This window comes from Erinaceus europaeus, chromosome 1 (assembly GCF_950295315.1).
Source record: "Erinaceus europaeus chromosome 1, mEriEur2.1, whole genome shotgun sequence".
Classification (NCBI taxonomy): Eukaryota; Metazoa; Chordata; class Mammalia; order Eulipotyphla; family Erinaceidae; genus Erinaceus; species Erinaceus europaeus.
Genome location: NC_080162.1, coordinates 157,863,154 through 157,929,233, shown reverse-complemented (window position 1 = coordinate 157,929,233; position 66,080 = coordinate 157,863,154). Strand labels below are relative to the sequence as shown.

At 45.5% G+C, this 66,080-nt stretch overlaps 1 protein-coding gene and 1 pseudogene across 2 annotated transcripts; one reads left to right on the top strand and one right to left on the bottom strand.

Moving 5' to 3' along the window:
• Positions 1–15,275: 15,275 nt before the first annotated feature.
• Positions 15,276–60,414, bottom strand: URGCP (upregulator of cell proliferation). Of its 2 annotated transcripts, none has more exons than XM_060198768.1 (5): positions 59,908–60,414; positions 31,010–31,080; positions 25,872–25,922; positions 24,491–24,529; positions 15,276–19,476 (listed from the first exon to the last, which is right to left on the bottom strand). In XM_060198768.1, the coding sequence occupies exons 1-5, from the start codon at positions 59,919–59,921 to the stop codon at positions 16,874–16,876; spliced, it is 2,778 nt and encodes a 925-aa protein (XP_060054751.1). In that variant the 5' UTR covers positions 59,922–60,414; the 3' UTR covers positions 15,276–16,873. The 2 variants fall into 2 exon arrangements, with proteins under 2 accessions (XP_060054751.1, XP_060054743.1); XM_060198760.1 differs by having other exon boundaries at positions 15,276–19,479; positions 59,908–60,413.
• Positions 42,623–43,463, top strand: LOC107522840 (large ribosomal subunit protein uL11-like; annotated as a pseudogene).
• Positions 60,415–66,080: the final 5,666 nt, after the last annotated feature.

Genomic DNA, 66,080 nt, shown 5'->3' with positions numbered 1-66,080 from the left:
CATAGTCTTGTAAATCACTAATAATTTTAATGCAAATTTATATTTCATTTATTCAGTTGTTGGATTGGATAGAGACCGAAACTGAAAGGGATGGGGGAAATAGGAGAGAGAAAAAGACACATGCAAGCATAGCTTCAGGTGAATAAATAAAAATACTAAGTTTCATATTCTTAAGAGCTCACAATAGTAGGGGTGATGGGTGCTTTGAAGAGGAGATAACCTACGGAAACAGCCCCTTCCAAGTTGTTGATCCACCAGCCAAGGACCCTTAGGGTTTAGGGGGACAGAATGTTTTCTCAGATTCTAGAAATTAGGCTCCTAAATTCTGTCTCTAAATATTGTTCTTTTTTTAATTATTATTTATTTAACAAGGGAGGGAGAGAAGTAGGACATCACTCTGGTATATGAGGTGCAAGGATCACATATAGGTTCTTTTTTTTTAAACTTATTTTATTTATTTATTCCCTTTTGTTGCCCTTGTTGTTTTATTGTTGTAGTTATTATTGTTGTTGTCGTTGTTGGATAGGACAGAGAGAAATGGAGAGAAGGAGGGGAAGACAGAGAAGAGGAGAGAAAGATAGACACCTGCAGACCTGCTTCACCGCCTATGAAGCGACTCCCCTGCAGGTGGGGAGCCGGGGATAGAACCGGGATCCTTATGCCGGTCCTTGTGCTTTGCGCCACCTGCGCTTAGCCCACTGCACTACAGCCCGATTCCCCACATATAGGTTCTTATGCAATCAAGTCCTATGCTCTGTGGACTGGGCCACCACCCTGGCTGCTCTCAATAATAAGCTTTTTTTTTTTTTTTAATGATTTATTACATATGAGTTTCACTTGAGACATACACAGAGAGAGAAGGCAAGGAAACCAGCATATCACTCTGGTATGTGGTGCTAGGGATTGAGCCAGCAACCTCATATGTAAGTTAAGTCCAGTGTTCTACCAGTTGAGCCATTTTCCCAGCCATCAAATTATAGTTTTTAAAAATGCAGTCCAGGGCGGGGGTAGATAGTAAAGAGACTCTCATGCCTGAGGCTCTAAAGTCCCAGGTTCAATCCCCCACACCACCATAAGCCAGAACTGAGCAGTGCTCTGATTTAAAAAAAAAAAAAAAAAATGCAATCCAATCCCAGCCACCCAGCTTCAAATCCTCAGACCACTCTTCATTATAGAAAATGGACTGGGCATTGTAAAGCCAAGAGATCTGGGTCTTGGACCCTCCCCCACTTCCTTCCCAGAGAAGGCAAGTCACCATTCACATCCTTGCTCCATGGAGTGGGAGCTCCATGCTAAAGGGAAGCTTCACTACTGGTGAAGAAGGAGGAAGAAATAATAACTAACTGGGAGTGGTGTGGTGGAATCCTTTGAGCATGAAATCCTGGTGGCAGGAAAAAAACTGAAAAAAATGAACACATTCTGTCTTTTATCCACAAAGAAAGAAAAAAATATGTTGTTTATATAATTTTACCCAGTTCATTATGGGGAAGTTATACAGTGTCTCAAGGGCCAAACACTATGATGTCCCTAATGTCTAGCCCTTTAGGAGGAAAATCATTGTTACAAGAGAAAGGGTGGTAGAGAAACTGATGAGGCCATCACAGGGCTTGTCACACTCCAGCCCAGCATTGGCACTGTCACTGATATTCAGTAATTATTAATGTCAGATGGGAGAATAGCTGCTTTGGCTATCTCAGTTTACAACTCATCACAGTAACAGAAAATAAAATGGTCCTCAGCCCAGGGCTGAGTTTTAAGATTTCTCTCTTTTCTTTCTGTTTTTTTTTTTAATTATCTTTATTTATTTATTGGATAGAGATCGTCAGAAATTTAAAGACGGGGGAAACAGAGAGGGAAAGAGTCAGAAAGACACCTACAACCCTGCTTCACCACTCATAAAGCTTTCCCCCTGCAGATGGGGACCAGGGGCTCGAACCTGGATACTTGCACATTGCAACATGTGCGTTCAACCAGGTGCACCACCACCCAGCCCCAAAATTTCTCTCTTTTCCTCTTCTCCTTTGGTTTCTTGATTAAAATTTTCTGTATTAAAAAAAAAAGAAAGAAAATAGGCTCTGGAGTTGAGCACAGATTTAACAAACTTTGTACAATTGAGTCTCAATTTTCTTATCTATAAAATGGCTCTTATTAATAGTGTTATCATTGGTTGTGTCAGTCTGAAAGAGGTTAAGTGGCCAACACTTGGCCAGTTTGTACTTAAACCACTCTCCTAATTCTTTGGCTTCCTGTGGGGAGGAGAACTAATTTATCTCTTCCTTCTCCTTCTTCCCTTTTCCTCCTCTTTCCACTTTGTCATCATCATTGCCCTCCTCCTCCTCCTCCTTATCCTCCCTCCTCCTTTTTTTTTTTTTTACCACCAGGTTATTCCTGGGGTTCAGTGCTTGCATGATGACGCTACAGCTCCCAGCAGCCTTTTTTTAATTTAATAGAGGGTTAGACAGAGATACCTGGCCCACTGCTTCACTGCTCATGAACCCACTCACCCACTGGTGGGAAGCAGGGCTTGGACCTTGAGAGCTTGTTTGGAGGTTCTAGCAGGGGAGTGCAGCTACTCATATACCCTGGACCAAAGACCAGTCCGTCTATATTCGGGGAAGGCTGTCCTCTTCGACTGAGCACGCAGCTTCAGGAGCGACACACATGGAGCAGTGAGGGAGGAAGGGGACACCCACCTAGCCAGCCAGATCAGCCGAATCAACACTGGCAATCAATGGGGTGACAGATGTCGCAGCCAGATCACCCTCACATCCGGGAACCAGGGCTTGAACTTGGGTCTCCAAACATGGTAATTCCTGTGCTCTGCCAGGTGTACCACTATCTGGCCCCAAGTAGGTTATCTTCTATGGGAGGTAGAACCAAGGGGTCAATGGTGACTTGCCCTCTCTAGGAAGGAAGGGGGAGGGGAACAGCAAGACACTCCTAGCTTCATAATGTCCAATCCATTTTCCATGATCAACAGTGCTTTGAGCACTTGAAGCTGGGTCCTCAGAAAAATCCAATGAAGGAACAAGATTTTCCATGTCCACTCACTAGGGATGTTGCATGTCTAAGTTTTTAAAATATCTACTAATATGAGAGGTGAGAGGCAGACACAGAGGGGAGGTGGAGGGAGGACCAGAGTGACATCACATGTGATGTTGGGGATCAAACTCAGGACCCTACTGCTTTCAAGTCCCACTCTAGCCACTATACCACCTCCTGGGCTTCTCTGAATATTTAAGCTGTGGTTTTCAGTGGTTCTGTATATTGAAAAAGAGTAGGCATAAGATATTCTTCAACTCATAATGCCTTCCAAATATAAGAACCTATCACTTTTTCCTAAAGGGTCATTTTATTGTATTGCCATCGGGCTTATTTCTGGGGCTTAGTGCCTGCAAAACTCCACTGTTTCCAGCGACTGTTTTTAATTTTAATAGTGAGGAACAGGTGGGGGTAGAGAGAGAAGAAAGGCACCAGTAGCACTGCTCCACCAATGGTGAAGCTCCCCCCCCCCCCAATGCAAGTGGGGACCATGTGTTTGATCCAGTGCAGGGTAACCTGTACACTTTACTGGATGTAGCCAGTCCCCTAAAGGATCATTTTAAACTGATGATTTTGTGTTTCCATAAAATTTATTAACACAGTGTTTTACAAAGCGGCCTTAACATAGTGAGGAACAAGAGATAGTATCTGGGTAGCCTGTTATCTGAGCTCCTGCCTCCTGGCTATGCAATTTAGGCAAGTGATTTGGCCTTCCTGCGCCTTGGGTTTCCTTTACCTGTAAAATGGGAACAGTTATGATTGCTGTGAAAATTACATTGTGACTTTAACGTGGGTCACGTTCCTGGGTGTCACTACTCCATCACCTGGAAGTCCCCCAGGGCAAGTCCCCAGCAGTCTGCACCAAACCACAGAAACCCAGGCTATTTTCCCATCCTACGTGGCTCTGAACATGCAGCTCCAACCAGTAATGCATCTGACTTTGTACTTCCATGCACAGATACAAGTGAAACACAATACAATTACATTGTAAACTGCTTGGCAGAGTAAATTAACATAGCTATATATTTGTTTCTTTTTTCTTAATTGGGCAAGGAGATGTTCATGGGGATATTTATTTATTTATTTATTTATTTATTTATATCTACCAGAACACTGATCAACTGTGGTTTATGGTGGTGCAGGGGACTGAACCTTGGACTTTGGAGCCTCAGGCACGAAAGTCTCTTTGCATAATCATTATGCTACTATCCGGACCCATATCTAGCTCTATTTTTAAAATTTTTTTTATTATTTATTTTCCCTTTTGTTGCCCTTGTTTTTTATTGTTGTTGTAGTTATTGTTGTTCTTGATGTCGTCATTGTTGGATATGACAGAGAGAAATGGAGAGAGGAGGGGAAGACAGAAAAACAGACACCTGCAGACCTACTTTTCACCACCTGTGAAGTGACTCCCCTGCAGGTGGGGAGCCGGGGGGTTCGAACTGGGATCCTTAGACTAGTCCTTGCCCTTCGTGCCGCCTGTGCTTAACCCACTTTGCCACCGCCCGACCTCCTATTTTTAAAAATATTTTACTATATTTATTGGATAGAGACAGCCAGAAATTGAGAGGGGAGGTAGAGATAGAGAGGGAGAAAGACAGAAACCTGGAGACCTACTCCACCACTTGTAAAGCTTTCCTCCTGCAGATGGGGACAGGGGATCCTTGCACATTGTAACATGTGTGCTCAAGCAGATGCACCACCACCTGGCCCCAACATCTATATATTTTAAATAAATTAAATATATATTTAATATTGCCACCAGGGTTATCACCGGGGCTTAGTGCTGCACTATGAAGAATCTATCTCTCCTGGTGGCCATTTTTCCTTCTTTTTTTTTTTTCCTTTCTATTGTACTGGATAGGACAAAAAAAAAAAGAGAGAGGAGAGGAGGAGATATAGAGGGAGAAAGATAAGACACCTGCAGTCCTGCTTCACCACTCGTGAAGCATCCCCCCGCAGGTGGGGACTGAGGGCTCAAACCCAGGTCCTTGCACATGTTAATGTGTATTCTTAGTCAGGAGTACCACAGCCTGATCCCCCGATAAATATTGTCTTAAAAAGAGCAGTCACAGCTCAGGAGGTGGCATAGTATCCTACTTGCAAGTATGAAGCCCTAAATTCAGTCCTTGGCATCACATGTGCCACCGTGATCCTCTGGTTCTCTCCCTCTTTCTCATTAGTAACTATATAATAAATAAAAAATTTAAACAGTAAACTTAAAAAGAATAGAGTGCCTGATGTCTACATCCTCCTAGGGAAAGGGACCAGCTACTGAGAGTTTGTGAAGACTCACAGAGCCCCATGGCCACCAGAGGTAAGGAGACAATAGCATCAGTTTCTATTAGGACAGCAGGAGGTAGCGCTGGCCTGGTGAGCAAAGACTACTGTATCTGTGGTCCAAATTTCACCCTCAAGGCAATAGGCAATAGCACCATTTTATTCCTGCTGTTTGGAGGGTCATGTGTATTCATATGATTAAAATGACTATACAATGACTTTTTTAATTTCTTTTTTTACCAGAGCACTGCTCAGCTGTGGCATATGGAGGTGTTGGGGACTGAACCTAGGACCTTGGAGCCTCGGGCATCCAAGACTTTTACATAACCATTATGCTATCTCCCCAGCCCTGATATTTAAGTAGTAGACTTTTTTTTTTTTTAATTTGTGTGTGTATATATTCTTTCTTTTTTCTCTTTCTTTATTGGGGGACTATTTTTTTTTAAGATTTTAAAAAATATTTATTATTTCCTTTTTGTTGCTCTTGTTTTTATTATTGCTGTAGTTTTTGTTGTTATTGATCTTGTTGTTGTTAGGACAGAGAGAAATGGAGAGAGGAGGGGAAGACAGAGAGAGGGGGAGAGAAAGATAGATACCTGCAGAGCTGCTTCATCACCTGTGAAGCAACTCCCCTGCAGGTGGGGAGCCGGGGGTTCGAACCAGGATCCTCATGCTGGTCCTTGAGCTTTGTGCCACGTACACTTAACCCACCACATGTGCTTAACCTGCTGCACTACCACCCGACTCCCTAGCTCTGATATTTTAATTTCATATAAATTGCTACATTGCTTTTAGCTGTCAATGGACATTTTCTAATTCAGTGCTATTTTTTTGTTATTTCCATTTTTAAAATATTTTTGATAAACTTTGCTTCTCCCACGAAGCATATAAAGAGGGCACTATTGTGGAAGGTGGCGCAGTAGATAAAGCACTGAACTCTCAAGCATGAGGTTCTGAGTTTGATCTCCGGCAGCACATGTGCCAGAGTGATGACTGCTTCTTTCTCTCTCCTCCTATCTTTCTCATTAATAAATAAAATAGTTTTTTAAAAAGGAGAAGGCACTATTTCCAAATGTTCAGATGAAAGATGAAGGCAGGGCGTGGGTGGTAGCACAGCGGGTTAAGCACACATGGTGCAAAGCACAAGGACCGGCACAAAGATCCCAGTTCGAGCCCCCAGTTCCCCACCTGCAGCAGGGTCGCTTCACAAGCGGTGAAGCAGGTCTGCAGGTGTCTGTCTTTCTCTCCCCTCCTGTAACTTCCCCTCCTCTCTTGATTTCTCTGTCATTTTCAACAACAGCTATAACAACAATAACAAACACAACAAGGGCAACAGCAAGGGCAACAAAATGGGAAAAATAGTCTCCAGGAGCAGTGGATTCATAGTGCTGGCACTGAGCCCCAGTGATAACCCTGGAGGCAAAAAAAAAAAAAAAAGATGAAGGCTCAGAGACTCCCCCGAAATTACAGGACTAACAAATGGTCACAAGCCTTCTTGCTTCAAAGCATGCACCCATTTCACACCTGAGGCTCCCTTCATCACTGGATATGAACATGTTCAATTCTGCATTTTTTTTTTAACCAGAGCACTGCTCAGTTCTGGCTTATGGTGGTGCTAGCAGACTGCTCAGGAATCACTCTGGGGGGTGCTGGGGAGCATATTGCAGGGCCTGTGTTTGGTCCTGATGGGGGTCCAAACCAGAGTCCTGGGAAGACAAGAATGTGCAGCTGTTTTTTTCTCAAACATAACTGGGAGGAGCCAGAGTCTCTTACACTCTCAAGGTAGCAGCTGCTTGTTAGAGTCCACACCCCACTCTGAGTAGAGGACAGGACCACGCCACCTGTGCTCTGCCTGTGCTCCTTAGGTGATCCTGGTCCACGATTAGGAGGAGTGAGAGCTGATGTCCTGAACTCCATGTTCACACAAGACACTCCCAGACTCCTTTGGGGGACATTGTCTTTGGATGGTACACCCCATTTCTCCCAACAGTCCTGCAACACAGTGGAAACTTTCACTTTGAGGGGCCTGGACATGGGCTACAATGCAGAGAAAGGACCTGCTGGGTGGTCTGGATTTCTTGAAGACTGTCTGTCTAGTTGGATGTGAGCAGCCCCATACCAGCTCACATACTTCAGGGAAGGAGCACTGGCTGGACTTTGGGGTGTGACTGAGTGAGGAGGAGATGGGATCACCTGGACTTGCAGAGCACAGTTCAGTTTGCAACATAGAACTCACCAGAATCTACCCTTGGGAAGAGCCATTTAGGGGGCCAGGTGGTGGCACACCAGGTTAAGCACATACAGTATGAAATGCAAGGACACAAGGATCTGGGTTTGAGCCCCTGGTCCCCACCTGTGAGGTGGGAGGAGTGTCACTTCACAAGTTGTGAAGCAGGTCTACAAGTGTCTATCTTCCCCTCCCCTCTCAATTACTTTCTTTTCTATTCAATAAAGCAAAGAATTTCTTAGAAAAGAATAAGGAAGAGCCATCTGCCTTAGAGATGCAAGGTTGCAAGGTTAGGTCAGCCAAGACAACCCTTCTCTTTTTCTCACAAAATAAGGGTAATCCTAACTCAGAACTGCTGACACTACATTTAGCAAATTTAAGGGTTTGTTTGTTTGTTTAGTTAGCCTCCAGGTTATTGCTTGGGCTCAGCTCCAGCACTATGACTCCACTGCTCCCAGAGGCTTTTCTTTTTTTCACCATGTTATTCCATAGGGCAGAGAGAAATTGAGAGGATGGGGAGATGGAGAGGGGGAAAGAAGGATAGACACCTGCAGACTTGCTTCACCACTTGTGAAGCATGGGGTGCCAGAGGCTTGAACCCAAATCCTTGTGAAGGTCCTTGCGCATAATACTATGTGTGCTTAACTGGGTGCACCTCTGCCCAGCCCCCACAAGCTTCTGGTTTTTTTTTTTAATTATTTTTAAAATTTTGTTTATTGATTTTCCCTTTTTGTTGCCCATGTCTTTAATTGTTGTTGTAGTTATTATTGTTGTTATTGATGTTGTCATTGTTGGATAGTACAGAGAGAAATGGAGGGAGGAGGGGAAGACAGAGAGGGGGAGAGAAAGGACACTTGCAGACCTGCTTCACTGCCTGTGAAGCAACTCCCCTGCAGGTGGGGGGCTGGAACCGGGATGCTTATGCAGGTCCTTGTGCTTTGAGCCACGTGCGCTTAACCCACTGTGCTACCGCCCAACTCCCAAAACTTCCTGGTTTTTTAACCTTATTTACTTATGTATTAGAGACAGAGAGAACCAGAGTGATGCTTTGGCATGATGCGATTCCAGGGATCAAACTCGGGACCTCAATCTCACAGACCATAATCTCCACCTGCTGCACCACCTCCCCGTCTAAAAACTTCTAAATTGTTCCTGGTTATTCATATTCTCCTAAAACCAGTTCCTTCACCAAGCAGAATCTCGGGGGGGTCTCAGCTCTATTCTGTAAAATAAGCCAAACAACACTGGGACAAGTTAAGGCAGTCTTGAATTTTCTCTCTTGCATGTGGTATTCCGTCTACGAATGAACTCCTGCTTCATTTTACCTCCCCATTTCCCCCTTGTGAATGGACAGCAAGAAGGGGTTCAAGATTAAGCCTCAAGTTAACAATTACTGACTTCAGTTTTCCAGCACAGATAAATCGAGTCTCCTGACAGAAGTGGTTAAAGATGTGCTGCGCCTGCATCCCAGGAGGTGGCGCTGTGGACAAAGCATTGGACTCTGAAATATATGAGGTTCTAGGTTTAGTCTTTAGCATCACATGTGCCAGAGTGATATTCTGGTTTTCTCTCTCCTCCTCCTCCTCTCTCACTCACTCACAAATAAATGTTTAAAAGAAATAAAAGGCACAAAAACAACAAGGGCAACTAAAGGGAATAAATATTTAAAAAAGAAAGAAAGGGCACAAAGAAAGCATGGAAGAAAGAAACGTTCTAAACCACATAAGGACCCTGGGTGAACATGCCTGAACTCCAGGGGTTGGAGCAGATAAATGGAAGGGACAGGCTTCATGTGCTCCGGCAAGTACACATCCAATCCCTGCTACTCTACCATTGTTCCAGATCTGGACACAGAAGGAACTCAGAGGAGTGAGGGTGGAATAGCAGCCAAGTAAAACAAATGCAAGGTCAAGGCATGACCGGTGTATATAAAAAGTTCCCCAACTCTTTTAATTGAATAGAATAGAGGTGGGGCTGCCACCAGAGGCCATAGGACCAATGGCAGGTGGAAAGGAGCCATGGCTTTCCATGACTTCATCACAGCATGATGAAGTCATGGAAAGTCACCAAATCAGGATGATGACTACCCCAGAGCTCTCTTCCATAGTCAGTGTGTGTGAAGTGGAACCACACTTTAATGAACTCTCACTAAAGTCTTAGGAACACAAGATTGCTTTCAGCCAAAATAATTTTCTTTAATTACACAGAAGACGAAAGGTTTTCCCCCACTGGACTGCGTCACACCAGACGAGCTGGGGAAGGAGTTGCCATGTCAGGTTTACACAGGTACAGAGTTCTCAGTGTCAGCCCCTACTGTGTTATAGGAAATCTAAGTTAACACTGATGAGAAGACATGAGTACTAACATCATCTTGGGGAAATGTACCCCTGTGACAATAAGCCTGTCAAGGGCATTGCTTTGTAGCCCATTAGTAAAGAGAAATGGCTGAAACAACTTGTTTGATGAGTTAAGTTGTTCACAATGGCTGCAGAGGGCAGTTTCCTTCAGATGAGCCTGAGGGGGTGCAGACTGGCACAGCCATGGCTTCAGGTACTCTCCTTGTGCACACAGACTGAGTCCTCCAAATCCAGCCTTCATGTACTTGCTAAAGACTAGGTCACCCAGGAGGTGGTACAGTGGATAAAGCGTTGGGCTCTCAAGCATGAGGCCCTGAGTTCAATTCCTAGCATCTCAAATAACAGTGATGCTCTGGTTCTCTCTCACTAATAAATAAATAAATCTTAACAAAAACGGTAGGTGTAGTAGGGAACTACGGCTTAAGAGAAGTTGTGGCTGGGGAAATAGTTCAACTGCTGTAACATCAGACTTTCAATTTTTATTTTATTTTGGATAGAGAAATTGAGAGGGAATGGGTAGAAAGGCTGAAACAGAGATTCCCACAGCACTGCTCCACTGTTCGTGAAGCTTACCCCTCTGCAAGTGGGGACTGGGGGCTTGAACCCAGGTCCTTGCACAAGGTAATGTGTGCGCTCCATAGGGTGCACCACTTCCCAGGCCCCCTAGCATCAGATTTTCATGCCTGGTATTCCCAGTTTGACCTCTGGCTTCTCTTTCCCTTTCCTCCTATCTGCTTCATGTGAAACTTTCTCCCTCATATGTAGTAAATAAAATAGTTAAAGAAAAACAGTCTTTGAGGGGTCGGGCGGTAAGACACCCAGTTAAGTGCAAGCGCATGTAGTATAAAGCACAAGGATCCCAGTTCGAGCCCCGCCTCCCCACCTGCAGAGAGGACTCTTCATAAATAATCAGGTCTGCAGGTGTCTGCCTTTCCTCTCTCTCTCTACTTCCCACTCCCCTCTCAATTTTTTTTTTTCACAAGAGTATAAATCAGCTCTAGCTCAGGCATGAGAGTCTCTTTGCATAACCATTATGCTATCTGCCCCAGCCCTCAACTTCTCTGTCCAGTAAAAATGGGGAAAATGGCCTCCAAGAACAGTGGATTCATAGTGCAGGCATGGAACCCCCAGCAATAACCCTGGAAGAAAAAAAAACAACTTTGAGAAGTCAAGGGGAATGTGACTAACAGGAAGCTAGGTCCAAGTTCAGAATCAGTGTGAGGTAAGCTCCTTCCCTTTCCCGGGAAGTCTCAAAAGACTTCTAGGTCCTTTCACTCCAAAATTACTGTTATGGCTGATTCACCAGACTAGCCAGATCCTCTTGTGAACAGCCCTGGCCACTATTAAATCCTTCAGTGGTCTTCACATCACTGAGTCAGCTCTGAGGCTATCATGCTATTGTCCAGTAGTCCCAATGACAAGATGCCCTTACATCTGATGTTGAGAGCATCTTCTGGCTATGGAATGCATAAGACAGTCTGAATCCCAGCATTTGAAGTCCAGGGTTCTTACACAGGGCCTGGGATCTGTGAGAATCAGAATCAGAACAGAGCAGCTCTGAGGTTGGCAAGATAGCTCACCTGGATAATGTACCACTTTGTCACAGATGTAACCCTGATTTAAACCAGGCCACCACAGAGTTGCTTCAGTGCTGTGGTATATTTCCCACTCTCCTTCTATCTCTTTCTATTTGGAAGTCATCCTAGGGCAGTGATTGCTGATCTGAAAGTGGATACCTTTCACAGCCCGTGGAACTGAAATACCTTTTTTTTTTAAGTTCCTAAATTCATTTTTGTTTTGTTTTTATTGCTCAGTTTTGCCTTCTGGTAGTGCTGGATGTTAAATTTGGGATGGTAATTCCCAAACCCAAGCACTGAAGTCTTGGGGTAACCACTTTTTTTTATCTTTTCATTCCATAGAACAGAGAAATTAAGAGGGGAGAGGGAGATAGATGCCCGCAGACCTGCTTCACTGCTTGTGAAGCATCCCCACTGGAGGTGGCGAGGAGGGGCTCAAAATCAGGTCCTTGTGTGTATCCTTGCATAGTATTATGTGTGCTTAATGGGATGTAAAACACTAATCTTTTAAAAAGGGCAACGCATCATAACTGAGTATCTAGACAAAATCCCTTGACTCTGGGGCAACCTCCCCTGTGCCTGCACCTACAGGTGATGGTTTCTTGCCATTGCCACAGTTCCAGAATTTCAGGGCTGCTTGACTGAGTTCTCTGCCCCTGTCCTGCGTGAGGCTGCCCAAGGCAACATCTGTTATACCTAGCCTTTAGACTGGTCTGCTTGATTGCTTGTTAAAGATATATTCATTTCCTATGAGAGTTTTACATGAGAAGACAGAGAAGCCAGAATATCACTCCAGTATGTGCAGCACTGGAGTTCAAACTTGAAGCCCCACGCAGGCAAGTCTGGAGCTCTGCCAGTTGAACTATTTCCCCAGCTCAGATTTGTCTTTTAGTTTATATACATTGGACCAATAGCTGATAATACTTTTAGTGTCTTGGGTTCTGGAGCTCTGTGTATACTTTTCTTGAGTACAAGGCAATTATTAATTTCCTTAGTGGGGCTGGGGAGATAGCAAAAAACTTTCATGCCTGAGGCCCTGGTTCAATGCCCAGCACTATCATTAGCCAGAGCTGAGCAGTGCTCTGGTTTAATTATAATAAGTATTATTACAAATTTCCTTTGGGTGCTGAGACCTTTTGATAATGTTAAAACTTATCTTTTTTGGGGGGAAGAGATACCTAATTTTCAGAATCGGTGATTACACCTTTTTCATTTTATGTGGTGCTGGGGCTCCAATCCACAGCCCCAAATATGTGGTGTTTGCTCTGTACAACTGAGTTATATCCCCAGCCTTGAACCTGATTTTCAGACAATGGCTGTGTAAAGAATCCTTGATTTGGAGCTAACATCTAGAGCTAACATCTCTATTTCAAATTCCAGGAATAGATTGAATCCATTTTTAAGGGAACGAGTTAATTTCCTAATTCTAAGAAAGATTTTTTTCAGTACCTGCACTTGGGGCTCAGAAAGATTTGGGGCAATTCCTACTGAGTTGGAGAAGCACCTAGGAAACTGCTACGGCTCTGGGAGAAAAACAATCAACAAAAGGTTTTGGTATTTCTAGGTGATCCCAACATCTTAATGCCCATGCTATTTAATGATCCAGGAGGAGGTACAATTTCCTTGTTCCTTATGCCGGTCCTTGTGCTTTGCGCCACCTGCGCTTAACCCGCTGCGCTACAGCCCGATTCCCCAATTTCCTTGTTCCTGAGGACTCGAGATTCTGTTTAAGTTTCAGAAGGGAAGTTTTCCTACATTGATCAGCACAGATCAGGTTTTCAGAATCCCAGCCTCGCTTTCAGCCTCTATTTTTTCACGTTAGAAGCCAGATCTCCAAAAAAACAGGGGGCAGCATTCTGAACATCAAGATGGCAGCAGGAAATGCATCCTGGGGATACAGGAAAGGGACCTAGGTGCATGATGTTCAAGAAAGGGGTCTTGTCCAGGGGGCTTTCTTTTTATTTTTTAAACATTTAAAAAATATTTATTTATTCCCTTTTGTTGCCCTTGTTTTATTGTTGTAGTAGCATTATTATTGTTGTCATTGTTGGATAGGAGAGAGAGAAATGGAGAGAGGAGGGGAAGAGAGAGAGGGGGAGAGAAAGATAAGACACCTGCAGACCTGCTTCACCACCTGTGAAGCAACTCCCCTGCAGGTGGGAAGCTGGGGCCTTGAACCGGGATCCTTATGCCAGTCCTTGTGCTTTGTGCCATATACGTTTAACCCGCTGCGCTACTGCCCAACTTCCTACTTTTTAAACATTTTAATTTACTATTGGATAGTGAGAAATTGAGAGGAGGAGGAGATAGAAAGTGACAGAGACTACCTGCAGCCCTGCTTCACCACTCGTGAAGCTTTCTCCCTGCAGGTGGGGACCAGGAGCTTGAACTTGGGTCCTTACACACTGTAATCTGCACTTAACCAGGTGCACCACTGCCTGACTTCCAGAGGGCTTTCTTGGTAAGTGTGCAAAAGGGGGAGTTCCTGGTCATTAAGGATAGTTTCTTTGAAAAAAAAAAAAAAAAAAGGTAAGAAAGTGGCAAAGCGACCCCATGATTTAAGCAAGACAGAGGGTGAGGGGGGAGACAGAGTTCCAGGACCAGTGACACAGCTAGACCTGGGTACCAAATTTTTGCTTGGTGACTCTGGACCTTGCTAAGGCCAGTACTGATAAGGATGCCAGCTAGGGAACTGGCAGGGGAGGGGGTCTCAAATTGTAGGAAACAGTCGCAGGTCATGAAAGGCCTTGGGAAGGCGGCTAGACCCAGAGGTAAGGAAGTGAACTGAAGGGTTGGCATTGAGGGACCAGGCTGTGGAAGGGCCTGGCAGCTGGGGAAGCTTGGGGGAAATGTGTGGTCAGGAAGCAGAATGCAGGGCTGTAACACAGCTCCCCTCTGCCCTGAGCTATGTGGCCTGGAACAGGTGCTAAACCGCCTTTAAAGTAGGATATGGGGGGCTGGGTAGTAATGCACCAGGTTAAGTGCACACAGTACAAGCGCAAGGACCTGTGCAAGGATCCCAGTTCGAGCCTCTGGCTCCCCACCTGCAGTGGGGTCGATTCAAAAGCAGTGAAGCAAGTCTACAGTTATCTATCTCTCTCCTCTCTTTTTTTTTTAACCAGAGCACTGTTCAGCTCTGGCCTAAGGTGGTGTGTGGGATTGAACCTAGGACTTTGTAGCCTCAGGTGTTGAGTCTCTTTACATAACTATTATGCTATTTACCCCCGCCCTCCTTTTCTTTTTTTAGTATTTTATTTATTATATTTTTGAGAGAGATGCAGAGAGAGAAACACACAAACACCAGAGCACTGCACAGCTCTGGCTTATTGTGGTGGTGGTAAGGGGGACTGAACCTAGGACTTTGGAGCTTCAGGCATGAGAGTCTCTTTGCATAAATATTATGCTATCTACCCCTCCCTCCTTCTCCATCTCCTCCTCCTCTTTCAATTTCTCTCTGTCTTATCCAAAATAAATAAAAATTTTAAAAAATGGTTACAGGAGTAGGGGATTTTGTGCAGGTACCAAGCCCCAGTGATAACCCTGAAGACAAAAGAAAAAAAAAAAAGCTCATTGTGAAAAAATAATAATGATAAATAAATAATAAAGTAGGATATGGAGGGCTGGCAAAGTGGCTCGCCTGGGCAATGCACTTGCTTTGTCATGTGCATGACTCAGGTCCGAGCCCAGCCCGCCCCCCCGCCCCCCTCACTGCACTGGAGAAAGCTTTGGTGTGGTGTCTTTCCCTCTCACCTGCTGTCTATTATCTCTATCATTCTTTTTTTTTTTAAAAAAAAAACTTTATTTTGTTGCCCTTGTTTATTGTCATTGTTATTATTGTTGTTGTTGGATAGGACAGAGAGAAATGGAGAGAGGAGAGGAAGACAGAAACGGGGAGAGAAAGCCAGACACTTGCTGACCTGCTTCACCGCCTGCAAAGCGACTCCCCAGCAGGTGGGGAGCCGGGGGCTCGAACCGGATCCTGATGCTTGATGCCTGTCCATGCACTTTCTGCCATGTGTGCTTAACCCGCTGCGCCACTGCCTGGCTCCCTTCTCTTTCATTCTTAAGAGAGGCAGAGAATGAAGGAGACTACAGCACTGAAACATTCTTCAATGTGATGGGGTCATACTTGAACCTGGATCATGCATATGCATCTCTGTGGCTTTCTCTTTGAAAAAGTCAGTCCAGAATGGTGAAGCCCCAGTGGCCATCAAAATAAACAAATAAATGAGATGATAATAGGGATTCTTTAGAGTTACTGAAAAGACCGTTAGCTTAGCTTCCCAACAATAGAGTGAAGAACAAGTTTCTGCATAAAGTGAAGAGAATAGCATGGCATTAAAAAAAAAAAGAAAAAAAAAAAAACACTTCTCTGTAACCCGGGAAATAGCATAGCAGCCAGAGCTTTGGACTTGGGAGCACAAAGTCCTGAGTTTGATCCCCAGTCTCACATGCAAGAGTGCTGCTCTGATTTCTCTCTCATGTCAATCAATAAATAAAAAATGACAACAATGATGACAACTACAATAATGAAAGAAGATAATTCTCTCAGGTGCCCTTCACTTGAGATGTCCTAGCATGCACCCCTGCCTCAGACAGACACTGACCTTCTTGAGGAAAGGGGGAAATTAAGGCACAGAGAGGAGCCTGTCACTGTCACTTGTGAGTCACCCGTTTCACTTGTTCATCAAACATTTATTAAGCGTACCTGCCTGGTGCCAGTCCCTGTGGATACAGTCTGGAGGAGGGCAGACTTGCAAAAAGGGACACCACCACAGGCGGGCGGGCCATGTTGAGTGTTATGGCAGAGGTGTAAACAGAGGCTTTGGGGGTGGGGGGAAGGGACACAACAGCCAGAAGATACTCCTAGGGTGGGGCCAAGGAAGGTGGCATAGACCCAGCAATAAATAGAGGGCAGGTGTGGCATCTGGCACACCAAGGGCACTTACTACATGGAGGGGGGGGGTGTCCCATGGAGGGAGGGGTGGAGCTGCCTCTGGTTCCTAGAGGTCACTTTCTGAACCCCTGCCTGGGACTCTCCACTCCAGGGGCAGCTGTACAAAAAGGCCCACCCCCAGGCCTTGGGAAAGAGCTCAGAGATGGAGCAGAAACCAGTTCACCTCCAAGCCTTGCCTTGGGGCCTGCTGGCATCTCTGAGCTGGTCTATGAGGTCACTTGCTTTTTTTTCCCTTGCTTTTTTTCTTCCTTTTAATACTGTTTAAGAAACTCCAGGTTCTCCCCCCACTCCACCCATGCCCCCTTCTACCACCACCTTTTTCTTTTGTCCATTTTACTGAGGATCAGATACTGGCTGGCCCCTCCGAAGTGCCAGGGCCTGGTCATCTGGTCTGTGTGGCCACCTGCTGAGTAAATACTGCCTCTGGCCATGCTCACAGCCGCCTGACCAGCTCAATGAGCTGCTGGATGTTCTTGTTCTGGTTGGACAGGCCATTCCTGATGTTCTCCAGCAGGCACCGCTTCAGCTCAAAGATGGCCTCACTGTACCCCAGGCTCACAGCAGCCATCGGGGGCACCCCATGCCACAGGCCAGGGATGTGCCAGACGTGCTGCTTCTCAGGGTTGCAGAAGGCCAGGTCAGCCAGTGTTCTGAGGCCGCCACCCTGCTTCTCTGTCTGGGCCTCGGTCCTGCTGGCCTCACTGGCTGGTTCAGGCAACTGCCTCCGCTCCCTTGGCTTGAGCCCCAGGGCCGAGGTGTCGTGGAGGTTCTGGTAAACAAACTGACAGTTGGGCAAGTGCCCTGTCTTCTCTAGCCTCAGGAAGGCATGCAGGATCGCCGGAGGGATGTCCCTTGTGTCCGCCAGGCTGACCACCGTCACATTGCTCAGTGCCATGATCAAGGTGGCCAGGGAGGCCTCCAGCTCAAATGGCCCCCCAGCTGTGGGTAGGGTCCCCCTAACCAGCCCCCCAGAGTCAATCACCAGGATGTGGTCACAGCCCAGGTCCTGACTGAAGCCCTCAGCCACAGTGATGAGCTGCATGAAGGCTCCTCGGGGGCTACAGCCCCGGCCCCCTGTGGGGAACCGCAGCCCAAACATGGTGTTAAGGAGGGTGGACTTGCCCGTGCCCGGCACCCCCAGGGCCGACAGCACTACCAGGCGTGCCCTTCTCTCTAGCCGTGTGTGCAGCTCCTTGAGGAGACCCGTGACCCAGCGTAGTGGGGTGCTCAGAGTGCCCCCATCCACCAACTCTAGGGGAAGTCCCTTCAGCAGCAGCTCCAGGGCCAGGCCTGGGAAGTGAGCAAACCGCCTCTGACCTGCAGCCAGCCTCCCCGCCTCCACCAGGCAGGCTTCTGCCTCGTAAAACTGCCCCATTTCCCTCAGGAAGTGCTCCACCCCTAGGCCTTCAGGCCACAGGGGCTCACTCAGGTCCCCGGCCCCACCACTGCCTCCATGCTTTGGTCTCAGGCTGAGGAAGGTCTCAGGGGGCTGTCGGGGCCGGGGCTGGGCCACCCGAGCCAACCCCCACTCCATCCACCGCAAGAAGTACTGCCTCTCGCTCAGAGATGGGCTGCTGAGGCCCCTGACGAATTCCTGCACCCCCCAGGCAGGGTCCTGGCCATGCTGCTGGGTGCGAAGTTCCAGCAGCCGGTGCCTCAGCTCGGTCCTGTACTTCTCTGGGGGGTCCCCGGCCCACTGCAGCTGGCAGAGCTCCTTCTCCACCTGGGCCGCCTTCCTCCATGGCTCCCCCTGCAGCCTCAGCTCATCTCTCCGGTAGGCCTCAGCATCTCGGATCTTCCGGGCGATGCGCTCCATGCGCTCTTTGGCCCGCTGGCACTCCTCACAGTCCTCGTCCACCTTCAGCCCCAGCTTGCGGGCCGAGTGGGCCATGTCCTCCACTGACACCCTCCGGCAGGGCGAGCGGGCCACATGTGCCAGGATGGCTCTAACCCGGCGCACGAAGCTGGCGTTGTCCGTGCTGCTGACCTTGACCAGGACGTGCGAGTGGTCCATCTTCAGCACGGGGATCAGCCGGTTGAGGAAGCGCAGGTTGGCATTGCGTTTGCCCCGGTAGGGGCTCAGGATGAAGTAGTACTTGGTGGCGGAACCCTTCATGGAGTATAGCAGCTTGTACTCCTTTTTACTGATATTGTCTGTCAGGATGAACACAGCTGAGGAGATCTCTGTCAAGAGCTTAAACTGCAGCCAGTGGGAGCCAATGTCCCCTCGCAGGTTCAGAAAGGCCACAGGCTCCAGAAAGATGTCCTGGTCTTCCCGGCCACTGGGGAGGAACCAGGAGAGTTCCACTAACCCATCAGCAATCTCCCGGGGGTTAGTGCCTAGGTTCAGGTCCCGGTGCCAGAAGCAGTCCCGCTGCCGGTGAGGCGGGCTGAGCAGGGCGTTGAGAAGCTGGGACTTGGAGTTGCTGCTGACCTCCATGCGCACAAAGGCGAAGGTGGGGGCCCGGGGCAGGACCATGCTGTCCTCTCGCAGGTTCCCCAGCCCCCTTGGAGACTGTACCCACCAAGTCCTCACGATGCCCCGCAGGGCCCAGAGCAGAAATGTGTGGTAGTGGTTTTCCGAATCAGGCAGAACGAGGGGGAGTGCGAACTGACAGAGGGCCATCTTTTGCACGATCTCCTGCTGTAGGAAACTGTCACAGGAGAGCAGGAGGGCACAGAGGAGGTCCAAGGGGTTCACTGGTGTGTCCGGGGTGGGCAGCTCAGAGAAGGAGTAGATGTCAGCAGAGATGTCGTCAGCTGTGTCCCAGTAAATGATCTCCTCTTCCATCTGATTCTCCTTCTCTGTGGGCCTGGCATCTGGGGGAGCATCCAGAACCATCGTAGTGTTCCTGGCTTCAGCACTGAGGGCTTGTAGTTTCCTGAGGAAATTCCAGGGCAAGTCCTTAGGAACCTGTGGAGCCCAGTTCTTCATGCTGTCATTGCTGATCTGCAAGGCATCCTGGAGGCTAAGCTTCTGTGCCTGGTATATCTCTAGCCCCAAGAGAGACAGCATTTCTTGCAGTCTGCTCCGCTCTGCTGGGGGGGAGAGAGAAGACATGAGTTGCTCATCCCTAGTGGCAGGGGCCTCCACAGTACCGACATGGCACAGGGATTCTTCTTGAGAATCTGACTTAACAGAAGACTAGGTCTCACCACTCCAAACACAAACCCAGCCAGACACATAGGACATAAGGTAGGACATGAAAAAGGAATCAGGTGATCATGGTCTAGGAGGTGGCATAATGGGTAAAGTGTTAGATTCTCAAGCATGAGGTTATGAGTTTAATCTCCAGCTTTTCATGTCACAGACTGAGGCTCTCTATAGTGTTTCTCTGTGTGTGTGTAATAAATGGAGGAAGAAGAGGAGGACTGGGCAATCTTTTTTTCTTTTTTTTTGTCTTCAAGGTTATCGCTGGGACTGGGTGCCTGCACTACAAATCCACTGCCCCTGGGGCCATTTTTCTTTTCCATTTTGCTGCCCTTGTTATTGCTATTGTCGTCATTGCTGTTGTTGGATAGGAAAGAGAGAAATGGAGAGAGGAGGGGAAGACAGAGAGGGGGAGAGAAAGACAGACACCTGCAGACCTGCCTCACCGTCTGTGAAGCGACTCCCCTGCAGGTGGGGAGCTGGGGGCTCGAACTGGGATCCTTATGCTGGACCTTGTGCTTTGCGCCACGTGCGCTTAACCGAAAGTTAGACACTTTTACAGACCTGCTTCACTGCCTGTGAAGCAATCCCCCTGCAGGTTGGGAGCCAGGGACTCGAACCTGAACCAGGATCCTTGCATCTGTCCTTACACTTCTCGCCATGTTCGCTTAACCCACTACACTATTGCCAGGCCGCCCAGGACTAGGCAATCTTTAATGAAAGTAAACATAAAGTTTCTCTGGTAACCTGCAAACTCAAGCCATTCAGAGTCCAAGTGTAACTGGCTTAAGTGAGCAGCTCTGCACCTGAAGGGGAGTACAGGCCCTGTCCTCCATGTGTTCCAATATATTACTCCTGTACAGTTGCCTCCACACTCTACACCAGCTGTGGGATCCCTCAGCTGTCACCAGGAACTCCTGGTTTCTTTTCCCTCTTTCATACCCACCACACTGTTTTTCTCCTTCCTCCTTCCCTCTCTCCTTCTTCCCTACCTTCATTCCTTCCTTCATCATCAACAGGGCTGTTGCTAGGGCTCATTGCCTACATGATGAATCCACCCCTTCTACCTCCCCTTTCTCTTTCTTTTTTATTTGATAGGATAGAGAGAAATGGAGGGATGAGGGGGAGATAGAGACAGAGAAATAGAGAAAGATAGGCTGGGGGGTGGCATAATGGTTAGGCAAAGAGACTCTCATGCCTGAGGCTCCAAGGTCCCAGGTTCAATTCCCAGCACCACCAAAAGCCAAAACTGAGTAATGGGCTGGTAAAACAAATAAGAGAGAGACCTGCAGCACTGCTTCACTGCTTATGAAGCTTGCCTCCTGTAGGTGGGGAACAGGGGCTTTAAGCCAGGTCTTTGTGCTTGGTGATATGTGCACTGTTCTGGGTCCACCACCATCAGGCTCCTTTCTCTTATATTCTGACTACGTATTGCGTCGTCGGAAAATTTCTGATGCACCTTGGCATAGAAAAAGAGGGAAAAAACATCATGACTTTTCTGATGACCCAGAGAGAGAGAGAGAGCATCAGGCTGGCATATGCAAAGCTGAGGATTGAACTCAGGACCTCATGCTGGAAAGTCCAGTGCTTTACCCACTGCACCAACTCTTACCGATTTTCATGCTGCACATAATTATACACACTTTACATTAAATAAACCACCTAGCAAAATAAATCTCATTTTCCCCCACTCCTTTCTCAAAAGAGTAAGTAACCACCCATGATGATACTACAGATGCTCAAATCGTCCGGGAAGCACGACCTTCTTGTTTTCTAAAGGGCAACATGAGGGGTTCAGAGCCAGACACATCTAGGTGAGCAGTGGCACTCAGAGAACCGGAACACAGGTGGCTCATTACCCCAGAGGGGGTCTACTTAGTGTCTATTTCCAGAAGCTCTGTCCCCACAGGGGTACAGAGTGTTCTCTAGACAGAGTGACTTGTGTACCATCTCCACTGAGCAAAGGAGCTGCTGGACTTGTCACAGAAATAAAATAACTGAGTGGGAAGAGACACATAGTCATAGAAACCCATTATAGGTATTGCTCAGGCTTCTGAATGTTGCCTGAATGAAACTAGGGACATCCAGACATGGAACACAGTTTTTATTTATTTATTTTAAACATTAAAAATTATTATCTTTATTTATTTATTGGGTAGAGATAGCCAGAAATTGAGAAGGGGAGAGATTGAGAGAGGGAGAGAGACAGAGAGAGACTTGCAGCCCTGCTTCACCACATGTGAAGCTTTCCCCATGTAGGTAGGGACGGGGGGTGGGGGCTTGAACCCAGGTCCTTGTGCACTGTAATGTGTGCACTCAACCAGGTGCACCACCACCCAGCCCCTTTATTTATTTTTTTAAAGATTTATTTTTCAGGGGTTGGGTGGTGGCACATCGGGTTAAGCACACATAGTACAAAGTGCAAGGACCAGCACAAGGACCAGCAAAGGATCCCAATTTGAGCCCCTAGCTCCTCACCTGCATGGAGGTCGCTTCACAAGTGGTAAAGCAGGTCTGCAGGTGTCTCCCTCCTCCTCCCCTCTCAATTTCTCTCTTTCCTATCCAATGGAAATGGGGAAAAAAAATGGCTGCCAGGAGCAGTGGATTCATAGAGTAGGCACGAGCCCCAGCGATAACCATGGAAGCCAAACAACAACAACAAAAAAAATGATTTATTTGTCAATGAGAGAGAGAAAAAATATACCAGAGCATCACTGGCATACATTATGCCAAAGACTGAACTCAGGACCTCATGCTTTAAATCTCAACACTTTACCACTGTGCTACCTCCCAGACCATAGCATTTATTTTTATCAGAGCACTGCTCAGCTCTGGCTTACTGTAGTGCTGGAGACTGAATCTGGGAACTCAGAGCCTCAGGCATGAAAGCCCTTTTGCAGAAACACTATACCAGCTTTCTGACCTTTTTTTTTTTTTTGAGTGTTTTTAAAAAATATTTATTTATTTACTCTCTTTTGTTGCCCTTATTGTTTTATTGTTGTAGTTATTATTGTTGTTGTTACTGTTGTTGTTGTTGTTGTTGTTGGATAGAATAGAGAGAAATGGAGAGAGGAGGGGAAGACAGAGAGGGGGAGAGAAGAGAGACACCTGCAGATCTGCTTCACCGCCTGTGAAGCGACTCCCTTGCAGGTGGGGAGCCCGGGGCTCGAATCGGGATCCTTCTGCCAGTCCTTGTGCTTTGCACCACATGCGCTTAACCCACTGAGCTACCGCCTAATTCCCCTGGTCTGTTTTTTTTTTAATTATCTGAGTCACATGGTAATAAGATGCAACTAGGGGCAGGGGAGATACCAAAATGGTTTTTCAAAAAGAATCTCAAAGCTGAGTACCCAAAGTCTCAGTCAGGTTCAGTCCCCTGCACTACCATATGGCCACTGTGTATCCATTTACATATCTGTAAACATAACCACTGGTCCAAATAAATAACTTCCAAATGTGGCTCTGCTTTAGAATCACTTGGGGAACCTACTAGAAACAAGTTTTTTAGGTTTTACTTCCAAACACAGTAATTTACTATGTAGAAGAGGGATGGTAACTCGATATGGTAAAGCTCCCAGAGAGTTGTTTTTCTGCTGTTATTTATCACCTTTATTATTTCCAAAGCACTGCTCAGCTCCGACTTAAGGTGGTGCTGGGTACTGAACCTGGGACATTTGGTGTCTCAGGCATGCATAACAATTATGCTTCTCCCCGACCTTTTCTGCTGTTATTACTAGTGTCACAAAAAGGCTAAAGGATAAGGGGTCAGGAGATATCTCACCTGGTAGAAACTTAAACATGTCAAAGACCCATGTCTCCATGAATAATGGTGTGGCACTGTGGTGTTTCTCCTTCTCCCTCTCTGCCTATCTCTGTCCCCCTCTATCTCTACCTACAATTAAGAGGGAAAAACAAAGGTTTGCTGGGAGCAGCAGAATCATGCAGGCATGAAACTCTAACATCAAAAGATAAATAACTGGGGAGTCGGGCGGTAGTGCAGTGGGCTAAGCACACATGGCGCAAAGCACAAGGACCGGCATAAGGATCCCGGTTCGAGCCCCCGGCTCCCCACCCGCAGGGGAGTCGCTTCACAAGCGGTGAAGCAGGTCTGCAGGTGTCTTTCTCTCCCCTTCTTTGTCTTCCCCTCCTCTCTCCATTTCTCTCTGTCCTATCCAACAACAATGACAACAATAATAACTACAACAATAAAAACAACGAGGGCAATAAAAGGGAATAAATAAATATAAAATTTTTTAACGTTTTTTTAAAAAAGATAAATAACTAGCCTTTCCTACATTTAAGATGTTGAAGGAGGACATGGTGGGTGCTCTAGAGACAAATTGCATTATGTTCTTTGGATTTCCAGTAAGGGGTGTGGGGGGTGTGGGGGCGTGATCAATTGTGCTGACAACACGGCAGTCAAAAATTTATAGACCATTTCTGTGAAGGGGATCAAGGGGCAAAGGACCGGGAGGTGTTGGTGTGGGTGACATGATGATGTCTGCTGTCATGTCAAAAATGGCAAAGGAAAACTCAAAAAGAAGGTAGATCTTGCAGTGGTGATTTGACAGTGAAAGCCACATCTCACAAAAGGTAGTGTATTCCTCTGTTTTGAAGACAATGCAGGGCTCACAGTAAACAATAAAGAGAAGGTGAAAAGTTCTGTCATCATAAGACCAGTTGAAAGATGTGTGCAGACTTATGGCACAGGAATGCCTCCAGTGTACTGAATGGTTCTTTAGTATAAAAAGAAAAAAAAGTATTTGCTCCCTAGATAAATAAATAAACACAGTTTAAAGAACAAGAAGTGATTTTGATGAAGTTAGGTGTGAAAAACTAGCAGTCTAGCTGATGTCTTCCCACAATAGAAAAAAAGTAGAACAGAGAGAAAATACACACCTGTTGGAAAGTCACCATCCTGAGCCTCATTCGTACCATCTGGAAGAAAAAAAAAAAAAAAAACAGATACACAGAGAGGGAAATGTCTTAATCAAATGTGATTTAGATTGGCAAAAACTAAGTTAAGCTAAACTCAGAACAGTCTTTCTTACTAAGTAATTTTCTCCACTGCATAAAACAATAATAGTAACAAAACAAACCAGGTGTTGACACACCTGCACATGTTACAATGTACAAGAACCTGGGTTCGAGCCCCTGGGCTCCACCTGCAGGGGGAAAGCTTTGCAAATGGTGAAGCAGTGCTGTAAGTGTCTCTCTTCCCCTCTATTATCCTCTTCACTCTAGATTTCTGGCTGTCTCTATCCAATAAATAAATAAAGATAATAAAAAGAAAAATCAAAACGGGTAGGGAGGAGGCTCAACCAGAAGAACCTACACATTCCCAGTGTGAGGACTTTGGCCCCCACTTGAGAGCACCTCAGAGGAGAAGCTTCAAGAATGCTGTGGCGCCTCTCCTCTGCCTCTCTCTCCATCTCTGTCACCCTCTATCTATGCACCCCAGAATGTCCCTTGGTCCATGCTCCCAGAGGAATAAAGAATAAGAAAGTTATCAGGGGAGGGGATGGGATATGGAGATCTGGTAGCAGGAGTTGTGTGGAGTTGTACCCCTTTTATCCTGTGGTTTTTATCAGTGTTTCCCTTTTTTTTTAAAAAAAGATTCTATTTATTTATGAGAAAGATAGGAGGAGAGAGAAAGAACCAGACATCACTCTAGCACATGTGCTTCTGGGGATCGAACTCAGGACCTCATGCTTGAGAGTCCAAAGCTTAACCACTGCGCCATCTCCCAGACCACAGTGTTTCCTTTTTATAAATAAAAATTATATTAAAAAATTAAAAAAGTAAAACAAATGAACAAAAAATAACCATCAGGAGGAGTGAAATCATACAGATACTGAGCCCCAGCAATACCTCTGGGAAGCAAACAAAACCTTTTCTTTTCTTTTCTTTTTTTTTTTTTAAAGATTTAAAAAAAATATTATTCCCTTTTGTTGCCCTTGTTGTTTTATTGTTGTAGTTAGTATTGTTGTTGTTATTTATGTCGCTGTTATTGGATAGGACAGAGAGAAATGAAGAGAGGAGGGGAAGATAGAGAGGGGGAGAGAGAGATACCTACAGACTGCTTCACCACCTGTGAAGTGACTCCCCTGTGGGTGGAGAGCCGGGGCTCGAACCGGGATCCTTATGCTGGTTCTTGTGCTTTGCACCACATGTGCTTAACCCGCTGCGCTACCTCCCAGCTCCCACAAAACCTTTCTTTTCACTTTCCCCATTACCCTTCCTCCCCCAATTCACTTGCGCCAATTTCTGTGCTTTCTACCTCCATAATGAAACTCGCAGTCATCTCCTTCCATTTCTCTCCATTCCAAATCTGGAAGAAAAAATACATCATTATCAGTTTTGGCAGCAAGTTAGAACCTTTCTACCAAAAAAGTGCAAATGAGGATAAGGTCACCAATGTTTATTATCAGTATCTTTGGCTTTGGTGTTTCTGATACAAATTTTTTTCTAATCCAAAATATTTATAATTACACACAAAATAGAATATATTGCTTTAGTGCTAGAGCTGCATACCTGTGATTTCAGTGTTTCTGACAAAGTCTTTGTATTTATTTTAATTTTAGATGGAGACAGGGAAGGAAGAGCTACAAAGAGAGAAGAGATAGCACAGTGCCACTCCACCCTTCATGAACCTGCCCATGTGCACTGTGCTCCCATGTTGTACCCTAGGTTCAAACACCAGTCCTCAAACACGGTCAGGTGTGTGCTCTCCTGAATGAGCTGTCTCCTGATCTTGTGATTTTGATTAATATCAGTACCCCATGTAAGTAGAGTCATATAGTATTTTTTTTATTCATGAAGATTAGGAAAAGAAAGAGAAAGAGAGAACACCAGACATCACTTTGGTACATGTGCTGCCTGGGAATAAACTCAAATCTCCTGCTTGAGAGCCTATTGCTTTATCCACTGCACCACCTCCAGGACCATGAGTCATACAGTATTTGTTCCTTTTTTTTTTTTATTCCCTTTTGTTGCCCATGTTGCTTTTTTTTTTAATTGATGTAGTTATTATTGTTGCTGTTATTGACGTTGGGAGAAAGGAGGGGGAGAGAAAGAGAGACACCTGCAGACCTGCTTCACCGCCTGTGAAGCGACTCCCCTGCAGGTGGGGAGCTGGGGGCTCGAACCAGGATCCTTATGCCAGTCCTTGCGCTTTGTGCCACGTGCGCTTAACCTGCTGCGCTACCACCCGACTCCCTATTTGTTACTTTTGTGACTTACTTCTCTTCACATGCCCTTAAGGTTCATCCATGTAGTGTATGGCAAGATTCCCTTCCTTAGAAATATTATTATTCTTGAATAATATTTTATTGTATAATCAATCACATTTTGATAATCCCCTCAACAGCAGATGGACACTTAGGTAGTTAATAATAAAAGTCAGTCTGGAGTGGTGAAGCCCCAGAAGACAAAACCAAATTAGTTTAATTTAAAAACAAATATATATATATATATATATATATATATATATATATATATATATATATATATTGCCTCCAGTGTTACTGCTGGGGCTCAGTGCCTGCACTGTTCCTGAAGGCCATTTTTTCCTTTTTTTAAACCAGAGTACTACTCAGCTCTGGCTTATAGTGGTGAGGGGGGTTGAACCTGGGACCCTGTAGCCTCAGGTATGAGAATCTGTTTGCATAACCATCATGCTATTTACCCCTGGCCTGCCCTTTTTTTTTTGGTTGTTGTTGTTGTATTATTATTGTTATTGCTACTGTTGTTGGATAGTTCAAAGAGAAATCAAGAGAGGAAGGGAAGACAGGGAGAAAAGACAGACACTTGCAGACCTGCTTCACCGCTTGTGAAGTGAGCCCCTGTCAGGTGGGGAGCCGGGAACCCAAATCAGGATCCTTATGCCGGTCCTTGCACTTCATGCCATGTGCACTTAACCTGCTGTGTCATCATCTGGCACCCTAAAAACAAATCTTTAAAATAAGTTCTTCAAGTTCTTCAGACAAGCTAGAATTGGTCAGGATTTTGATTAAATTTCCAAAGCCATAACCACTGTGAAAGTGATAATTGACCCTTTTCGTGGAGAACCACCCTTAACGTGACTAGATGTTTTGTATAGTCTCTCCTACATGGCTAAAATTTCTCATCTCGGTAGTTGGGCAGTAGCGTGGTGGCTTAAGTGCAGGTGGCGCAAAGTGTAAGGACTGGTGTAAGAATCCCAGTTCAAGCCCCCGGCTCCCCACCTGCAGGGGAGTCGATTCACAGGCAGTGAAGCAGGTCTGAAGTGTCTATCTTTCTCTCCCTTTGGGACTGGCATCTCCCCCTCTCTGTCTTCCCCTCCTCTCTCCATTTCTCACTGTCCTATCCAACAATGACGACAACAACAACAATAGTAACTACAATAATAAAACACAAAAGGGAATAAATGAAATAAATATTTAAAAAAAAATTCTCATCTCACCATGATGGGTGATGTAAAACGCTCAACTCCAAGTACTTTTCCAACCTCAAGTACCAGGACCCCAAAACCCCCCTACCCCCAACCTCCATCCTCCTTTCCCTCCTTCCTGAGTCCTTTGCTTTAGAGCAATACACCAAACCCAGTCCAAGTTTTATTTTGTGTTTTCCCTCACAAAAGTGGGGAGAGAATATGGACAGACTATTCACCAAAAAGGAGATCCAAATAGCCAACAGACATGAAAAATTGCTCAAAGTAGGCTGGGAGACAGCATAATGGTTATGCAAATGGCTTCTATGCTTGAGTCTCTGAGCTCCCAGGCTCAATCCCCAGAACCACCATAAACCAGATCTGATCAGTGCTCTAGTCTCTCTTTATCTCGTTTTCACTTAAAGTAATAATAAATCAAAATGTATTTAAAAATGTTCCAAGTCATTGACTGTCAGAGAAATACAAATAAAAACAATGACATACCACCCCACCCCTGTGAGAATGTAATAGCTCAGAAAGGATAATAACAACAAATGCTGGAGGGGTTTCAGGAAGTAAAGGAACCCTTCTGCACTGCTGGTAGCAATGCAAGTTGATCAAGCACTGTGGAAAGCAGTCTGGGGACTCCTCCTCTTTTTAAAACCATTATTGTTGGTGCCAGGCAATGGGGCAACTGGTAAAGTGCACAAGTTGTTGTGTGTGAGGGGACCTGGATTCAAGCCCCACCTTCCCAGCTGCAGCAGCAGGGAAGCTTCACAAGCAGTAGAGCAGCCTACAAGTGCAGGCACCAAATCCCAGTAATAATCCTGGTGGTAAATAAATAAATATAAGGTGTTAAAAAAAAAAATATATGAGGGGTAGAGGAGAGGAGATAGCATAATGATTATGCAGACAGATTCATCATGTTTGAGGGTAGGTTCAATCCCCCGCCCTACCATAAACCAGAGCTGAGCAGTGTTCTGGGCGGGGATGAAGTCACAAGAAGCTGCTACAGTCCCAACCCTTATGTCCACAAAGATAGAAAAATATGATTATGGGGCCAGGCGGTGGCACACCTGGTTAAGTGCACACACCACAGTGCTCAAGGTCCTAGGTTCAAGCCCCTGGTCCCCACCTGCAGGGGGAAAGCTTTACGAGTGGTGAAGCAGGTTGCAGGTGTCTCTCTGTCTCTTTCCCTCTCTGTCTCCCTCTCCCCCTCTCAATTTCTCTGTCTTTACCCAACAATAAATAAAATTTAAAAATATTTTTAAAAAAAGAAAGAAAAGGGGGTCGGGCGGTGGCGCAGTGGGTTAAGCGCATGTGGCGCAAAGCGCAGGAACCGGCGTAAGGATCCCGGTTCGAGCCCCCGGCTCCCCACCTGCAGGGGAGTCGCTTCACAGGCGGTGAAGCAGGTCTGCAGGTGTCTATCTTTCTCTCCTCCTCTCTGTCTTCCCCTCCTCTCTCCATTTCTCTCTGTCCTATCCAACAACGAATTGCATCAACAAGGGCAATAATAATAACCACAACGAAGCTACAACAAGGGCAACAAAAGGGGGAAAAAATGGCCTCCAGGAGCGGTGGATTCATGGTGCAGGCACCGAGCCCAGCAATAACCCTGGGGGAAAAAAAATATATATATATATATGGTTATATGAGTCATCATCAAGAAGACTCCAAGTTCTAGTCTGCCCAAGACAGTGACAATCTGTACTTGTGGTCCCAACAAAACACCCCTCTTCCTCTCAGTGTGCTCCAATTAGACAGTCACCCCAACATGACTCAATTAGCAGTTATGATAGACTCAAATTGGAGCAATGTGTTCCTGGTAAGCTGTGAGACGTCTCATTTAAAACTGAATCTGTGGTCCGGGAGGTGGCGCAGTGGATAAGGCATTGGACTCTCAAGCATGAGGTCCTAAATTCAATCCCTGGCAGCAGATGTACCAGAATGATGTCTGGTTCTTTCTCTTGCTCCTATCATTTCTCATGAATCAATAAATAAAATAAAAATGAAAAACTGAATCCTGGGAGTTGGGCAGTAGCACAGTGGGTTAAGTGCACATGGCGCAAAGCACAAGGACTGGCGTAAGGATCCCGGTCCGAGCCCCCGGTTCCCCACCAGCAAGGGAGTTGTTTCATAGGCGGTGAAGCAGGTCTGAGGTGTCTGTCTTTCTCTCCCCCCTCTCCATTTCTCTCTGTCCTAACTAACAACAACAACATCAATAGCAACAACAATAACAACTACAACAACAATGAAAACAGCAAGGGCAACAAAAGGGAAAATAAGTAAATAAATATTAAAAAATTTTTTTAAAAAACTGAGTCCTGGGGTCATGGTATTGGCATCACGGATAAGACGTTGGAGTCTCAAGCATGAAATCCTGAGTTCAGTCTCTGGCATTCCATGTGCCAGAGTGATGTTCTGGTTCTCTCTTCCTCTCCATCTCTTTCATTAGTGAATACATACTCAAAATAAATAAATAAGTCTTATTTCGAATATATATATCACCCCTCATAAGGGCTGTTACTGGGCTCCACATCTACATGATTCCTCTACTCCTGGTTGACTTTTTTTTTTTTTTTTTTAAGATTGAGGGTGGGAGGGCAGGGGAAATAGCATAATGATTCTACAAACAGACTCTCATGCATGAGAATCCAATGTCCCAGGTTCGACTCCCTGCACCAGTATAAGCCAGAGCTGAGCAGTGCTTGGGGGGTGAGGAGAGAGATGGGATAGAGATACAGAGAGAAGTAGAGACATCAAAGCACTGCTCCACCATTCATGAGGCTCTGCCTGTGCAGGTGCTGTCATGTGGTGGCTGGGGACTCTAGCCCCGGTGGTCATGCATTAATGTGTGCGCGCTACCCGGTGAGCCATCTCCCTGCTCACTATTTTGATTACCTTAAAAAGATTCCTAGTTGGAATTTTCTGGTAAAGAGAAAACAGATTCATGACCTCTAGTCCAGAAGCATGGATCTGTGTTCATGTGGGCACAAGCCCGACTTTACCTGCAATGGCCACAGCCGTTCTTCTCTCTGATGCTTTTATTTCTGGGGCCACTTCTCCCAAGTCTGAGTGTCTGAAACAATTCCAGAAGGAAATTATTATTAAAATGATGAAATACTACTGTTTTTACCTACCAGGTTAGGTATGTAAAATCTCTTGAGGAGCCTTGGAAAACTGCAAATCCTGGGCCATGTCCCAGATTCTTGAAACCAGAATCTAGAAGCTAGGTCTGGGCATCACTGCCATTAAAAGGGACTCTACTGTGCAGTCACAGCTGAGAAACACTGATCTAGAAAAAGCAGCACCTCTCACAAATTCCAGGTCAGAGTATCACTACAGCCAGTCAGAAAGACATAAAAATATACACAGCCTTTCACAGTAATTTCACTTCTACCCTAAGGAAATAATTAAGTTTTAGGTACAAAGACACTTCCACTGTCAAATCTAGGGCAATTAGAGCACAAATATAAATTAAGTATAGCAAAAAAAAAAAAAAATCATTGAAATGACAGGAATAAATAAGAACAGAAAGGAAAACACAAAGCAGAACTTGGAATGGATTTAGTGTACTGCACCAAAGTAAAGGACTTCGGTGGGAAAGGTTCAGTTCCTGGAACATGATGATGGAGCAAGGGGAAAAAGTCTCAGAGGCTGGGGAGATAGTCCAGTGGTTGAGTACAGGACTTATAGGTCTTACATGCTTTGCAAGCCTCAGAGGCCCCAGGTTCAACCCTTGGCACTGCCATATGCCAGAGCTGAGCTGTGCTCTGGTCTCCCTCTCTCTCTCTCCTTTGTGTTCTCTCCCTCCCTCCTTCCCTCATAAAAATACAATTTTTTTAAAAAAAATTTATTTATTTATTCTCTTTTGTTGCCCTTGTTTTATTGCTGTTGTTATTATTGTTGTCATCGTTGTTGGATAGGACAGAGAGATATGGAAAGAGGAAGGGAAGACAGAGATGGGGAGAGAAAGACACCTGCAGGCCTGCTTCACCGCTTGTGAAGCGACTCCTCTGCAGGTGGGGAGCCGGGGGCTCGAACCGGGATCCTTACGCCAGCCCTTGCCTTTGCACGATGTGCACTTAACCCACTGCGCTAAGGCCTGACTTCCTAAAAAATACAAAATTTAAAAAGTTTCAGACTCTAATGGTAGTTACTTATATCTGGGAAGTATGGGATCAGTTTGTTTTGGTTTTGTTTGAGCTTTTTTAGATAGAAGAAACATGAGTGGACTTAATGAAATTTGAGACTATTTAAATGATGCTGAGAGGTGGCCCAGAAGTGGAGTGCAGGACTTGCAAGCATGAGGTTCCCAAGTTTAATTCCTGGCCTGAATATGCCACCATATTCATATGATTACCAGGAGCGGTGATCTTTCTCTGTTTCTCTCTCATTAATGTATAAGTATTTTTGAAAATAAAATAAATGATGCCATGTAGAGGACCAAGACCAAAGTAAGATATATGGATATCTTGGGGGAGATTTGGTAATTTTGTGACCCTTTGAGATAATATCCTTCCAATAGCCGCTCTTGCTCCCCACTGTCTTGCCTGGGAAGGAGAGGGATGAATTCAGTCTCCCCCTGGGAACTCCCAGGGGAAGGTGTCCTGGGTGCTTTCCAGCTTGAGCCCTGTGGCTACTGACACCTGCCTTTTGTCTTCTGCCTACCTGGCATTCCCAGAGACAGCGGCCAAGACTATTGCCAGGCCAGGCCTGCTTCCTCCTCTCAGGAACTATTTTTAGCTTGTCATATTGTTTTCTTTTTTATCTTCCTTACTGCAAAAGCAATACATGTTCTTTGCAGAAAGCTAGCAACAGGGAAATAAGAACTTGTTTTTACCAGCTTCAGGGTCAGATTAAGTCAGAGTATTGCTTAGTGCTCTGCGCTGTAAAGTGACCAAAACTCTCCTCAGAATGGACAGAGGTTGACCCCCCCCCCCCCGCCAATACCCTCAACATGCTAGAATAGCAGCTATGGGGATAAGCTTCACTGTTAACTTAAAAATATACATGGCCAGGGCCACGAGGTGGTGCACCTGGTAAAGCGCTCAAATTAGAGTGTGCAAGGACCCAGGTTCAAGCCCCTGGTTCCCACCTGCAGGGGGAAAGCTTCACAAGTGGTGAAGCATGGCTGCAGGTGTCTCACTGTCTTTCTCCCTCTCTTTTTAAAGATTTTAATTATTTATTAATGAGAAAGATAGGAGAACAGAGAGAAAGAACCAGACATCACTATGGTACATGTGCTGCCGGGGATTGAACCCAGGACTTCGTGCTTGAAGAGTCCAATGCCTTATCCACTGCGCCACCTCCCAGCCACTATTACTTCTCTCCCTATCTATCTCCCCCATCCCTCTCGATTTCTGGCTGTCTCTATCCAATAAAAAAAGATAGTACAAAAAAATTACAAAAACAAATTAGGAGTCAGGCGGTGACGCAACGGGTTATGCGCACATGGCGCAAAGCACAAGGACTGGCCTAAGGATCCCAGTTCGAGCCCCCGGCTCCCCACCTGCAGGGGAGTCGCTTCACAGGCGGTGAAGCAAGTCTGCAGGTGTCTATCTTTCTTTCCCTCTCTCTGTCTTTCCTTCCTCGCTCCATTTCTCTCTGTTCTATCTAACAATGATGACATCAATAACAAAAACAATAACTACAACAATAAAAAGACAACAAAGGCAACAAAAGGGAAAATAAATGAATAAAATTTAAAAATAAATAAATAAATTTCCAAAAATAAAAATATTACACACACACCCACACACACCATGGCCAGGAGCTAGCTTGATCCGTAGAGCATATGCCTCACTGTGTGTCAGACCCTGGGTTCAAACCCTGGCACCACAAGGGAGAACCCGCAATGAGACCAGGTAGAGCAATGCTCTTCTTTCTTGCTCTACTTTTCCCTTCATTGTCCCTCTCTCAAACAATGAATGACAAAATTAGCCTAGGGAGGCTACTGAGGGATGATGTTGTACATGTTGAAGCGTAAGCATGAAAAGAGACCACAACTACAACAAGGGCAACAAAAGGGAATAAATAAATAAATATTAAAAGAGAGAGAGAGAGACCACAGCACTGAAGGAAGCTTCAGTTGAATAGGAGATGGGCTGGAAGCTGGGTCATACACATGACTTTTCTTTCTTTCTTTCTTTCTTTCCTTCTTTCTTTCTTTTTAATATTTATTCATTCCCTATTCTTGCCCTTGTTTTTTTTCATTGTTGTAGTTATTATTGTTGATGTTATTGACGTCATCATCGTTGGATAGGACAGAGAGAAATGGAGAGAGGAGGGGAAGACAGAGAGGGGGAGAGAAAGATAGACACCTGCAGATCTGCTTCACCACCTGTGAAGTGACTCCCCTGCAGGTGGGAAACTAGGGGCTCAAACCAGGATCTTTAAGTGGGTACTTGTGCTTTGCACCACTCGCGCTTAACTCCACTATGCTACAGCCTGACTCCCCAAGGCTTTTTTTTTCCTCCAGGGTTATCTTGGGGCTTGGTGTCTGCACTATGAATCCACTGCTCCTGGCAGCCATTTTTTCCAATTTTTTTGGTTGTTGTTGGATAGAACAGAGAAATTGAGAGAGGAGAGGAAGACAGAGAGGGGAGAGAAAATTAAAGACCTGCAGAGCTGCTTCACCGCTGCTCCGTACTATGTGTGCTTACCGGTGTACTGCCACCTGGCCCCCTTCCACTGCTTTTAAAATTAGTGATTCTGCTTTCTGAGCTAAGGTGGACTGGGTTGCATTCCCCTCTCATCCACACACTGAATTCTTTGTCCCCTGGGATGACTGGACTTAGAGATGGGACATTTCAGGTGGTTCTGAAGGTTAAGTGAGGTTGAGAATACCTCAAGGTATTCTGCACATACCAACTCAGTGTAGAGCAGAAATTTCAATTATTATAAAAATGATTTTCCTTGGTAAGTTTTATTTTTCCTTCCTAAGGAGGAAAGTGAATTAATTTCTTTCCATGTTTCTTTTTAAAAGCATATATGAGGGAGTCGGGCGGTAGCACAGCGGGTTAAGCACACGTGGTGTAAAGCGCAAGGACCAGCATAAGGATCCCAATTCAAGCCCCCGGTTCCTCATCTGCAGGGGAGTCGCTTCACAAGCGGTGAAGCAGGTCTGCAGGTGTCTGTCTTTCTCTCCCCCTCTCTGTCTTCCCCTCCTCTCTCCATTTCTCTCTGTCCTATCCGACAACAATGACTGCAATAATAACTACAACAATAAAACAACAAGGACAACAAAAGGGAATAAATAAATATAAAAAACATTTTTTAAAAAAGCATATATGAGAGGGCCAGGTGGTGGCACACCTGGTTAAGCTCACACATTACAGTGTACAATGACCCAGGTTCAAACCCCTGGTCCCCCCCCCCCACCTATAGGGGAAAAGCTTTGTGAGTGGAGCAGGGCTGCAGATGTCTCTGTCTCTCTTCCTCTCTATCTCCCTTTCCCCTCTCAATTTCTGTCTCTATCCAATCATAAATAATTTCTTGAAGTAATAAAATATCTATGTTTAAAAAATGAATACAAATGGGAGTTGGGCGGTAGCACAGCAGGTTAAGCGCACACGGCGCAAAGCGCAAGGACCAGTGTAAGAATCCCGGTTCGAGCCTCCATCTCCCCTCTTGCATGGGAGTCCCTTCACAAGTGTGAAGCAGGTCTGCAGGTGTCTATCTTTCTCTCCCCCTCTCTGTCTTCCCCTCCTCTCTCCATTTCTCTCTGTCCTATCCATCAACGACGAAAACAAGAATAACTACAATAATAAAAAACAAGGGCAACAAAAGGGAATAAATAAATATTTTTTAAATGAATACAAATTAAAAAGAAAAAGCAAATATGAGAAAGCCAGAGCATCACCCTAACACATGCTATGTTAGGGATCGTATTGGGATTCTCATGCTTAACAGTCCAATGCCGGCATCCTTTATACCACCTCCTGGGATGCTCTCAATATTAACAACAGAGTTGCTCTGCCTAGCACCCTGAGGCTCGATGGGTCGAGAATCCCCCGTGGCTTACAGACCTCTCATTAGGATCTGTAGGCAATGCTCCCTCCCAGTCTGCCTGACAATCACAGGGCACAGCTGGCACCTACCAGTCAGCACATCTGGGAGCCTTGCCTCTGTGAGCACCACCATCAGAAATGGCACAGGGCAGTCCTGGCTCCACTTCTGGAAGTCTGGGGACCAGGTGGTGGCACACCTGGTTAATCGCACATGTTATACTGCACAAGGACCCAGGCTCGAGCCCCTGGTCCCCACCTGCAGGGGGGAAGCTTCATGAGTGGTGAAGAAGGGCTGCAGGTATCTCTCTGTCTCTCTCCCTTTCTATCTCCCCTTCTCTCTCAATTTTTGGGGGTCTCTATCCAATAAATAAATAAAGATAACAAAATAAATTTTTAAAAAAGGAAAACAAACAAAAACCCCTTTTAAAAAAAAAAAAAAGGAGGGAGTCGGGCAGTAGCGCAGTGGTTAAGCGCAAGGACCGGCATAAGGATCCTGGTTCAAGCCCCCAGCTCCCCACCTGCAGGGTAGTCACTTCACAAGCGGTGAAGCAGGTCTGCAGGTATCTGTCTTTCCCCCTCTTTGTCTTCCCTCCCTCTCTCCATTTTTTTCTGTCCTATCCAACGACAACATCAAAAACTACAACAATAAACAACAACAAGGGCAACTAAAGGAAATAAAGAAAAAAGAAAAAGAATCCAAAAAGGCTCAACCCTCACACCCACGGCCATCTGGGTGTGCAGCTGCCCTGTCCCTAATTTACATATATATATTTTTAACCAGAGCACTGCTCAGCTCTTGCTTATAGTGGCACCTGGGATTGAATCTGGGACTTCGGAGTCTCAGGCATGAAAATTATTTTCTATAACCACTGTGCGCTCTCTCTCTCAGCTCTACCTGGAACTTACAGTTCTACAGGCCAGGATGTTCTGTGCCTGCTGACATGCCTCTGAACACAAAGATGCCAATGAGCCCTAGAGGTGGGCACTTATTGGGCAGTGTCACACGAAGCCCAGAATTCAAGTGTCCAAACCTCACAAGCAGAGCTGATTATTTGCAACAAACCTGGTTCCCTCACTGAGTGTTGCTAATAAAACAAGACCACACAAAAACTCATTCCAAGAAGATGCTAGGTAAATAGAGGATACACACACCGCCATGCAGCAAGTAATGCATTATTAATTGCCTTGGATGATAAAAAGTCTGACTCAGCTTGTCCTGTTTGATGCTGAAAGCTTGCTTTCAACACCTGCCACTTTCCCTCCTGCCCACACCTGGGCCTGCTGACAACAAAGCCCAGGAACTCCCCATTTTAGCATTGGCTGGGGACCCTTACCTTGTTATCATGCAAAACCAAAGTAGAACTCAAAAGTCATTCTGGCCACAAAGGACCACTAAATTAGTAAATCAGTCTTTTAAAAAAGATTTCTTAATGACAGAGGGAAAGAGTACCAAAGCATCACTTTGACATATGCAATACCAGGGATTGAACTCAAGGTCCTCAGAATTGTAAGTTCAGTGCTCTGGCCACTGCACAAGCTCCTGGACCAGACACACTGGCAATAAAACTTTTTAAAACTTAGCTCTTGGTATGTGTGGGGATTGAACCATGGTCCCCAAAGAGCTATGATTAAGCCCTATCCCTGTGGGTAGGGTCTCATTTGGAAATAGGGTCTTTGCAGGTGTAAATAAGATGGTCACAGGCTGGTGAAATAGCTCACTTAAATAGTACACTGCCTCGCCATGTTTGACATGCAGGTTTGAGCCTGGCTCCCACTACACTGAAAGAAACGTTAGTGCTGTGATGCTCCCACCACCTCTTTCTCTGTTTCAGGAAGAAAGAAAGAAAGAAAGAAAGAAAGAAAGAAAGAAAGAAAGAAAGAAAGAAAGAAAGAAAGAAAGAAAGAAAGAGAGAGGAGAGAGGGAGGGAGGGAGGGAGGAAGGAAGGAAGAGAGGGAGGAAGAGAGGGAGGAAGGGAGAAATGGGGCTCGGTGGTGGCTCACCTGGTACAGCACACATGTTACAGTGCGCAAGACCCAGGTTTATGCCCCAGCTCCCCACATAAGTGATGAAGCAGTGCTGCAGATCTCTCTCTCTCTCTCTTCTCCTTTCCCCCTTTTCCCTCTCAATTTTCCTATCTTTATTCAAGATAAATTTAAAATATATTTTAAAAATAAAATAAACACACAAAAAAGAGAACAAGGAAAAGAAAAAAGATGGAGGGGCCAGGCAGTGATACACCTGGCTGAGTGCACACATTGCCATGTGCAAGGACCCAGGTTCAAGCCCCTGGTCGCCGCTCCCCCCCCCCCCCCCGCCACCAGCAAGGGGATGCTTCTCTCACTCTATTTCCCCTTGCTCCCCTCAATTTCTCTCCATTGTGGAAGGAAAGAAGGGAGGAAGGAAGGGAGGGAGGGAGGGAGGGAGGGAGGGAGGGAGGGAGGGAGGAAAGAAGGAAGGAAGGAAGGAAGGAAGGAAGGAAGGAAGGAAGGAAGGAAGGAAGGAAGGAATTGACTGGGTCCCTAATGGAATGAAGCAACTACTCGTGCATCCTGATGAGAGGGACCTGTATATACCAAATGAGACTATAGGTGACACTAGGAATAGAGACTGAAGTGACACATCTACACTATCACTACAGTCTGCAAGGGGTGCCAAGGAATGCCAGCAGCCACCAGGCACCGAGAGAATCATGGGACAGAAACTACTTCACAGCTTCCAGAAGAAACTAACCCACTGATAGCTTACTTTCAGACTTCTGGCCTCCAGAACAGAAGAAACTGTTTTCTTTAAGCCATCCAACTCTGATACCTTGTTGCAGCATCCTTAGTGGGTGACACAATGTACCAGTGGCTCTTGAGAGCTCCTTAATCCTGCCTCTGTCTAGACTTGGCATTCTCACCGGTGTGCATCTATGAATCTTTTGCTACTCCTTAAAAAGATTTTTATAGACTGAGGACCTGGAGATGGCTCACCAGTAGAGCACACATGTTACCATTCACAAGGACCCTCTCTCTTTTTAAATATTTTATTTATTTTGGGTAGACACAGAAATTGAGAAAGAAGGAAGAGATAGAGAAGGAGGGGCTGGGTGTCGTCGCACCTGGTTGAGAGCACAGGTTACAATGTGCAAGGACTCAGGTTCAAGCTCCCGGTCCCCACCTGCAGGGGGAAAGCTTTGTGAGTGGTGAAGCAGTGTTGCAGGTGTCTCTGTTTCTCTCTCTCACCCTCTATCATCACCCCTTTCTCTCTCAATTTCTGGCTATCTCTATCCAATAAGTAAATAAAGATCATTTTAAAAAATTAAAATGAGAAGAGAGAGATACCTGCGGCACTACTTCACCACTTCTGAAGCTTTTCCCCTGTAGGTGGGGACTGGGGGCTTAAACCTGGGTCCTTATGCATTGTAACCTGTCAGCTCAACTGGATGTCCCATGACCCATCTCCTCCTGTCCCCCATTTTTTAAGAGACCACAGTACCACTCCACCACTTGTGAAGCTCCCACTGGAAATGGCAGAATCATGCAGGCATGGAGTCGCAGCAATAACCCTGGCATCAAGAGCAGAAGGAAAAAAAAGAAGGAATGAAAGAAAACAGTTTTTATGTGGTCCAGGAGGTGGTGCAGTGGATAAAGCATCAGACTTTCAAGCATGAGGTCCTGAGTTCAATCCCTGGCAGCACATGTACCAGAGTGATGTCTGGCTCTTTCTCTCTCCTCCTATGTTTCTCATTAATAAATAATAAATAAAATCTTTAAAAAAAAAAAAAAAAAGAAAAGAAAACAGTTCTTATAGTTCTTGTATACCCAACACACTTGTTTACAACATACTACTCCATCTGCAATGTCTTCACATTAGGGCTCATGTTCACACAACTGCAGACAGAGCTCTCTCTCTCTCTCTCTCTCCCCCCCCTTTCTGTATCTCTCTTTCATGAAAATAAAATATATTAAGAAAGAGAGAATCCAAGTGGTCTGCTTGCTTTTCCACACCTAACACTCCCTGAGCACAGGAGAGGAAGCACACAGAGAAAGGCTGTGCCCCCCGTCCACACACACACACACACACACACACACACACGCACACACACGCACACACGCACACACACGCACACACGCACACACGTGCCAGGGGAGGAATGATCTGATGTCTTCATGCAATATATGGGTCCATACTAGAGAAAAGGAAATTACCATGCATGAGGACACAGTTCAATCCCCCAGTCCCCACCGGTGGGGTTGGGGGAAGTTCACAAGCAGTGGAGCAGTGCTCAGATATCTCTCCTCTAGGTCTCTCTCACTTCACTATCTCTTTCTGCCTCTCACCTGCTATCTAAAGAAAAAAAAATGAATTGCATTTTTGTATACAGATTAGAAATGCAGAAGGAAAACCCTCTCTCTTTTTAAGTATTTTATTTATTTTTAATGAAAAAGAGATATTGAAAGGGACAAGTCAATGCCCCGCTCAGCTCAGCTCTGGTTTACGGAGGTGCTGGGGATTGAGCCAGGGACCTCAGAGCCTCAGGCACGAAAGTCATTTTGCATAACCATTATGCTGTCTCTCCATCCCTAGAAGGAAAAACTCATTTAAAGAATCAACAAACAGGGGCTGGGTGGTGGTATACCTGGTTGAGTGCACATGTTATAATGCACAAGGACCCAGGTTTGAGCCCTTAGTCCCCACCTGCAGGGGAAAAGCTTCATGAGTGGTGAAGCAGGTCTGCAGGTGTCTCTCTGCTTCTCTATTTCCTACTTCCCTCTCAATTTCTTACTGTTTCTATCCAATAAATAAATGATTTAAAATTTTAAAAAACAAACATGAAAAATGAATAAAAAGAATCAATATGAAAAGAGTGAAAAAATATGTAACAAAAGTATAGCATCCGGGTGGGTGGGGAGAGTACAGGTCCAAGAAGGATGACAGAGGACCTAGTGGGGGTTGTATTGTTATATGGGAAACTGGGAAATGTTATGCATGTACAAACTATTGTATTTACTGTTGAATGTAAAACATTAATTCCCCAATACAGAAATTTAAAAAAAAGTATAGCATCCAAATGACAAAGAAATAAAAGATGAGGAAGGTAGATAGCATAATGGTTATGTAAAGAGACTCGTGCTTGAGGCTCCAAAGTCACAGGTTCAATCCCCCTCCCCCCACCACCATAAACCAGAGCTAAGCAGTGCTCTGGGAAAAGAAGAGAAAAGAAAAGAAAAGAAAAGAAAAGAAAAGAAAAGAAAAGAAAAGAAAAGAAAAGAAAAGAACAGGGGAGGGGAGGGGAGGGAAGGGGAAGGGAGGGGAAGGGAGGGGAAGGGAGGGGAAGGGAAGGGAAGGGGAGGGGAGGGGAGGGGAGAAGGAAGGGGAGGGGAGGGGAGAAGGAAGGGGAGGGGAGGGGAGAAGGAAGGGGCAGGGCAGTGGCGCACCTAGTTGAGTGCACATGTTAGAATGTGCAAGGACTGGGGTTTGAATCCCTGTTCCCCACCTGCAGGGGGAAAGCTCCACAAGTGGTGAAGCAGGGCTGCAGGTGTCTCTCTGTCTCTCTCCCTCTCTATCTCCCCCTTCCCTCTCAATTTCTGACTATCTCTGTAAACTGAAGATATTAAAAAAATTTTTTTAAAAAGAAAGAAGGAAAGGAAGAAAGATATAAAAGATCTGAACAAATGACAATGAATATTCTAGTTTGGACAAGGAAAATAGAATATAAATGTGAAAGTCAAATTTCCCCTATTAATGTATAGTTTAAGTTAGGTTCAGAAAACAGACAAGTAGCATTGGTGGTATAGTGGTGAGCATTGTTGCCTTCCAGAAAACAGACAAGTTGATTCTATGGAGAAATATTTGTACAATAACCAGAATAATTCTGAAAAAAAGTAGTAATGAAGGAAAATAGAATCTAAGAGATAGTAGGCATAGGACAAGCCATAATATAGTAGGAGATGGTACAAACTCATGAATAAGCAGAGTCAATACAAGGAGAGTCCAGAAATAGGCCCTAACACATTCAGAAATTTTGTCTCTGATCAAGATAGCTCAGAGTATCCGGTTTTCATTCAGTTACAACAACCTGGAAAAAAAAATTAAAAAGTTACATCCCTCCTCCTACTTATCTTTTTTTTTTTTTTAGGTTTTTTATTTATTGTTAGATAGATACAGAGAGAAATTGAGAGGGGAAGGGGAGATAGGGAGAGAAGGAGAGACACCTCCAGCTTCACCACTCGTGAAGCTTTCCCCTGCAGGTGGGGGCCAGAGACTTGAACCTGGATCCTTCGGCACCGCAATGTGAGCACTTAATCATGTGCAGTACCACCTGGCCCCACTCCTCCTACTTCTTTTACCAAAATGAGTACCAACCAGGACTAAGATGTAGATTAGAAAACAAGACTAGAGATGTATCTAAGGACAATATTAAAGGCATTAAAAAAAAATCTCAGGAGGGTGAGGGAGATAAAACAATGATCATGCAAAGAGACTCTCTTGCCTGAGGCTTTGAAGTGCAGGTTCAGTCCCCTGCACTAAAAGCCAGAGCTGAGCACAGTGCTCTGGTAAAAAAACAAACAAACAAAACCCAGAATAAAGAAGGCAAAAGGGTTTTTCCATTCAAGAGGAGGCAAAGGTGCAACTTTCTTTGGTCGTCCCAAATTCGGGTTCATCCGACATCAGCCACCTCCACCATGCCGTCAAAGTTCAACCTCAAGGAGATCAATGCGGTGTACCTGAGATGCACTGGTGGGGAAGTCAGCACCACTTTCATCCTGGCCCCCAAGATCAGGCCACTCAGTCTGTCTCCAAAAAAAGTTGGTGATGACAATGCCAAGGCTACTGTTGATTGAAAGGGTCTGAAGATTACAGTAAAACTGACAATCAAGGGAGTCGGGCTGTAGCACACTGGGTTATGCACACATGGACCAGCCTAATGATCCTGGTTCGAGCCCCGGCTCCCCACCTGCATGGGGGGCTGCTTCACAAGTGGTGAAGCAGGTCTGCAGGTGTCTATCTTTCTCTCTCCTCTCTGTCTTCCCCTCCTTTCTCCATTTCTCTCTGTTCTATGTGGCAACAACAACATCAATAACAACAATAATAATAACCACAACAATGATAACAAGGGCAACAAAAAAGGGAAAAAAAAACAAAACCTGACAATCTGACAATCCAGAACAGACAAGCCCAGATTGAGGTGGTGCCTTCTGTGTCTGATCTCACCATTAATGCCCTCAAAGAACCACCAAGAGACAGAAAGAAGCAGAAAAAACATTAAGCACAGTGGAAACATCACTTTTGATGAAACTGTCAACATTGCCCAACAAGGCGCCGATCTTTAGCTAGAGAACTCTCCGGAACCATAAAAGAAATCCTGGGGATGCTCAATCTGTGGGTTGCAATGTTGATGGCTACCATCCTCCTGACATCATAGATGACATCAACAGTGGTGCTGTGGAATGCCCACCTAGATAAGAATTACAAAGGGGAAGTCAGGCAGTAGCTCAGAGGATTAAGCGCAGGTGGCTCAACGAGTTAAATGCAGATGGCGCCAAGCACAAGGACTGGTGTATGGATCCTGGTTCGAACCCCTGGCTCCCAACCTGCAAGGAGTCACTTCACAAGTGGTGAAGCAGGTCTCCAGGTGTCTATCTTTCTCTCCCTCTCTCTGTCTTCCCCTCCTCTCTCCATTTCTCTCTGTCCTATCCAACAACAACAATAAAAAAACAAGGACAGAAAAAGGGAATAGATAAATGAATATTTTTTAAAAAACTACAAAGGAGGGAGTCAGGCAGTAACGCAGTGGGTTAAGTACACCTGGTGCAAAGCGCAAGGACTGGTGTAAGGATCCCGGTTTGAGCCCCCAGCTCGCCACCTGCAGGGGAGTCGCTTCACAAGTCGCTTCTCCTCGCTCTCCATTTCTCCCTGTCCTATCTAACAATGATGACATCAATAAGAACAATAATAACTACAACAATAAAACAAGGGCAACAAAAGGTAATAAATAAATTAAATATTTTTAAAAGAATTACAAAGGAAAAACAAGAAATGGTGGGCAAACCTTTCTTTTGAGTAGCCCTTTCTAGAAGCTTCAGCAGTTAAAAACCTACAATTCCATCAGCTTCCTCACCCAGTTAGCCTACTCCTACTCACTCTCTTCCCTGCTGGCTGGCCACATAAGGTGCAGTTCTGTGACCCCAAACCCTAGGGACTTGATGCGGCTCACCATGCCCAGTGTGCAAACCGCACTCTGCAGCCTGCTCACAGCCTGGCTCCTGGACTGCAGTGGGATCCTTTGACCTGGAGGCTGCATGCTGGCATCCTGTGGATGCTGAGCACTGCCCTGCTCTGTTCTCTGTGGTGTTCCTGCATCTCTCCTTAGGACCTGCTCATGGAAAGATGACTGAGCACCAGAAGGTGGCTGAGAGCCAGGAGCCAGGGCAGAGAATGGTCCCACTGATGGAACAGTGCCTCGGATTGCTGAAAGTCACTGCAGAGAGTTTGAAGACTAAGAGAGGAAGATGCTACCAGATTCCAGATGCTACCATAATGCCAACCTGACTTCCCTGGGCAAATGACCCCACCAATGTGTCCTGGAGCCCCGCTCCCCTACAGCTCTGCCCCACTAGGGAAAGAGACAGGCTGAGAGTATGGATCGACCTGTCAATGCCCATTTCAGCGGGGAAGCAATTACAGAAGCCAGACCTTCCACCTTCTGCACCCCAGAATGATCCTGGGTCCATACCACCAGAGGGATAAAGAATAGGAAAACTTTCAAGGGAGGGGATGGGATACAGAGTTCTGGTGGTGGGAACTGTGTAGAGTTATACTGCTCTAATCCTATGATCTTGTCAATATCTCCATTTTATAAATAAAAAAAATTAAAAAACATTAATAATTACAAAGGAAGGTGATTAAATAAAGGATTATTTGAAATTCTAAAAATAAAAATAAACTAGAGGGGAGTCAGGTGGAAGCACAGTGGGTTAAGCACACGTGGCGTGAAGCACAAGGACCTGCATAAGGATCCCAGTTTGAGCCGCCAGTTCCCCACCTGCAGGGAAGTCGCTTCACAGGCAGAAGCTGGTCTGCAGGTGTCTTTCTTTCTCTCCCCCCTGTCTCTACCTCCTCTCTCCATTTTTCTTGTGCTATCCAACAACGATGACATCAATAACAACAATAACCACAACAATAAAAAAGGTAACAAAAGGGAATAAATAAATAAACTAAAAAAAAAAAAGGTCAATAACCTACTGAAGGAAAAAAATGTGTAGCAAATGGGCAGGGAGATAGCAAAGATATTAACACTTCAGACATGCATGCCTGAGGTGCCAGAGGTTCCAGGTTCAATTCCCAGCACTACCATAAACCAGAGCTCTGAACTTTCTCTCTCTACTGCATTAAAATAAACAAATCTTTAAGATTTTTTAAATTAGGGACTGGGTGGTGGCACATCCAGTAAAGTATATACATTACTATGCACAAGGACTGGGGTTCAAGCCCTTGGTTCATATCTGCAAGGGGAAACTTCCTGGGAAGTGACACAGTGCTACAGGTGTCTCTCTCTCCTTCCTTCTCAATTTTCTGTCTCTATCAAAATGAAAAGATGAAGAGAAAAAAATGGTTGCCAGAAACAGTGGATTCTCATGTAGGCACCAAGCCACAGTGATAATTCTGGTAGCAATAAAAATTTTTGTAACACGAATGACAAAAAGGCTAATTTACAGGTCCAAGAAGGATTCAGAGGACCTAGTGGGGGTTGTATTGTTATATGGGAAACTGGGGAATGTTATGCATGTACAAACTACTGTACTTACTGTTGAATGTAAAACACTAATTCCCCCCAAAAAATAGACACCATAAAAAAAGGCTAATTTTCTAAATATATATAGATCTAAAGTTCCTGAGAAAAGCAAGAATTGAAAGAAAAACATAAAAAGGCCATCTTTGAAATTCACTTTGGGCTTAAAAGAAAATGTGAAGGCAACAGGCTCACACATTACCATGAGAACACACACATTGTTATAATGCACAAAGACCTGGGTTCGAGCCTCAGGTCACCAGATGGGAACACATGCAGGGGAAAATTTCACTAGCAGTGAAGCAGTACTATGGTGTCTCTCTTTTCATGTCTGTATTTCACCCTTTATCTAGAGCAGGGGTGGGGACCTTTTCTTCCTGTCAAGGGCTATTTGGATATTTATAACATCATTGTGGGTCATGTTCAATTATCAGCTTAAAAATGAGCAGTTCATGCTGCTAACAGTTGCCTTGGCAGAGCCAGACAAAGTAACTTCAAGGGCTGTACAACCCTCAGGCCAGATGTTCCCCACCCCAATTTAGAGGCAACAAAGGAAATGAATACAATGTATTTGTGCAGGCAAGACCCAGTGATAACTCTAGTGGCAGAAAAAAATATATATATATATATATTTTTTTTTTTTTTTTTAAAGGAAGTTGGCACATAGTCCCCACTGTCCAACCACACTGAGATGCAGAGTCACTAAGGAAAGTCTGGCAGGTGTTTGCATTTGCATATAAATCCCATTTATGCCTGTTAAATAAGGCAAATAATTGGTGGAGGAGATAGTATAATGATTATGCAAAGAGACTCTCAAGCCTGAAGTTCCAAAGTCACAGCTTCAATCTCCTGTATCACCATAAACCAGAGCTAAGCAGTAGGGGGAAAAATGAGGGTCAGGTGGTGGCGCACCTGGTTGAGCACATATGTTACAATGCTCAAGGACTGAGGTATGAGTACCCGGTCCCCACCTGCAGGGGGAAAGCTTTGTGTGTGGTGAACAGGGCTGTAGGTCTGTCTCTCTCTCTCTCTCCCTCCCTCCCTTCCTCCCTCTTCCCCTTCCCTCTTAATTTCTGGCTGTCTCTATCCAATAAGTAATAATTAATTTAAAAAACTGATTTTGGGAGTCGGGTGGTAGTGCAGCAGGTTAAGCGCAGGTGGCACAAAAGCTCAAGGACCAGCTTAAGGATCCTGGTTCAAGCCCCCAGCTCCCCACCTGCAGGGGTGTCGCTTCACAAGTGGTGAAGCAAGTCTGCAGGTATCTATCTCTCCCCCTCTCTGTCTTCCCCTCCTCTCTCCATTTCTCTCTGTCTTATCCAACAATGACATCACAACAATAACTATAACAATAAAACAAGGACAACAAAAGGAATAAGTAAATAAATAAATAAATAAATATTTAAAAACTGATTTTCTAGGGGTCAAGCGGTGGCACACCTGGTTGTGCACAAACATTAAAGAGCACAGAGACCCAGGTTCAAGCCTGGGAGTCTCCACCTGCTGGGGGGAAACTTCACAAGTGGTGAAACAATGCTGCAGCTGCTTTCTTCCTCTCTCTCTCTCTCTTTCCTTCTTTCAAAGGAAATATTCTGAGACCTGACCCCCTACTCTCATGGGAAGAACTTATCTTCCTGAAACAAACTGAAGGGGACATGCTGAAAACAAGCAGACCCCTCACACCCATGCAGGAAGACTTACTCCTGCCTGTACCCAACACATCTGGGCCAGAAATACCTCCAAATGAATTATAAATCTAAGTCCTGACATAAGACACTATATATGGCTCACCACCAGCCTGTCCCGTGTTGGGCTCCTATGATGCCCCTGGCTGGGCACTCTCACTTTCCCAGCCAGGGCTCCTGAGGTCCCCTGGCTACTTTAGCTGTGCTTCTCAAGCTCTCCCCTGGCTACTACAGTCTAACGTTCCTCAGTCTACACACCTACTTGCCTCATTTAGTGTCTCATATTTATATATATATATATATATATACACACACACATATATATAATATATATACATATATATATTTATCTATGTATTCTCTTTTGTTGCCCTTGTTTTACTGTTATAGTTGTTGTTGGATAGGACAGAGAGAAATGGAGAGAGGAGGGGAAGACAGAGGGTGGAGAGAAAGACAGGGGAGTCGCTTCACAGGCAGTGAAGCAGGTCTGCAGGTGTGTCTATCTTTCCTTATCTTTCTCTGCCCGTCTGAAAGATAGACACCTGCAGACCTGCTTCACTGCCTGTGAAGCGACTCCCCTGTCTTTCTCTCCACCCTCTGTCTTCCCCTCCTCTCTCCATTTCTCTCTGTCCTATCTAACAACAATGACATCAATAACAACAACAATAACTAACCGCTTATGAAGCGACTCCTCTGTAGGTGGGGAGCCAGGGGCTCGAACCGGGAATCTTATGCTGGTCCTTCTGCTTTGCGCCACATGCACTTAACCTGCTGCGCTACCACCTGACTCCCCAGTGTCTCATTATTTTTAACACCCTTTCCCTCTTAATTTCTGCCTATATCCAAAATAAGCTAGTGAAAATGCTTTTTAAAAATAATAAGGCGAATAGGGCCAGTGAGATAGTTCACGTGGATAGTGAGATACTTTGTCATGTGTGCAACTCAAGTGCGAGTCCAGCTCCCACCACACTGAAGAAAGTTTCAGGTGGTCTGGGAGATGACACAGCAGAAAGACACTGGACTCTCAAGCATGAGGTCCTAAAGTTCAATCCCTGGCAGCACATGTACCAGAGTGATGTCTTGTTCTTTCTCTCTCTCATCTTTCTCATTAATAAATAAATATAATCTTTTAAAAAAGGAAGAAAGCTTAAGTGCTGTGGGGTCTTTCACTCTCTCTGCCTATTATCTAAAATAATAATTGTATTATTATTATTATTATTATTATTATTATTCAGGGGCCAGGTGGTGGTGCACCTGGTTGAGTGCACAAGTACAAGGTCCAGGGTTCAAGTCCCCAGTCCCCATCTGCAAGGGGAAAGTTTTGTGAGTGGTGAAGCAGTGCTACAGGTGTCTCTCTTCCTCTATCACCCCCCTCCCCTCTTAATTTCTGGCTGTCTCTACTCAATAAATGAATAAAAATAATTTAAAAAATTAAAAATAAGTGGTTCGGGAGATGGTACAATGGATAAAGCATTGGACTCTCAAGCAGAAGATCCGGAGTTCAATCCCTGGCAGCACATGTACCAGAGTGACATCTAATTTCTTCTATCTTTCCCATTAATAAATAAAATGTTTTAAAAAAATAAAAATAATAACAACAATAACATCATAACATTTTCTTTTTTATCAGATGATGCTTAGCTCTGGGCTATGGTAGTTTGAAAGATTGAACCTTGGCCTTTGGAGCCTCTGGCATGAGTCTCTTAGCATAACCATTATGTTATCTCCCACTCCCTTGCACATAGCAATTTTATAAGACATCTAATGTAGAGACACTCAGACAGAACCGCTGTGTCTGAACCATTGGGGAAAGGCCCTCCTGACATGTACACCATCTGAGTGCAAATTCTGGAGAGGAATGGAAAGCTTGGAAGTTAGACCGTTTCTAGCCATTGTTTGTAGAATGATCACTGCAGGTACAAGTACACTGCCCACAGCCTCTCAGTCCATTGAGCCACAGAATACACCTTGCTTCAGCTCCCTTCACAGCTTGCTGGAAAAGGACAATAACAGCAACAATAAAGCTTAATGCAGACCAGCTGCATTCAGGATTATTAATGGGCTTCAAATTGGGTGCTGGGGCACAGAATGTTGAGATTTTGTTGTTGTTGTTGTTATTGTCACTGGGGCTTCACTGCTCCAAGTCCACTTTCTCAGATAGAAAGGCAAAGAGACAAAGGGAGAGAAAAACACCACAGCTCTGAAGCTCCCTCCAGTGTGGTGGGGCCTGGGCTCAAACCTGATAAATAAATATAAAAAAATCATTTAAAAAATTAAATGATTTGGAGGTAGTATCATTTTTTACACCTAATTTGCTTACTCCTTTATTTTTAAAAAATTGTATTAATTTTGGGTATTTTTAAAAATTATTTTAACCAGAGCACTGCTCAGCTCTGGCTGATGAGGGTGCAGGGACTAAACTTGGGAACCTCAGACATGACAGTCTGTTGCAGAACCACTGTGCTACCACCCAGGTCCATATGCCTTTGGAAGATGCAGCAGTCACTACAAAGCTAGCAGCTGACTGTCATTTTCCCAGAAGCACTTTCTCTGAGTTACTCAGTGTTTCTTCCCTAGTTTGCTTTGGAGGGCCCTTTCTCCCCTCTGTGGGCCTGGCCAGTGGCTTCATCCTCAAGCCACAGTGCAGGGCCAAGATAAGATCTCTTCTAGCCCATCAGAAGCTAGCCCTTCCAGGAGTCCAGGAGTTGAGGCCCAGGATCCTTTCCTTCCCAGCAAAATGTTAATGCTGGGAAAAGGTCTTCCTGGAAAGGGAAGGCAAAAGGTTAAAGCAAGGTCTCAAATTGCTGGCTCAGTGAGGAAAGCACAGGACTTACCAGCATGAGGCCCTTTGTTCCATCCCAACCACCATTAGTGTTCTGGCCTCTCTTAATTGCTCTCTGTCCTCCACCCCCCATGAAATAACCTTTAAAACAAATCAGTCTTAGGTATGTTTGTTTTTTTAATTTATTGTTTAAATGGAATAGATAATTCCATTTAATTATTTCAAATATTTATTAGATATCTAGAGAGAAAGTGAGAGACCAACGCAATGATTGCCACCTCAACATGCTTCAGCTCAGACTGTGTACAGACACTTCACGCGTGGAATGACAACCTTTCAGCTTCATTACTCGGGTGAGACCTTTCCTTTCATAGTATTCTCTAATTCCATCCCAGGTGGTTCACTTTCTAACAAAGTCCCAAAACCTAGATATAGACCAGGTTCTGTGAGAGAGAGCATATGTTCACACGTATCCATAAACTAGTGCAAAATATATACCTGAAAGCAGAAGTACACTAGAGTTTGCAGTGAGTACCCCCCTAACACTTCCTCTCCACTATTCCAACCTTTGGGTCCATGATTGATCAACAATTTGTTTGGCTTTGCATGTTAACTCTCTTTTCAGCTACCAGGTTCCAGATGTCATCAGGATGCTGGCCAGGCTTCCTTGGACTGAAGACCCCATCAATATGTCCTGGAGCTCTGCTTCCCCAGAGACCCACCCTACTAGGAAAAGAGAGAGGCAGACTAGGAGTATGGACGGACCAGTCAATGTCCATGTTCAGTGGGGAAGCAATTACAGAAGCCAGACCTTCCACCTTCTGCAACCCACAATGACCCTGGGTCCATGATCCCAGAGGGATAGAGAATGGGAAAGCTATCAGGGGAGGGGATGGGATATGGAGATTGGGTGGCGGGAATTGTGTGGAGTTGTACCCCTCCTATCCTGTGGTTTTGTTAATGTCTCCTTTCTTAAATAAAAAATAAATTTTAAAAAAAGTGAGAGACACAGATATAGAGAGGGGAGAAGGGCCGGGTGATGGTGCCCAGTTGAGTGCACATGTTACAGTGCACAAGGACCCAGGTTGGAGCTCCCAGTCCCCGCCTGCAGGGGGAAAGCTTTGCAAGTGGTGAAGCAGATCTGCAGGTGTCTCTCTCCCTCTCTATCTCTTCTTTTCCTCTCAATTTCTGGCTGTCTCTATCCAATAAATAAATAAAGATTTTTTAAAAATTAAAAGAGTGCTTCCATTCACCTCTTTAAAAAGCAAAAAAATGAGAGAGGGGAAAGAGACAACTGCAGCACTGCTCCACCACTCATGAAGCTTCTCCCTATAGGCAGGGACCAAGAACTTGCTTGACCCAAGTTCACAGGCATGGTCACTAGTGCGCTCCAATGATCCCTGCATAACAAGAAGAAGGCCAGTGAAGCTACCTTGTCCCCTGTGCTTTTTTCCTTTCTCTTTTCTTATTTTTATTTTTGCCACCAAAGTTGTTGTTGTTATTATTTTTACCAGAGCTTATTATTATTATGTTATTTTGACCAGAGCACTGCTCAGCTCTGGCTGATGGTGATGTGGGGATTGAACCTGGAACTTTAGAGCCTCAGGCGTGAGAGTCTCTGTATAACCATTATGCTATCTACTCCCGTCAGCCCACCCTCCTGCCCGCCACCAAAGTTATCACTGCAGCCAGGCCACAATATCACTCCTCTGCTCCCAGAAGTCTCCTTTTATTTATCATTGCTTAGATAGAAGGTGAGAGACAGGATGAGAGAGAAAGGGAGAGAGAGAGGCAGAAGAGAGATGCCACAGCACAACTTCATTGCTTTTGAAGCTTCCCCTGTGCAGGTACTCTGGTGTGGTTGTTGAAGGCTCAAATATAAGTCCTTGCACATGGCCAAGTGTGCACTCTAGCAGGCGAGCTGTCTCCCAGCACCCTGGCCCCTGCATTTTCATGCCAAGATAGTGTACACCCTCACAGTCCTCCTGATCTAGTGCAAGGACTACGAAAGTGCTGCAGTGACCACATCTTTTGTAAACAAAACCCGAGAGGTATGAGTTTACTTATGGAATGTGGGTGGTTAAAACTGATGTTATCTCAGGAATCAGAGCAATTGGGACTATTTCTGAGAGGGCCAGAGATGAAGTTTCTGTCTTCAGAATCTGGGTAAATGAAAACTGTCATTAGCTTCCGATTTCTTTTTCTTTTTTCTTCTTTTAAATTTTTTATGTTCTTTTTTTTATTTACTCACTTTATCTTTTTTTTTTTTTTAACTAGAGCACTGCTCAGTACTGGTTTATGGTAGTGCCAAGGATTGAATCTGGTACCTAGGAGCCTCAAGCATGAAAGTCTTTAGCCACACCTACAGAAATCTAATTTTTGACATGGAGCCCAGAGTCCAAAACATCAAATGGAGTAAGGAGAGCCTATCCAACAAATGACACTGGGAAAACTGGGTTGAAACATGCAGAAGAATGAAACTAAACCACCACATTTTATCAGATACAAAAGTAAACTCCAGATGGATCAAAGATTTAGAAGTTACGCTAGAAACCATCAAACACTTAGAGGAAAACAGGTAGAACTCTCTACCATGTAAGTTTCATCTTCATTGATTCAAATCCAATTGCAAGGAAAAAAGAAAAAATAAATCAATGGGACTTCATCAAACAGAAAAGCTTCTGGGGGCCAGGTGAAGGTGCACCTAGCCAAGCACATGCACTACAGTGTAAAAAGACCAAGGTTCCAACCCCTGGTCCCCAACTGCACGGGGGAAAGCTTCACAAGTGGTGAAGCAGGGCTGCAGGTGTCTGTCTCTCTCCCTCTCTGTCTTCCCCTCCTGTCTCAATTTCTCTCTGTCTCTATCCAATAATAAATAGACTTTTTTTAAATCATCAAAATAACTTCAAACAAACAAACAAACAAAAAAAAAAAACAGAAAAGTGTATGGTCCAGGAGGTGGCACAATGGATAGTATTGAACTCTCAAGCATGAAGTCCTGAGTTTGATACCTGTACCAGAGTGATGTCTGGTTCTTTCTCTCTGTTTCTCCTTCTTTCTCATTAATAAATAAAATCTTTAAAAAAAAAAAGGGGGGGAGTCAGGTGGTAGCGCCTCGGGTTAAACGCACGTGGCGCAAAGCCCAAGGACCAGCCTGAGGATCCCAGTTTGAGCCCCCGGCTGCCCACCTGCAGGGGAGTCGCTTCACAGGCGGTGAAGCAGGTCTGCAGGTGTCTGTCTTTCTCTTCCCCTCTGTCTTCCCCTCCTCTTTCCATTTTTCTCTCTCCTATCCAACAAAGGCGACATCAATAACAACAATAATAACTACAACAACAATAAAAAACAACAAGGGCAGCAAAAGGGAAAACAAATATTTTTTTAAATAAGCTTATTAAAAAAGAAGAAAAGAAAAGCAAGCTGTAAAGCAGTGTGAGAGAATTCATGTGGAAACAGAATATATAAATAGTTTAAGATGGCACACTGGGAAGAAAAAAACAGCAAAGAATGAACACAAACCAAAAAAGCAGATAAAAGAATGAAGTCAGGGCACGTGTCTAAATTGGAGTGTGAGGGTGGGGCGGCACTCTGGCCGTATCTCTAATGCCGTCTCTAATGATGACCTTGCCTAGGGGCAGGGAGATAGCTCAGGCAGTTAAGAGCACAAGCTAGCATGCTTGAGGTCCCAGAGGTCACAAATTCAAACATGGTTTATGCCACAGCTGAGCTGAGCTGAGCTCCAGCCCTCTCTGCCCCCTCTCCCCTTCTCTCTTTATAATAAATAAATGTTAAAAGGAAGAACAATTGTTAGGTGCTGGGTGGCGGTGACACACTGTGTTTAACACTATGTGAAAGGTCCTGCTCAAGGACCCCCCACCCCACCTGTAGCCAGAGCACTTCTCTGAGCTGTGAAGAAGGTTTGTGAGTGTTTTATCTTTTTTCTCCCTCTTTACCTCTCCCTCCCCTCTCAACTTCTCTCTGTCCTATGAAATAAAATAGAAGAGAAAAAAGAGGGGAGCAGGCAGTAGTGCAGTGGGTTAAGCGCACATGGTGCAAAGCGCAAGGACCAGCTTAAGAATCCCCATTCAAGTCCCCGGCTCCCCACCTGCATAAGGGTCACTTCACAAGTGGTGAAGCAGGTCTGCAGGTATCTAACTTTCTCTCCCCCTCTGTCTTCCTCTCCTCTCTCAATTTCTCTCTATCCAATCCAACAAAGATAGCTGTAACAACAATAATAATAGGAAAATGGCCACCATGAGTAGTGGATTTGTAGTGCTAGCACCAAGCTTTAGTGATAATCCTGGAGGGGGAAAAAAAACACAGAATTTTGAGGCCTGGTTGAATGACACATTACAGTATGCAAGGGCCTGGGCTCAAGCTCCCAACCTGTCCCCATCTGCAGTGGGGTAAGTTTCACAAGTGCTGCAGGCCTTCCTCCCTATCTATCTATCTATCTATCTCCACCTCTCCTTTCAATTTCTAAGAATTTAAAATAATAATAATAATCAAATATACTAGAATTTTAAGAGTGGTGGTTTAAAAACCACTAATTTCGGGAGTCAGGCAGTAACGCAGCGGGTTAAGTGCACGTGGCACAAAGTGCAAAGACTGATTCGAGCCCTGGCTCCCCACCTGCAGGGGAGTCGCTTCACAGGTGGTGAAGCAGGTGTCTTTCTCCCCGTCTTCCCCTCCTCTCTCGATTTCTCTCTGTTCTATCCAACAATGACGACAACAATAACAACAATAATAACTACAACAATTTTTAAAAAGGGCAACAAAAGGGAAAATAAATAAATATAAAAATAAAAAGTCTCAGGTTCAAGCCCTCGTACTACCATAAGCCAGAGCTGGTATAAGTAAATAAATAACTATAAAAAATTTTTTAAAAAAACAACACTAATTTAGGCAGGCAAGACAACTTACCTGGACAATGTACCTGTTTTGTCATGCATACAACCCAGGTTCAAGTCCAGTCCCCGACATACTGAAAAAGTTTTGGTGCTGTGGTGTCTTTCTTCCCTCCCTATTTTTTTCTTCTCTCTTTTTTTAAATTCATTTTATTTATTTACTTATTTTTAAAGTTTTTTTCCCTTTGTTGTTTATTGTCATTGTTGTTATTGTTGTTATTGCTGTTGTTGTTGTTGGGTAGGACAGAGAGAAATCAAGATAGGAGGGGAAAACAAAGGGGGGGAGAGAAAGACACCTGCAGATCTGCTTCACCGCTTGTGAAGCGCCTCCCCTGCAGGTGGGAAGCCAGGGCCTCCAACCAGAATCCCTACACCAGTCCTTGTGCTTTGCACCACCTGCAGTTAACCCGCTGCGCTACCACCCGACTCCCATCTCTACTTCTTTCTAGTAGAAAACAGTTGGCTCAAAGTGGCCCCAAGTGAGGCAAAGTAACAATAATAATAATAATAATTTGATTTAGTTCAACTGGTGGAACACACACATTACCATGTACAAGGTCCTAGATTCAAACCAACAGCACTAGGGCCGTGAAATAGCTCACTTGGATGGTGAACTGCTTTGCCTTGTGTATGACTCATATTCTCGGCCAGCCCCCCTGTATTGAGGGAAGCTTTGGTGCTGTGGTCTCCTTCTCTCTCTCTATGCCTTCTCTTTCTCTCCTGGATCTGTATCTTTTCCTTTCTATCTGAAAAGAGAGAGGGAGAGAGAGAGAGAAATGAAAAAGTCAGCCCTGATGTAGTGCCATCACACATACTCGAGGTCCTGGCACCAAGACATAAAAACAAACAAAAAACACTTGTTTTTTTTTTTAAAAAAATTTTGTTTTGTTTTTTAAATTTTAAAGAGGCTCTGATTTATATGACTTACACAACAGTTAAAACCAAATAAGCGGAGGCTGGGTGGTGGCTCACCTGGTTAAGCACATATGTTACAAAGCGCAAAGACCAGGGTTCAAGCTGCCAGTCCCCACCTTCAGGGGGAAAGCTTTGCAAGTGGTGAAGCAGGGTTACAGGTGTCTCTCTGTCTCTCTTACTATCTACCACTCCCTTACCTCTCAATTTCTGTCTGTCTCTATCCAATAAACAAATAAAGATAAAAAATAAATAAATAAAACAGGGAGTCAGGTGGTAGTGCAATGGGTTAAGCACAGGTGGCACAAAGCACAAGGACGAGCATAAGGATCCGGGTTAAGCCCCCAGCTCCCCACCTGCAGGGGAGTCGCTTCGCAGGCGGTGAAGCAGGTCTGCAGGTGTCTATTTTTCTCTCCTCTTCTTTGTCTTCCCCTCCTCTCTCCATTTCTCTTTGTCCTATATAACAACCACGACATCAATAACAAGAATAATAACTACAGCAACAAAACAAGGGCAACAAAAGTGAATAAATATTTTTCAAAATAAATAAATAAAACAAAGAAACGGATACTATTGGGCTATTAGAAAAGTCCTCACACATTTTTTGGAAAGAAAAACGGGGAAAAATGTGATGACTTTTCTGACAACCCAATAAGGAAAGAGCTCGAGCTATGTAGTGATGGACCACAGAACCCCTGGTAACCTTGACAGTGAAGGATCAGGCAGGATAAAGAAGAGATGGAGGGCAGGGGACATAGCGTAATAGTCATGCAAAGAGACTCTTAAGCCAGGTGGTGGGAATCCGGTTATGCGCGCATATCACTAGCACAAGGACTCTGGTCCAAGCCCCATTCCCCACCTGAAGAGGGAAGGCTTCAAGAGTGGTGAAGCAGGTCTGCAGGTGTCTTTCTCTCCCCCTCTCTACCTTCCTGTCTCAATTTCTCTCTGTCCTGTCAAATAAAAAGAATAAAAAAGGAAAAAAATGGCGGCCAGGAACAGTGGATTCTTAGTACATGCGCCAGTTAACTCTGGTGGCAAAATAAAGGAAACAAACAAAACTCTCAGTGCTCTGGTAAAAAAAAAAAAAAAGAGGGCAGGATATTGAGCAGCTTTACCATATGTGCGAATCAGGTTTGAGCCTGGCCCCCACTGCATTAAAGGAAGTTCTGGTACTGTCATCTTTATCTCTATCTTAAAAAAAAAAAAGGGTGGAGGTATAGCATAATGGTTATGCAAAGAGACTTTCATGCTTTCATGCCTGAGGCTCTCAAGTCCCAGGTTCAATCCCTCACACCGCCATAAACCAGAGCTGAGCAGTGATCTGGTTAAAAAAAAAAAAAAAAAAGAGGGGGGTCGGGTATTAGGGAAACCGGTTAAGCACACATGGCCCTGAGTGCAAGGACCTGCATAAGGATCCCAGTTCGAGCCCCACCCCCACCCCTGCTCCCTACCTGCAGAGGGGTCCTTCACAAGTGGAGAAGCAGGTCTACAGGTGCCTATCTTTCTCCCTCCCCCTGTCTTCCCCAACTCTCTCGATTTCTCTCTGTCCTATCCAACAATGACAGCAATAACGATTAAAAAAAAAAAAAAAAAAAACAAGGGCAGCAAAAGGGGTAAAAATAGCCTCCAGGAGCAGTGGATTCCTAGTGCAGGCACTGAGCCCCAGCAATAACTCTGGAACAAAAAAAATTTTTTTTTTTTAATTTTTTAAAGGAGCAGAAGAGATGGAGACCCTCAGCTGAGGGCAGATGGAAGCATGCTTCCTCCCTGCCTCCCCTACACTGCTGACCAGTGAATACTCAGGGAACCTCTTTTGACTGAAAGACTGAAAGACATCCTTAAGTGACAGTGAGCAGTAAGCCTGGGCTGACAGTTTGCTTCCAGTGTCCTCTGGCCTTGTTTCCACTCAGCTCCAAACATGCTGCTATAACTCACCTCTAATATCTGCTCTCTTCCTCTAATCCCTTCATCTGGCCCCTTCCTTCTCTGCATGAGGCCTAGCACCCTGTCAGATCTCAGATCTTGGCAGGATTTCTTCTTTCCTTCCCAGTTCTCCAGTGAAGATTGTCCCTTAAGGCAAGGACACCAAATTTGGAGGCTCCTCCATGTACAGCTCACCTCCCCTCCCTGCCCTGAATTTCTGCACTTGTTCCTGTAGAGTTTAGTCTAAGAGGCTGCCTGGGAATGGTCACTGGATCTCAAGAAGCCAGGTCTCCCTGGCTATGCCCTGATCTACACAGTGAACCTGCAGAGTTTACCAGAGACCTGAACTCACTCTCTTCCAGAGCACAGGAACCAAAATAAGTGCTTTAGTTGTCTCTGTGGAATGAGATAAAGTATAGTGAGAGTTTTGTGCCCTCTGTTTTGCCTTTAAATTAAATCAGCACCAACTGCAGAGTCAAGGAGTCACCCACCAATAATCAAACTGCAAATGTCACAGCAGCATGAATGCCACCTATGCTAGGGACACAGTTTGTGGCCTAGAGGCTCAAAGAAGGACACACCAGCCCCAATCCTAAGTCCATTTTTGGATGCCTCTGCAAAGTATATGCTTCTAGGCCAAAGGCACCATTACTGTAGCCCCACACAGACCCAGTCACCCACTGCTAAACTCCAGGATACCCTGACTAACTCTTTCCTGACCACAGAGGCAGGAATGCAATGGAACCTTGAACCCATGAGTGAGTCAGCCTGTGTCTTAGCGATGGGCAGCCGTTTGCTCTATTTATGAGTTCAAAGTACTGCCTCCTTCATAACCTCCCACCTAGAAAGGCAGCAGGTAGGATACGCCCGTGACTTCTAGCTGACCAGGCCTGGTCCGCTATGGTCCACGGGTTGAAGCTGCTCCATTCATGCCTCAGTTCAGGCCTCACCCGCTGGAAGCCTGCAGTCCACACCTTCCACCCTGCAGACCTCACACATGTCCAAACCCTCGTGAAGTTAGAGATGCACAATTCAAACAGCTGCCCCAACTCACCAGCCCGGTCTTAGGTCTGGTGGATGGTAGGTAACAATACGATGAATAATGTTACCAACTTCAGCAATGACCTTGAGACTGCTCCCCCCCCCCCCCAAGGAAATCTGAGCCTGTTGGGAGTGATCGCTCTCGGCTTTCATAACTAGTTAAGTGCACACACACCCCAAACAGTACATAATCATGATCAAGTGTTGTGGTGGTATTTTGCCAGGAAGGATTTACAGATAAATCACAAACTCTGTGGCACCACCATTACTTTAAAAGAACACTGGGGGTACTGGAGAAAAGTGGATGGAAGGTGATGGCAGAAGAGGGACAGTCGCTCTAACAGGGTCTTGGGGACGCGGGTATCCACCTGCCCTCATTGCTCGGGGCGCTTCGGGGGAACATCAGCAACGCGACATCTACTCCGATGCGAGTCAATGGAAAAACACGCACCGGGATGGGGGGCAGCGCCAGGCGATGCGGTTCCGAGGCCAAAGGCGCCCCAAGCGCGCCCCGCCCGGCCCCCCACGGAGCCCCAGGCCCGGGACTCGCCGCCATCCCCGGCCCGGCACAGCCCAGGGCCCCGGACTCCCCCTCCGCCCGAGGCTTCCCTGTGCCCCAGTTCCGCATGGCTCAGGGCGCCGTTCCCGCAGCCCCGCGCCCCTGGCCCCCGGCCCCCGGCCCGGGCCCGGGCGCCCCCTACCCGCACCCCACCCCGCAGCTGCCGCGGCCGCCAAGGTCCGCAAGAGCGGCCCCGGGAGGCGGGCGGGCAGTCGGGCGAGGGTCCAGGCAGGGGGAGGCCGGGCTGCAGGCCGCGGGGAGGCTCGGGCCCCCAACGCAATCCCCCGCCGCCACGGCCCCGAACACCGCACTCACCCTGGCGACGCCATGAGCTCGGTCGCGTCTCAGCGCTGCCGCCACCGCCGCCGCCTCCGCTTCCTCTGAGCCCAAGACTCCGCGCCCGCCGGGGAGGGGCCTCGCCGCAGGCCTCCCGCCCGCCCGACCCAGGCCGCCTCGGGGCCACCTCGGGCGGCGGGGCCGCGGGGCGGAGGCGCGTGTCCCGACTCGGGCCTGGGGGGCTTGGAGACCGGGACCGGGGCCGGATGAGCGTGAGCAGGAGCGGGAGCGGCGCGGGAGTCGCGCGGCCGGCAGCCGCTCCGAGCGGCCTAGGGGCGGCGAGGGCGCCGGGACGGCCGCTAGGGCCTGCAGCCCGGCCCACCTGGCCAGGTGCGCGCCGCGGGGCTCTCCGGTAAACGCCGGAGGTGCCCAGACCACCGGGCCACGAAGCAGCAGCAGGACGGGGTGAAGTCTCCCCCTCCCTGCGGTTGGAGTTTAATTTCCTTCAAGAAAGCTGTATTCGCCCTGAAGTGCAAGGCCTAGTGTCACAATGATTGATCAAAACAATAACTTTTGGGCTGGAGACAGCATAAAGGTTATGCAAGCAACTTCCATGCCTGAGGCTCTGAACTCTCAGGTTCAGTCCCCAGCAATGCCATAAACCAGAGCTGAGCAGTGCTCAGTTAATAATAATAAACATAACTTTTTGCTCTTACTCACTGTGCTTTCTGGCAGAAGTTGCTGACCTCTGTAAACTGACTACCTCAAGTAAAATGGGTGTAAAATCACTTTATGAGTGGGGCTGGTAGTAGTGCATGTGGTTGAGCACACATGTCACAAAGCAGAAGGACCCGGGTTCAATCCCCTGGTCCCCACCTGCAGGGGGAAAGCTTTGAGAATGGTGAAGCAATGTTACAAGTGTTTCTCTGTCTCTCACCCTTTCTATCCCCTTCACTCGCAATTTCTGGCTGTCTCCATACAATAAAGATAATTTAAAATATTTTTTAAATATCACTCTGAAACACCCCTGTAAAGACTGAGGGGGTGCCAAAGTAAAAACCCTGTGGTGAGGGGTAGACATGCAGCTTCCTGGGCCAGTGGGGGGTGGGAGTGGGTGGGAGGGATGGGTCACAGTCTTTTGGTGGTGGGAATGGTGTTTATGTACACGCCTAGCAAAATGTAGACATATAAATCAGTAGTTAATTAATATGAGAGGGGGAAAATCAATTGTATGTCTCAAAGTTTTTCAAAACACAAACTGAATCTTTTTAATGTATAGGCTGTGTATTTGATATGCGGACTCTCTCAAAAGCCTAGACCAGTAGATCAGAAGCATCCAATAGCACAGCTATATACAAGATATTGGGTACTGTACAGCAAACCATAACAAAAGGACTTTTCAAAGTTAACCCAATTACCAAGTAATGTGATGATAACATTAACTATCGATTGTCTTTTTGAACCCTAAGACAGCAAGAACCTCACATCTCCACTATAGAGCCCCTACTTCCCTCAGTCCTGGAACCCTTGGATAGGGCCCACTTTCCCATATGCCTCTCCCAATCCATATCAAATAATATTGTATCCGCCGATCACAACCTAACCAACGCAACTCACAGAGTTTTCCCTCTGCAGTATGATGAGTTGGGCAACCCAGATGTGGCTGACCATCTCATTGCCTCCCTGGATACAGCACGCCAAGCCCGCTGGCAACAACTCACGGAAAGTCTGAACTTCACCCACTCAAGTAGGAAGGCCAGTCACCTAACTCAAGTTGGACGTGCTAAGATCGACCCAGTCTGGAAAAGAGAAATTTCCCATGAGTGGTCATCCCACTTCCGTTTATCTTGTCCATCTCCAAAACTCTCTCCTTTTACACTGTCTGAACTGGAAGACGCTTTGAAGAGGGTTAAACCTGGAACGGCTGCTGGCTATGATAACATCACCCCAGAACTCATTCTTAACTTGGGCCCCACGGCAAAGAAGTGGCTCACTACATTCCTGTCCCACATCTTGGAATCCGAATCTATGCCCAAAATTTGGCGTCGTGCGAAGATAATAGCAGTTTTGAAACCAAAGAAAGACCCTACACTGGCCACCAGCTATAGACCAATTTCTCTCCTCTCCGTGTGTTACAAACTCCTTGAGAGGCTGCTTCTGTCACGTATTTCTCCTCTTACAGAGAAATTCCTATCACCCGCCCAAGCTGGTTTCCGCCCAGGAAGATCTACCTATGAACAAGCCCTGGCCCTCTCAACTTACATTGAAAATGGGTTCCAGAAGAATTTGAAGACGGGTGCTGTCTTTGTTGATCTCACAGCCTGGCACCGTGGTCTCCTAGTCAAGATCTCAAGATGCCTGCCTCCATGGTGGCCAACACTATATCGTTTCTTCTCCAAAACAGAAGATTCCAGGTACATCTGGGTGACAAGTCTAGCAGATGGAGACTTGTCTCAAGTGGCCTCCCCCAGGGCTCTGTTCTGGCTCCTACGCTATTTAATATTTACATCAATGACCTTCCAGAAACTTCTTCAAGGAAGTTCATCTACGCCAATGACATCTGCTGTGCAACTCAGGCATCCAAGTTTGACATCCTCGAGGAAACACTCATGAAAGATATGTCTCTGATATCTGATTACTGTACAAAATGGCGACTAATCCCTAGCACTGCAAAAACGGTATCATCTGTTTTCCATCTACACCATGCCTCGGCCTCGCGTGAGCTTAATGTGCAGCTTGACGATATGGCATGAAGCCCAGCCAGTCTATCTTGGCGTTACTCTCGATCACACTCTGTCATTCCATGAACATCTCATAAAATCTGCAGCAAAGGTGGGCGCGAGGAATAACATCATTGCAAGACTGGCCAGCTCCTCAAGGGGCGCGAGCGCTTCCACACTACGATCATCATCTCTGGCATTATGCTATTCCACCGCAGAATACTGTGCCCCAGTATGGTTCCGTAGCCCCCATGTCCACTTGGTCGATTCCAAATTATATTCCTCCATGAGGATAATTTCTGGAACCATCCGTTCCACCCCGGTTCCATGGCTGCCAGTTCTTAGCAACACCGCCCCGCCAGATATTCATCGGGATGCGGCATCATCTAAGTTCATTTCCCACGTCTACGCTCGACCGGACCTGCCAATATATGTGGATATCTTCGCCCACCCTGTTCAACGCTTGACGTCTCGTCACCCAATCTGGTCCCCTACGCCTACACTGAACTTCTCTGTTCCAGTCTTTTGGAAACAGAGTTGGCAGTCAGCTGAGGTAAAGAACAAACACCTCATCACAGACCCCTGCAAGCGTCAACCCGGCTTTGACCTAGCACGTTATGATTGGGCCCTCCTCAATCGCTATCGAACAGGCCATGGCCGGTGCGCCGCTATGTTCCATCGCTGGGGAGCCAGAGACGACCCGAACTGCCCCTGAGGCTACAGACAGACTATGACCCACATAGTCAACGACTGCCACCTCTCCAGATTCAAAGGAGGTCTCGAAACTTTACATCAGGCTCAACCTGACGCTGTTGACTGGCTACGGAAGAAGGGCAAACACTAGAAGAAGAAGCCAGAGTTGAGCAGAGCTCTGGTAAAAAAAAGAAAAAAAAAAAAAAAGGAGTCCCGGCGTAGCGCAGCGGGTTAAGTACTCGTGATGCAAAGCGCAAGGACTGGTTAGGATCCTGGTTCCAGCCCCCGGCTCCCCACCTGTAGGGGAGTCCCTTCACAGGCGGTGAAGCAGGTCTGCAAGCCTCTGTCTCTCTTCCTCTCTATCTTCCCCTTCTCTCAATTTATCTCTGTCTCTATACAATAATAAATAAATAAATAATTTAAATAATAATAAAAATCCCAGCACCACCTGAGCAGTGATCTGTTAAAAATAAATATGTAAAGTCCCTAGCCTCTCTATGAGGATCTCCTGTATTATTAATCTATGTATAGTACATTGTATGTAAAGCTTAACACATTGCTTGTGGTCTCTTTCCCTCCCTGAAAATTATTCAACATTTCCAGTCTCCGATTCCGTTCAATAAAATAAAAACTCACAATTGTTGCCTTAAATTCAAAAGGTAATTAAATGCTCATTTTATATGAGGTGGTAGGTGAAGCCCCTGGATTGAGAGACCAAAAATAGGTATGAATCCTAGCAAAGAAGATTTTGGGAATCAGTCCTGCTGCTAACTGGCCTGATTCAAGGCAGTAATGATTTAATGATTATCACTGAGTGAGGTCAGATCAGTTTTAAAAATAAATTTTGGTTGTGTAGACCTAGCTTTGTTGGTAGAAAATAGGACTTATGGGTGGAGGGTAAGTAGCATAATGGTTATACAAACAGACTCTAATGCCTGAGGCTCCAGAACCCCAGGTTCAGTCCCCCACACCACCATAAGCCAGAGCTGAACAGTGCACTGGTTAAAAACAAAACAAAACAAAACAAAAAAACAGAGAATAGGATTTATGTGCCTTGGGCTCCTGGTTTAATGTCAGTGTACTTCTTTCTTTATCTTATACAATGTCTATTTGAAAAAAAAATACTAACTTTGTTGGTTTTATTAATAGGTAATATAGGGAGTCGGGTGGTAGTGCAGTGGGTTAAGCCTCATGTGGTGCAAAGCGCAAGGACTGGTGTGAGGATCCTGGTTCTAACCCCTGGCTCCCCACCGACAGGGGAGTCGCTTCACAGGCAGTGAAGCAGGTCTGTAGGTGTCTGTCTTTCTCTCCCTCTCTCTGTCTTCCCCTCCTCTCTCCACTTCTCTCTGTCCTATCCAACAATGATGACATCAACAACAATAATAACTACAACAACAAAAAAAAATAAAAAATAAAAATAAAAAAATAACTACAACAACAATAAAAACAACAAGGGAAACAAAAAGGAAATAACTAAATTTTTTAATAGGTAATATAAATTCACTGAAATTAGTCTTCAACATAAGTTTGAATGAGTATAAGGCATTTCATCATTTTTTAGCTATCTTCTTATTTTTGGACGTAAATAGGTCTGGGAAGATAACAAGGGTTATGCAAAAAAAAATTTCTTTTTTTTTAATATTTATTTATTCCCTTTTGTTGCCCTTGTTGTTTTATTGTTGTAGTTATTATTGTTGTTGTCGTTGTTGGATAGGACAGAGAGAAATGGAGAGAGGAGGGGAAGACAGAGAGGGGGAGAGAAAGATAGACACCTGCAGACCTGCTTCACCGCCTGTGAAGCGACTCCCCTGCAGGTGGGGAGCCGGGGTTCAAACCAGGATCCTTATGCCGGTCCTTGTGCTTTGCGCCACCTGCGCTTAACCCGCCGCGCTACAGCCCGACTCCCCTACAAAAAAGAATTTCATGCCTGAGGCTTTGAGGTCCCAGGTTCAATCTTCAGCACCACTATAAACCAGAGTTGAGCTGTGCTCTGGTTTAAAAATAATAATAATTAATATAAATATTACAGATAATATTTCATTGTAAGGGACATGGACAACAATAAATGTGCCTGCTGCCAAAATTTCCTAAACATAACCACAATTATGTACTTAAATTAAATTCCTAGGATTTGAAATTTCAGGCCAAAGGAAGTCAGAAATTTAAGTCTTTTCAAATACATATATAATCTCTGTGTGTTTACATATACATATATGCACACACAAAAAAGACTGTGTTCTCTCCCTATTTAGACAACACTGACAGTACCACTTTCCTAAAAAATTTCTAGAAATTCTATACATTTTCTACCATCATCAGTTTGACAGGTTAAAAACCAACATTTCAGCAAAGTGGCAGATGGGAAAACCCAAGTCTTTAAGTCTCCACAGAAACATGAAGACAACTGAAAAACAGTCAAGGGTCTACAACAACCAAGCACACACTCAAGCGGGAAAAAAATTTATTTTTAAAAAAAATTGTTTTTATTATTGTTAGGTTGTAAATCTAAGGAAGCACCAAGAGACTGAGATGATGTAAAAACAGAGAGCGTCTATTATATTCTAGCCGACTAGGGCCGAGTTACTGAGGGGCTGACACACCAGCCCTCTGGTAATCGACCCCATACCCAAGTCCTATTAAGGTTTATATACATTTCAGATTACATGGCTACGTGACAAGGTTCAGCTACACAATGTGGTTACATGACAGTTTTACATCTATAGCCCATAGGTGCAGGGAAGGGGAGGGGGTCTTTTTTGTCCTTGGAGTTATCTCTTTTTCTTGACTCCAGGTTCCCAG

Coding starts and splice junctions, on each gene's coding strand:
- URGCP (XM_060198760.1), bottom strand. Junction 24,530..25,871: donor CTGCGAGTTTCATTATGGAG/GTAGAAAGCACA, acceptor TTTTTCTTCCAG/ATGGTACGAATGAGGCTCAG. Junction 19,480..24,490: donor GGATGGTGACTTTCCAACAG/GTGTGTATTTTC, acceptor TCTCCCCCCCAG/CAGAGCGGAGCAGACTGCAA.